Below are 67,370 nucleotides of genomic sequence, written 5' to 3'. Positions count from 1 at the left end.
ACAAAAGCTACTTTAGATAAAAATGAGTTTTAAAATTGCCTTTAAAAAATCAAAGTATTTTCTATTCTTTTTCTTCTGCCATAAGGAGAAATATAAATTCTAAGAAACTCTGTATTAGGTAGAAACCAGCTGTGACACCATTGTCTTTCCGTGCTCTATCAGGGTACAAAATAAGATACATCTGGCTCCATGAGAGAAGAAAGAAATCCAGAATGAATGACAGTGCACTATCAATTAAGATCCAAATTTAGATGCTGAGTGAAGCATTCTCACAGCACAAATCAGTTCACGTCCTTTTATTTTTTCAAGTGCTGCCAGAAAACTTTGGAGACTTCAACCTTACTTAGCGTTAAGAAACATGCAAATTATGTATAAAATTGTAGAATTACATCGTATAACAAGTGTTTAGCAGCACTAAGTGAAACTGGTGTTCATTTTGCTTTTGCCCAAAATAAATGAAAATAAAAATAAAAATAAAAAAGGATGGGCGGGGGAGTTGCAGCATGACGATCATCTCAGTCTATTTTAATGAAACACATGATATTGGAAGACCCTTGTGTTTTGTAAATTTTGTCATGCACAATAAACAAGGATACTCATTTACCCACTGAACAAAATATAGAAAGTAAGGACCTACGAAACTCCAGACCATAAAGCCTTATCTTTCAACATTTGGCCCAGTAATTTAATTTCACTTTCCAGATTATAAAGACTGCACTTTATTATCTATTAGATGCTAAATTGCTGAACTTGAATTTGTTCGAATGGCCTCAATCTTGTCTTTATGCGGTTGGCAGAAATAGTGGCTTTTAACCCAGATGAAAGGGAATCTTCTGTGTCGTTTGAAGGAAAGGGACTGGTCTTTGTGGTGGCCATGGAATCCCTCCTGATTTATGTCCCATAACCCTGAGAAGTTGGCAGAATATCCACCTAACTCAGCCCCAGGATATCCTAATGAAAATCCATTATGAGAACCCCTAGCACTTATTGTAACTATATATCAGTAAAGCTTCTGAATGACAATTAGTAAATCTCCTTACTCCTCAGCCCTTAGTTCCACCTTAAAGAGGTAAAAATATAGTGGAACTTAATTTCTATTTAAGCACAGTCGTTAGTTTTGTAACATGTATAGTTCCCTAAGAGAAATAAGTGATGCCTAAACCCAACTCAGACACAAGAGTAATTATGATATATTTTATGGTATGTACTTTTTTATTAAAGCTACTATAAAATTTTAAATCAAATAATTTTTAATACTAGGGAGATCATAAGTTTCTTTAGTGATGGAATCATGATGAAGAAAACCTTAACAAAATGTGTAAAATGTCTCACAGTTCCTAGTCCTATGGCTAGTTCTATTTTGTTTTCAAAATAGTAAAGCTTTATAGGGTGCCTGGGTGGCTCAGTTAAGCATCTGACTTCAGCTCAGGTCATGATCTCACGGCTCGTGGGTTTGAGCCCCGTGTCTGGCTCTGTGCTGACAGCTTGGAGACTGGAGCCTGCTTTGGATTCTATGTCTCCCTCTGTCTTTCCCCTTCTTGTTCTCTGTCTCTCTCTCAAAGTAAACATTAAAGAAATTTAAAAAATAAAGTTTTACAAAATGAAAGAGAGAATAAAGTTTCTCTCTCCAGCATCCCTCAAGCAGACTAATACAATTGTAAAGATATTTCTCAGCATAAATGGGCAGTTACAGATGAGCTTTAAATGTCTTGTTTTGTATTCTCACCTGAAATTTTTTTGAGTCTTGCAAACAAGTCACTCTTAGAAAATTAATGCCAGCTTTTAGGTGCTCAACTGCATTTTTGTTTTTCTCTATGTTAATGTTTGTTTATTTTTGAGAAAGAGAAAGAGAGAGAGAGAGAAAGCACAAGCAGGAGAGGGGCAGAGGAAAAGGGAGACAGAGAATCCCAAGCAGGCCCCATGCTGTCAGCGCAAAGCCTGATGCAGGGCTCGAACCCACAAACTATAAGCTCATGATCTAAGCTGAAGTCTGACTCTCAGCTGACTGAGCTCCCAGGTGCCCCACATTTTTGTTTTTCAATACATATACTCACCCCATGTGGACATATATTTTATCTCAGCATGTTTTCAGATTCTCCAGAAGTACTATAAAATCAGAATCTGTCACACACAGCATTTAGTTACACAATCTCGAGTTCAACCCTAATAATATTGGGGGCAATGTATATAGGTGAATAAATTATTGCCTAGGCTTTGTAGGATTATTGCCTAGGCTTTGTAGGAGTACCTTTTTTTATTTCTACTTTTGAACTCCACTTAAGAGATTTGATATTTTTATTATGATTAATATAACCTCTACCTCCAAGAAAAGTGAAGAAACCAGGAATTTCATAATGTTGAAAATATTTAAAAGCTGCAGAATATATATAACTTTATATATATAATCTATCTCTCTCATCTATAATTTTATAAACACAAATGTATTAGCATACTTCCTATCAAAGACAAATACCAATAGGTATTGATTATTCATCAGAAAGTATATGCTAATGAGATAAAAATCTCATTAATTGGCCAACATGATTTCAATTTGTTGACATTATCATTAAAATCTTTTAAAACTCAATTTATAACAAATCCTGAGAGTGATTTGTAATAGTTATTTAAAAGCCATTTTAGTAAAGAGAGTAAGCACTGATGTTAAGCAGTAAAAATCTACAATTAAATTAATGTCAGAAATAAACTGGGCTTGTGAAAATTAGTGGGATACCATTAAGTAATCCTAAAGTAATTCAAAATAAAAATTGTGTGCTTTATAGCTTAGAAAGTGCTTTCACCTGTTTTCTTATTTGTTGAGCCTTGAAAGAATGGTATGTGAGTGTATTTTAATTAATGTGTCAAATTTTCCCTGAATAGTGTATTTATCTGTATGTAGAACCATTAATATTTTTGAAGCCATAAACAGAAAGGAAGAAAACAAAACCCTGGGAAAGAGAAAGTAAGTAAATGGTAGAAGTAGAAAACATGGTTAGATTATTTTTATGTTAGAATGTATTAATTTGCATACAGATTATGAATTCAACAACCTAAAGTCCAGGCACTGTTCAAGACTCAGGATGTACAACAGTGAACAAAACAAAGCCATGGCTTATATGAGAGGGTGACCATTTGATCTTGGATTTCCCAGACTTTCCTGGTTTTGACAATAAATGTCCTGTATTCCTGAAACCACTTGATTCGGGGCAAGCCAGGATGGTTGGTCACCCTCCTCCAGACCTTACTTTCTGGTAATTGTCACCTTGATTCCATGATTCAAATTAATGTGCTAATCTCATTGCTAATGGGAATGCCAGAGTACGTTGGTCACAAGTAGGAAGTGGTCAAAATACCTTATTTCTAAGTTGAGCAAGGTCATCACATAAACAAATGCTGGCAATATCAAATTCCCTAGAATAATTTCTAGACAGCATTCTGTAGAGTGCAACAGAAGTGCAGAAAACAGAGCTTGTCCTCAAGGAGCAGTTATGGTCTGAACATGTCAACAATCATATTACCATAGCTGCCATTTACAGGACCCCTACACTCCTCATCTCCAGGACGTACACAACTGTGTAAGGTAGGTACTGCTTTCTTCCTTTCAGGGAGGAAGAAACTGAGAATAAACTTTTTCCACCACATAAAAGTTGGAAAGAAAACCAAGTATGAAAGAGAATTGGCGTTTTTAGGGGGCTATCACAGGCCTTAATTTAGCAAATACTTTTTATTATTCAGAATAGAAAACCATGAACACCCTCCTCAGAATATATCATGTCTTGTATTCTACTAGGTGATGTCCTCTGGAAAACAGCCTTTTCTTGGAGACACGTTTTGGTAATTAGTCTTATTTTTTCCTTGAAATGTATTAATAAAAATGGTAGGCCAATATCTTTGAAGCACCTGATTGGCTACTGTGGCAGCTTTTGAAATATTGCTATGTTGAATTTCACAGAGGAACTTCAAGTGGGAAACATGGGTCAGCTAGAATTCAAAGGTGAAGTGAATTAATCAATACTATTATCATCATTAATCAGTTTTAGGTATTTTTATTTTTAGTGCTTCACTATTATTCACTTTTATATTCTAATCAAATGTCATTGATGGATATATTCATGAATAAAACAGTAACTAAAGGGTCATATTCCAGTTCTTCCCATATAAAAAGTTCTCTTTACCAACCTCGATAGCTCTTTAACATCTCTTTAAGTAAACTGTTTTCAGGAAGTCAATAAAATCATCTAACTTATCTTCCCTAGAATATAACACACTGTTTAAAGTTTTCTAAACTACAAGAGGTAAACACTAGGCAATATCTTTTATAGGCTTTATTTGCTTTTTACTTGCAAGAAGCTAAAAGAGACAGAATACCCTAAAACATAAGTTATACCCCCAAATAAAGAGGCTTAACTTTTGCAAATTGAGGATTCAAATGAACACTTCTAAATAAAAAAGTTAATTTTTCCAACCAAGTGCTCCTGACAAATTTAAACCTCTGTGCTTAAGTTTTTGTAGTTATTGTCCATACTAAGTAAAAGCATTACCCTTGATAAGTAATGAATGCAACCAAAGAGAAGATATGATAAAAATAGATGAATATATGAAAGAATTAATTGGTTTTATGAACCAGGATTAAAGTGCAGTGGGAAAGTTGTCTCTCCACATAAAGGTATAAGTGCCAGACTTAAGAATCGGACTCCAGTTATATATATGTATATATACATACATATACATACATACATATATACATGCATACATATGTATGTATATATACATACATACATATGTATATATATGCATACATATATATGGATATATATATGGATATATATATACTGTATATCAGTATTACAAATAAAATATGACATATTGAATAGAAGAGGCAGTGCCTGTTATGTAAGCAGAGCAAAAGGCAACAGACCTAGGGTGTGTGGTTGAAGAAAGGGAAATCACGTTCACTTCTCATTTGAAGTGATGCCCGCACTGAGCCCTAATGGATGAATAGGAGTTAGCAGGTGGGAGGAAGGGATACATTAGCTTTTCCAGCACAATGTACAGTAAGGTCAAAGAACAAGCCACATCATGTATGATAGAACTGTAAGTGGTTTAATGTTGCTAGAGCAAAACATGCAATTTGGAGATTACTAAAGACAAAGCCAAGACAATGATTAAAGACCTTTCGAGCATGATGACCCTACTGAATTTAGCCTATAGATGGTGATGAGGTATGAATATTTTCTAAGTAATTGAGTGGTATCTTCAGATTTGAGCTTTGGATAGGTCACTTGTATGGCAGAAGAAGAAAAAAATTAAGGCTAACAAGACTGGGGCAAAGAGAAACCCATTTTGAAGGTGTTTTACTACTCCAATGAAGAGACGGTTGGTGGAAATCATAGGATATGTTAAAGGATCCAATTTACAAAAAAATCAAGCTTAGCCGGACTTGGTGTCTCATTAGATGTTGAGGAGAGGATAGGAAGTCAGGATTTGTTCCATGTGTTAGTAGAAATATGGAGGTGAGTGGGAGGTAGATGATAATGTTTATAGTTGGCAGCTGAAGTAGAATATGCTCTTCTAGATGGGTGCTGGGGAAAAAGGTTACCTCTTCACTGTTTTAGCTATATGGAGTTTGAATACTGCCCAATACTAAACTCTGCACAAGGAAGAAAACAAAGCAGAAAGAGAATTTATTGCAAGGCTTTCCACCTGCAAGCAGAGAAACGAGGCTACGGGAGCAAGAACTTCCGAGATGCTCACCGACTAAGGGATGTTTATGGGATAAATGCAGAAATTATCTGGCTTTTTTAGCTGCTAGGTTGTCTTACTGGTTTTCTTCCAGATTTGGACCAGGGTAGCTGAAATCAAGGAAACAAGGAAATCTGGAGACAATATAAACAGGCTTGGCATTTGGTGATTGGAGTTCTTTGCTGATTTCTGAGAAGAGCTGTAAATTCCTGTAAGGTTAGGTCAAGTTTCCTTTATGCACCTGTGTTGACCATCTCCATTTTGTCCCTGCCATACATGACTCCATTTTAGTTTGGTTCTACAATACCTATGACAAATCCAGGTAGAGTTGTTCAGCAGGAAACTTTCCTGGACTAGCAATATGAATCTTGCCATCATTAATAGAAAATTTGTAAAGAAAGCTGAGAAAGTGGATGTGACTACCTAATATGCAATACAGGAAATCCAGTGGGTAAAAGAGAAACGTGAGAAGCAATATTTGATAGATATGGAAAGGAAGAGAAAATCATTTATTCAAAATCCATTAAAAATATTCATTTAGTATTTGCTACATGCCCTATTGCTAGAATTTGGTGTTATCCTTTTATTTATTTTTTTTTAATTTTTTTTCAACGTTTATTTACTTTTGGGACAGAGACAGAGCATGAACAGGGGAGGGGCAGAGAGAGAGGGAGACACAGAATCTGAAACAGGCTCCAGGCTCCGAGCCATCAGCCCAGAGCCTGACGCGGGGCTCGAACTCACGGACCGCGAGATCGTGACCTGGCTGAAGTCGGACACTTAACCGACTGCGCCACCCAGGCGCCCCTGGTGTTATCCTTTTAAAGATGAGTCCCAGGCTAACACAGAAAGACAAATGGCAAAGATAATTATTTAATTGCAGCTGTGATAAGCACTATAAAGTAAAATTACAGGATCACATCATTGAGAATGTAAAACAAAGGGATTTGTTCTAGTCTGGGAGGTCTCTTTAAAGCAGTGGCCTTTTTTAAAGGGAGACAAGAAGAATGAATTGTTTTAAGGCAAAAAAAGAGTGGAGGCAAAGGGACTTTGAAATAGAGGAACTGGTCTGGGTTAAGTTCCTGAGGCGTGAAGAATCAGGTGAATGAGAAGATTGGAAAAATATTTTAAGAGAAGAACCAAGAGAAGATTTATGATAGGCAAATAGAATTTTGTGAAGGGCATAAATCCAATAATCTAAGAAACTTTAGAACATTCACTGAATTTGGCAGTTGGGAAATTAGTGATAGCTTTAGTGAAAACAGTTTAGATATGATTTTAGAAATGATTTCTAAATATACATTTAGAAATGTAATATGTATAATATGTGTATGTGGGGGAGCAGCGAGAAAAGAAAAGGAGGCCATATTATAGTGAAGTGAGGAAATTAAAGGAAGGGGGCAGAAATGGAGGCAATGAAATAGATTCTTTTGAAGGCATTAAAAGAAAATTGGAAGTAGAGAGATTAGTGCTGGTTGATGTTAACAAGAAGGAGAAGACAGAGGGCAAGGAAGTTGCTAGTCTGAGGAATTCAGACTTTATTCTATAGACAAGAGGATAGCCATAGAAAAGAAAAGTACATACGGGCAACGTTCATATCACAAGGATTAATTTATGAGAATGAAATGGCACATCACTAAAATTATAAATCCCAATCTAGTCAGGCCTGAGAAAATGACAGGAAAATGCTGTAGATTTGTTTTTAAATATAAATTTTGTGTTTTCTGATCTATATCACATGAGTAGCCTATTATTACCTGAGAAAACAGAGAATTTCCTGAGGAATCATGGACTCAGCATTTCCCATATCCAGACTGGTTTATAATTTACAATAGTTGAAAGAACAAGAAACAAATACTTTTGATACATTTCTTGAATGGCTAATTAATCGATTTTAGGAAGTTCTTTCATCTCTTGATGTTCAACCAAGTAATAAAATTTGCATTTAATGGAAGAACAATAAAACATGAAATCCAAAATATTTCAAAGTCCATTATGGGAGTGAAAATAAGTTATCATCTATTAAATAACTTATTAATTAATGTCATAATAGCTTAGAGCAAAAGGGTACAGTTGCCATTTTCCAATGCCGTCAGATGAGAACGATGATGAATGGAAGTAATGAAGGTTTTTCAACTTGTGAATAGAATAAAAGATAATTCAAAGGAAAGTAGTAAAGTTGCAATATGGAATAAAGGAAACTTCTAAAGACCAGATGACAGGTAACTATCTTACTGTGGACACAAAAAATAGACAGGAAGTGATGGAATATATCTCTTCCTTCTCAAAGGCTTCTCATTAAATGTGTAGCTGCATCACATGTATTACTAATCCAACCATCTGAAAGTACTAAAAAGTTTTGGTACTTCCTCCAAGGGAAATTATATTAAATTGGTAAATAAATGACAAAGATTTCTAATTTATTTTTACAGAAAACATTATTTACAAGTGATCTGCTCATACTGGTATAGCAAGATATGGCATGATACATTTATCAGAAATACATTTACTGTTGTATTAATAATTAGCATTTCAAAAAGCATTTAAGAAGCCCAGAACTTTCTTGCTGAGCCATGATAACTGGGTTTTCCATGATTGGAGGGCAGGTCAGAGTAAAATATTTCCATATTAACCACTAAGTAATGAAAAACTTAAAAGCCATGAGCAGGTAACCTCACCTGAATCAAGATGATAATTATTAGAAATTGGGGACACAGTAGAGAGGGGGGGGAAATAAGAGGTTTTCACTAGACACATGTGTTTATTTTTATTTAAAAAAAAAACATTTAAAAGATGGAATTGGTTTCATTAAGCTATTCATGACTTGGGCAGCATACTTTTTAGCAAGTAGAGAGGTGCTCCCCAGACACAGGGTGTTTAAAAATATATATATATATACACATATTATATATATATATATATATATATATATATATATATATAACTATATGTGTATATATGTGTGTGTATATATATATATATATATATAATTTCTCAATTTGTAAATTGTTAACGTTAAAAATAAAACTATGAGATATTTTACCAGCAGGAATAATTTTATTTTGGAATGCTAGAGAATTGCAATTTGTGACATGCAAGCTATGGAAAAACCGTTGGCAAGTCCAGAGAACCAAGGCGAGAACCCTCTTTTATAGAGGAAAAGGGGAAGTGAGGTGGGACTGTTGTAAACAGCCCATTGGAGTAAACTTGGTGTTCAAAGTGTAGTGGCTTTTCACTGGCTGAGGTTGTGATAGATTCTCATTGGCTGGGCTATTGAGGGTAAGGAGAAAGTAATTTTTTCCTCCTGCTGGGGTAATAAAGTGTAAGAATAAAGTGTAAGAATAAAGAAGTGGTAGGGAGTGAGAGCCCTTCTGGCCTCCCAACTCTATTTTAGTAAGGTTTCCCTTTATTAAATTTCACAAAGCCTACATCAGTGGTTTAGAATCTCCATTACTTTCTTTTTCACTTCCTCTATTGGATTCTTACTAGCACATCATCCATGGAAGTCCATCATTTTTTTATTCCATGGTTTCTTAGCATGTCATAAAATGGAAATTGTAGTGTAGTATTTAGATACAGTCCCTCTCTGAAGTTGATCATCTTCAATTTGATTATTTTTTTTTAATTTTTTTTTTTCAACGTTTATTTATTTTTGGGACAGAGAGACAGAGCATGAACGGGGGAGGGGCAGAGAGAGAGGGAGACACAGAATCGGAAACAGGTTCCAGGCTCGGAGCCATCAGCCCAGAGCCCGACGCGGGGCTCGAACTCACGGACCGCGAGATCGTGACCTGGCTGAAGTCGGACGCTTAACCGACTGCGCCACCCAGGCGCCCTCAATTTGATTATTTTAAGTAATTGACTGATTAAAATTTAATGGATTAATTAAAATGCCTTAAGCATCTCAACTCTGTACCCAGTGAATCAAATGTATGAATTGAGTTTTGACTTTACTCTTTACCTTTTTATTTATTTAGTTTTTTTGGTCCCTAAAAAAATGACCAAAAACATGTTGGCAAAACAGGTGATTTTACCGTGCTTTATTTATCTTATACCTGGAAATAGTTCAACTTTTTCATACTTATGGAAAATGTCCTACATTTTAGAATATTTGTTTTATATGCTTCCTTTAAACATTGGGCACAAACACCGTGTGATTTAGCCATACTTTTTTTTTAATCACATCATACCCTATTAGATTTACCCATTTGTCATTGAGCTTCAGTCATAAATTTTGGAATAGGCATATCACATCCTAAAGGAAAGAAGTAGACTATCATCAAATAATTCAAGTTTTCCATTTCAAATTTTTTTGCCTTAGTTGCCACCCAGCCACTAATTACAATCTTTTTAGCTTTTATTTTTATTTTCCAAATTTCCATTAAAGTTTTTTGACTTTTTTTTTTAACTGTATGACTCTAGTATTTGGGTGAGTGGGTATATGTGCGTGTATGTATGTGTGGGTATACATTCATGTGCTTCTTTACCATACTTATAGCCTCCTTTCTTTTGCTATTCCCAGGCACAAATTTCATCAGTTTTTAGTGAATTTGTAGAATAGTTTATCTCTTCCAGTAGTATCCTACCTTAAAACTTCAGAACAGGAGAGGGACATAGAATGTACTTTTTCTTCTTTATTAATTTGTGCACTTGCTTCTGACATTGAAAATATTGAATATATGTGGCATCAAATTCAAAGCCACATTATTTTTCAATATACTTTTCTTAATTTTCCTTTTCATTCTGAGAAAAACAGGTCTTTCCCGGTACATAATTTGTGTATCTACATCATTGATAGTAATTATTAAATATAATCTTAATAAAATTATTATAGCTAATATATTCACTGAGTTCTCAGCTCAGATCACTCTTAGGTTCATGAAATTGATTCTACATTCCACAAGTTTTCTAATTGCCTCCCCCCCTATATTTAAGAAAAAGCACTATAAGGCATCTGGGTGGCTCAGTTGGTTAAGCATCTCATTTCAGCTCAGGTCGTGATCTCACGGTTCATGAGTTGGAGCCCCACATCAGGGTCTATGCTGACAGCTCAGAGCCTGGAGCCTGCTTCAGATTCTATGTATCCCTCTCTCTCTTCCCCTCCCCTGTTCATGCTCTGTCCACCCCCACCCCTGTCTCTCTCAAAAATAAATAAACATTAAAAAAAAAGAAAAGAAAAATCACTATGTTATTTTGGAAAAGTAAGGAATGAATTTGAAGATTTCACCCTAGAGAAAATTAGAACCAGAATTGCACATCGTCTTGATTCCTCTTTTCCTAATGCCTATTTTTAAGGAATAGGAACTCTCCCACTATACTTGTGACTTATATAAAGAGACTACTTTGTTAAATTCTGTTTGATAAATAAGTCCCTCAGAGAAAGAACTGAAGAAAGTGGTTAGTAAATGTATATTTAATTTCACTCAGCTACTCGTAGGTCCAGAAAAGGGAATATGGCCTACAAAGGTTAATCACACACAAAAATCTCTCTGGTCTATTTCTGTGTTTTGGAAATGTGTTACAGAGTTACAGAACTCTTTCAGTTACCTAAAACCAAGACCTTGAAAATGTAGCCATGAAGAAATCCATTAGGGATGTAATAAGGAATAAATGTGAAAAGCATGGTTTATAATTTTGCAAAGTTGATGGTCAGTCCTTCTCTTGTCCTGATATTTCTAATGACTCTCTTGCTAAACAGAACTGAGCTAATATGAGCTCCTGGGACTTCACCTCCTGGCCTCAATCATATTTCTGCCAAGCAGTGTGTTTTCAGTCTGAAGGTTTTTAGAAAATATTTAATATGATGCGGTTTTAGAATTTTTAGTTCACTTTGTTTTCCTCTAAAATATGGGGATCTTGAAAAGTGAAAAACTCGATCACATGATACTAAAACACACAGGTGTCACACATAAAGATGCAATAAATTTTAAAGTAAAATGCATACACCAGTTACCAAACACCATAGAATTATGTCAGTGAATTCAGAAGAAAACTTTTACAAAACTCAGCTACATTTGTTTCATAGCTCCATACTCTTATCTACAGTTTATAGGTATTTCTGCCAAACATTCTCCTTAGTCTTTACTCAGCTAGACTCTAAAAACTCTTTTTAGGGGTTAAAACGGACCTTAAAAACCATAGATTTTCAATGTGGTCTCTTTTCTCTCAGGTTTCCCTTTACAATTATTCCATCCTTATGATTTCTCTAAAATATGCTAGCAGAGGTACGCCTGGGTGGCTCAGTCAAACGTTGGACTTTAGCTAAGGTCATGATCTCACATTTTGTGAGTTTGAGCCCCACATCGGGCTCTGTGCTGACAGTTTGGAGCCTGAAGCCTGCTTCAGATTCTGTGTCTCCTTCTATCTCTCTTGCCCACCCCCACCCTACTCATGCTCTGTCTCTGTCTCTCAAAAATAAATAAATCGGAAAAAAAAAAAGATTTTTAAAAATACACTAGCAGAAAGCCTTTAAAATTTCAAATCAACTGACCAGGAAGTAACAGATAAATCAGAAATCTTGCAACTATATAGAGTCAATCTGCAGATCAGTTATGTGGTACTAAAAAGCAAAATTTCACTTTTAACAAAGTTTGTTTGAATTAGGGTCCGCGAACTAATACCTACCCGACAACGACCACTGCTAGTAAATAGAACCTTATTGGAATACAATTATTCATTGTCATTGTTTGCTTTCATACAATAGCAGAATAGTTTCAATTAGGACTATATGTCTTGAAAGGCCTAATATATTTACTATTTCACTCTTTACAGAGAGTTTGCCAACCCTTGCTGTAGAAGAAGGAAATTAGTTCCTGCAACTATGAGCAATCACTTATGTAGTATTAAATGATTTATAATAGTTTGGCTCTGAAGTCCCACATCTATACTCTTCAAAAGAAACTTCCTTCCACCGTCCCATTTCTACAATGCTCATTAGCACAGTAGGTTGAAACAGCATGCTATCTATAAGTGAAATTGTGCACTGGACTTGCCCCCATGCCTTAAAATCTTGTCTTTGAGATTCCTCTAGTATTTCATTGGTTGCAGAATTTATTACTCCCCTTCAATATTTTTAATTGCATCAGAGCAAATCAACAAGAATGTCATTACCAAAAGAAAACCAGCCAATGGATTTTCATCAAAAAGGCTTTATTTCTGTAAAGAAAGGAATAAAGGCCATGTCTTAAATGTGAGTGTTCCCTAGAAACTTTCACAGTCGTTTATGCTTAGCTTATATGTTGGATAGAATCTTCAGTTAAATGCTGTTTTCCTGAAGAAATATTTATTTCCCTGTGTGGATGATTCTTTTTCAACTAGAATTATTAGGGAAATATAGTCAGGCCTAAAAATAAAAAAGACAGGTGTTCAGGCAACCATGACAAATTTAAATGGCTTGATTACTTCTCTGTGGTAGATGATTTGTTTTATTGTCTGAAATAACACAATTACATTGCGTTCTACTTCCATCTATAGTTACATCAAAGAGAAGATAAAAGAATAAATTAAGCTGGTTTCAAGTACATTTTGGATAATAATTGCAGAGGATTTGAAAGTTGGCAGGGCAGTTGAAATGTGCCCACAATTCACTAAAACTAATATCTAATATTTTGAGGAGTCTGACTTCACATCTATCTTCCAAGTGCTTTTGAACAAGTTCCAGATCTCCATTTGGAATAATGAGCAATAAGGAGATTTTTCTTTGCCTAGTAATCCAAGATAAGAAAAGCTCCTTTTCAGATAATTTTCCCATAAAGATTCTATCCATAGCCTCTGCTTTCTTAAATGTCTCACTCAGGCTCTCTCAATCCTGACTCTACATTAGAAAGCCCTTGGAAGTTTTTACATAATAGTGTATTCAAGATCCATGCATACTTTAGAGATTCTGATTGAGCTGGTCTAGGGTAGCCAAAGCATCTGTACTGTTTTGAAGATCCCTTTGTGGTTATAATATAGACTAAAGTTAAAAACTGCTGATCTAAATGTTTTAATAACTGCAGGCAGATTCTATGGAATGACAAACCCAATAGACTGTCAGTAGAAGCAAAGCATAAAGTTTCTGATGGAGTTGGAATGGACTTGAAATAGCAAAGCAATGCATGGAAACTTAGTTGCTACACTGCATGTAAGCAGATAACTAGAATTTATCTTCCAGAGTAATAATATTATCATGCATGTATATGGGATGCCATTTGCCATGCAATTTCATACTCAACCAATACTTGTGATGGCTTAATGGATATAAGTATATATGAATATAAACTGACTACTTGTGCAAAACAGTAGTTGTCAACTACTTGCTTTCATCTATTACAATAATGAGTTTAAATGCTTAACGTAATCCTTGAGGCTAAAAGTAGTACATTTCAGATTGTGAATATAGACAGGACCTGGGATGTAGGAATAAAGAAAGTTATAATCCCCATCAATGGACTGTCTTTGAGAATGAGGGAGTCATATGCCTTTTCTGGGATAAGAAAAATACAAGCTTCACAGAAGACAGGAAGTTGAATTTCTTAACTAGTCAAGGGTTTCCCTATCTTATATCTCTCCTGGGGCAGAGGAAGATAAGCAGAGGATGGCAGAAAGAAAAGCTTAACCTTCAGCTGTAGCAATATGGTATGATCTTGTGATTCAAGTCTCAGATGTTTCTAGTGAAATACATGGTGAAAATAATGTCATGTGGTGATGAGCTAACAGAAAAGAAAGAACACCCAAAATAGTTTTATTCTTTCACTGAATGTAATTCAATGAATTCTAACACTGATCTTTTTTTATTGTCCTCTCTCGTTAAAAAAATTCAATCTATAGCCCTTTTTGAAATATTGTGTTTTATACCAAATATTTATTTCACTATCAATGTTGAAATTTCTTACAGGTTTAATACTGTAATTATGATTCCTTATTTCCTTCTTTTTTCTTTCCTTCCTTTTTTTTTTCTTTTCCTTTTTCTCTTTTTCTCCTTTTTTTCTTTGTCTCATTTTTTTAGTTACAAAATTAATACTGTTGTAATAGAAGATCCAATCCAATATAAGGATATTAAAGATGACACTTAGTACCCATGCGTCCCAGGTAACCAACATTAACAGTTTGGTGTTTATCTTACACATGGTTAGTTTGCTTAAGCTACTATCATGATATATAAAACATTGTATATCATATCATACAATAATTTGTTTCCTTCCAGGGAAGGAATATTTCCTGTACCAGCAGCTAACTAAACAAGTCTATAGTGAAATCCTTAAAAGTTAGCCCCCTGGATGTAGAATGCCTCTGTGTATCTTTCCTCCAACACTCACTAGAAAGGAAACAATTTAAGCTCTGAAGGCCTAGTTCATTTATCTGCAAGATGAGAATAGCCTAATTACATCATAAAATAGTTGTGAGGCTTATGTGAGGAAATGTATATATATAAAATGTTAGGATGGGGTCTGGAACATAGACAATTACAAAAAGGTATGGCTTTTGTCACCAATCAGCTATTATACTGACTAACTTATGAATTTTAGAGAAGAGAAAGCTCCCAAGTCATTTTTCTCCAATTTGTTCAAGAGATAGTTTCCAGTGTACTAAGCTAGGACATTTGACAGCAAGACCCCTGCAGCAGCCAAGTGGGACCAGAGCTTTATTTCTGGGAATATCTTGATTTAAGCTAGATATGAATAGGTATTTTAAAATAATTCTGTATAGAAGGATATTCAAGTCAAAAACAAGTAGTGGTGCTGATGGAACGACAAAGTGATTATTTTTCAGTTGTTTTGTTTACTGGGGAGAGGTCATGAGTGTATGAGTGAAGCAGACCAGTGAGAAAGCAATGACTTTTTTCTTTTTAATGTTTAATTTATTGTTGAGAAACAGAGAGTGCAAGTGGGGGAGAGGCAGAGAGAGGGGGACAGATGATCCAAAGTGGGCTCCGTGCTGAAAGCAGAGAGCCCAATGCAAGGCTGGAATTCACAAAACTTGAGATCATGACCTGAGCTGAAGTTGGATACTTAACCACCTGTGCTACCCAGGTACCCCGAACAATGACTTTTTTCTTAAACCCTTTCCTGAGAAAAGCTTATACTTTACCTTTTAGGAAAAAGAGACACACCCATAGTTAAAGCACTAGATACTCTATTTCATTTGGCTGGTATATATTTTATCCTCAATGCTATCTGTAGAATAGGTTCTCAGTACACATGGATGAGTGGATGGACAGATAAATAAATGGTTGGATGAATAAAACACATGGCCTTCCATCCCATTCCTGCTTTCTACTAAAAAGACTAAGAAAGCCCACAGAGGGCTGGATGTAAGAGTATGTCTTTGGGTCAGTCAGAATGTCTCTAATAACTTCTCATTCATTGCAGGGCTCTAAATTTTCTCATCTCCTAACTGGGGCTCATATTCCCTCAGTGTTATGGTATATGGATTAATTAAGGAAAAATAATTTCTCATATAATAAGTATTATTATTAATTGAATAGTTTTATTAAAAAGAAACGGAGTGGAATGATGCACTAAAATTTGAGTTTTATATGGGCCTGGCACAATGCAGGTGATGATGAAATATTGAATGCATGAATGAATGGATGAATAAGTGAATGGATGAAAACATCCAGGTAAAATGAAATCGAAGCTAAGCTTCTGATATTTCACACTATATCTAGAGGTGATGGTGAAAAATGATTATTCACACACTATAGCACGAGCCATCAAACTGTGGGCCAGCTGTGGGACAAATCCATTCCCCTGCCCTGTTTTTGCATGACTCATGTTGATATAAAATTTATGGAAATATATTTTCCCTCTGGATGTCTAAGTGCTGACATAATAGCCTTTGACCTACAAAGCCTAAAATATTTTCTATCTAGTTGTTTGAAGAAAAAGTTTGTCAAGCCAATACAATACTATAAGCTCCAACAATGGTGGACTAAATTTGATATCAACACTATTATCGACTCAGCACCTAACTCTCTGCCTGGCATATAGTACACACTCACTTAATGACTATTTAATGGATTATTAAATAAATGTATCAACATACTCTTTCCTCCTCAACTCCCCATGGATTAGTCTTCACCAAAGGAAATATTTGTCATCAGAGTTTGCAAAACCAGAGATTTTAAGTTTTACCAATGTAGGATAAGTAATTTGAAACCAAAGACCACATTTTTAAAGTGCAAAGTGTTCCAAGAACATCTTAGAAACAGAGTGTATGTAACGATGGGAAATTATTTTTCAGTTGCCTCTAGAGACAGTGGTCCCCCACTTCATGGTTGAGGTTCTGGCACTGTGCACTTCCTCATGTGGATGTCGCATGAAAGATGATTTTAAAAAGTGGAAAAGCTTCTTAAGCATGGGGTTTACCTGGGAGCATTTGTCTTTTTCTGGCCCTTCCTCTGCTCTTGAAAAATTTCAGGTGGGCAGAATTGCATATCCAATTATGCTAATAAAACCACAGAAGAGGCTCCCTGGCTTCACAATGTGTGGTGTTCACCGTTTGGAAAGATTTCCTCTTAATACGGTTCTCTGGACTGCAAGAGCTGTGTGACTTAAAGTTAAGCAATTTCAAGATTGTCAATATAAATAGAAGAGAGTCTATTAATGCTATATGCCCTTTACTGCTATTTATAAAATCTATCAGCCATTTTTTTTTCACATTTCCCTCTTTGTTTTTGTCTTGGAAAATTTTCTACTTTGGTTTCCTTTGGTCTTTTAATATAAATCACTTCAAATCCTTTTTTGAAGTAGGTAAGGTAACCATAATTGCTAAATATATATAAACTGTACTTACGCTCTTGCTTCTGAGATATATCAGTTAATGATTCTCTCCCCTAAATCAAACAAGCAATATATATTTATTTACAGGTGATGACCCCAACACAATAACCATGGGATTCTAGGTAAGCTTACAAATGGAAGCCACATACCATGCATCTAAATATTTAAAAGTTATAAATTAACAAATAGGCAAATAAAATATATACTATTCTCCTACATTGACAAATATGCCTTTATTCTAGCTGGTATGAATTTAACTTTCTCGGCCTCTCAGAATGTGGTGGCTCAGGGAGAGTCATGGTAAAGCCCTATAGCCCTCTCTTCTCCGCCTCCTTGTACTATCAACACTTCTAGGGACCAGGGAGACAATAAACCTCCCAAGCCCACCACACTGCCCCTTCACCATCCCTCAGGACATGAGATGTGCCATAGTCTACCTTAAGTTGGCCCAGGGATGTTTAGGTAGAGAAATCTAGGCCCTCGGTAACTGAAGTATGGATTAATATGTGGGTGTAGGCTTTGATGGGCATGTTCTTTTGACCCTGTGGTTTCCTCACTCCATGGGAGTTCTCCAAGAGAGAACCAGTAGACCAGAGCAGGCCTTCTAGATCCTGGGGACCCTGGCATGGGCTCCTCCAGAGTGTGGTACTGTGTAATACAATGGAAAGAACATTAACATTGAAGTCAACTGTAGGTTCAAATTTCAACTCTGCCTGTTATTGAAATTCTGACCCCGGTCAAGTTACCCAACTCTCTGAAGTTGGTTTTCCATCTGCCAATTTCCTATGATTTTGTTGTGACATATAAATATGATAATGGATATAAAGCATTAGCATGGGGCTTTATGTCCAGTAGACATTTTAAAAATGTTAGTTCTTTTTACTGTGGTGCAATTAATAAATATTTAGTAAATAGCTATAAAATCCCCAGGCTTGTGTCTGGTAAAAGCTGGTATACAAAATATTATAAAGAAGTAGCATTATATACAAAGTAATATAAATAAGTGATATTATAAACAAAATATAATAAAAAAGAAAAACATATATAGAATGCTTGTTGTATACAGCGCTAAGCATTTTACATAAATGATGTCAAATTAGCCCACAGGTTGTTATTGGTAGCCACTTTATAGAAGAGCAGATTGTGTTGGCATATGGTTAACTGATTTAGAAAGAAATATAGCAGGGACTAAAACCCAGGTCTAAATCCATAGTCCATGCTTCTAACTATTCATAACCTCAAGGAATTTGGTAGAGTAGGACTAACATAAAGCAAATCACCAAGAAAGCATTAAATAATTAATTATTAAAGTTAGTATAGCAAAACCCAGCTTTCAGTTCTCAGAATAGTATTTATAACAAAGGCTTGTTTAAAGGCATTATCTTCAGGGTGCCTGGGTGGCTCAGTTGGTTAGGAGTCCGACTCTTGATTTCCGCTCAGTTCACACTCTCACCATTCATGAGATCAAGGCCTGTATGGGGCCCTGGAGTTTGGGATTTTCTCTTTTCCTCTCTCTCTCTCTCTGTGCTCCTGCCCAATCCACTTGTGCACGCACTCTTCCTCTAACTCTCTTTCAAAATAAATAAACTTAAAAAAAGAAAGGCATCGTTTTTAAATTAAAATGTATTGTTTTCTAGAATGGGGTTTTCCCCCTCAATTTAATGAATGCACAGTTTTTGTGAAGACATCTCCAAACTCCATTAACCTTTTCAGGAAAGTGTCGAATCCAGGCACAGCTATACTCAGACACATTATGCCGGCTACTAAATCCAGCACCGCCATTCCACTATGAACTCTAAAGATCACAACCTAGGCAGCACTTGTCTTAAAATGCAGACTCCAAGGTCCCACCTAACCCCAAGGAATCGGATCCTCTGACTGTATGTCCAGGGATCTGAATTTAGCAAGCATTTCACGATAATTCTTAACACGTACTCCTCTGTGACCCTTGACTCTTTCCCTGACTTAATTGGGGAGGGGCCAATTTGTTTTTGTAAATTGTTTGTCAGATGATTTTAATTTTGTAGCCAAGGTTGAAAACTCCTGGCAGGAGAAACTTTTCTTTAGAATGAAAGATCTCAGGTAGAATGAAGTTGAAAGTACCAAAGACTGCCCTGATGTATTCAGCACGTGTATTGTTTAAGGCTTAATTGTTCACTACATGCCAGACCCTGTGCGTGAAAGTGGGCCTAGGGAAGAAAGGGACAAGATACCTGCTTTCACACATCATGAAGCTGAAGGAAGAGACCCGTGAACAACTAACAGGTAACAAAATGATACGAAATTGAAAACATCATTTTTCCTCTGTTCATGGAGGGAAGTATTTATTTTTTTAAAAAAGGGGTGGGAGCATCTTATGTATCTTACAAATACAAAGCCCTTGAGAGAGAAGTTTAGGACAAAAAACAGTGGTGGTGTTCTGATTTTTAACAGATTTTTTTCAACGAATTTATTCATTGTTGACTTGAATGACTTCCATTTTTGTTGATTTTATTTTATTGATTATAAAATTTTACTCGATTCCCCTGCATGATTCACAACTGGCAACCCAGGAGCGGCTTCAGTTTTTACGATGATGTAAATGGAAAGTTCCTCACAAACCTCAGTTTTCAAGGCTGAAAGTATATGAGCCCTGGTACTTGACTGGTAACATCTGCTTGCTTCTCAGTTTTTAATCAACTGATACCTGGTTTAGATTGGTAGCTGGCTGAGTTGGGACATGTTTGATCTTAGAATAAAGGTCCAATAACAAATATCCCATGGAGGCTTTTAGGTTTTACCTAGGTGAAAGTCTCTTTTATCACCAAGATTCTTTGATGTAGGTGACTCTCTGGTCTTTTGATGTGCCAAACGCCCAGAAGGAGAGAGAGTCTTAACAAACCAACAAGTCCAGGTTTGGCTTTGGAGAGATCAAGAACTAAATGATTTATTGGCAACTGAGTACTACATACACATGCAAATCCACGCTCCTATTCCTTCCTTCCATTATATTCTCCAGTTGCTCTGTCAGCATAAATTGGCTAAAAAGCCATTGGTTTTAGATTGATTTCTTGCATTCTTTTTTTCTGTATCATAAACTCACTGTCATACATTTTATCATGACTAAAAAAAAATCACTTTCAATTTTCACCAGTAATTTAAACATTTTTATCTATAATGACTAAAAAAAGTGATTAATAAACATTTTGGATCAGCATATAACAAGGCATGGAGACCCAATTATAAAATATAGAGAGGTGCACTCTAGTGGGGGATGCTGATACCTACATTAGGAAGAGTGCCCAGGAATGGCTTCTATCCCACACTCAGGGGACCACAGAAGACTGGAAAAAATTTACTTAAAGAATAGAGATAAGAGGGTGGCCTTTTAGAGTATTCACATGGGAATGGACAAAAGTGGATGAGTCCAGGAGATTAGTAGGTCTTCAAATAGACATAGAATCGAGTATATTATAGGTTACAAAGGGAATGGAAAAATTAATGGCGAAACTATGATTCTGACGTGGGGAAATTACTACAATGTCGCTCCATTCACTGATTAGAGAATAGAGAAGGGTGAGTTTGGATGGTAGAGAAAGTGGCAACTCTTTGGTCTGTTTGAATTTTAAGAACTGTGAGACATGGGACCTGAAGAAGAGCTATAAACATTTGAAAACATGGTCTGGAGCTTAGAAAGGAAAGCTGGACTACCGATAGGGATGTGAATGTCTCCAGCATAATGGTAATAATTCATGCCATCAGAGTGGATAAGAGTTCACACAGAGGGATCAGCATCTTCAGGGGCATGTAAGTGTAGAGTATTTTTTCCAAAGTGGGAAGTCACAAGAGAGGAAGCTGGTAAGGAGCCAGGTTATACAGAGCTTTGAAATCAGTAGTAAGAGGTTTGGACCTTTTTCCTTTGTGCATTGGAAGTATCTTTTTATTTGCTTTTCTTTTTGTTGTTATTCTTTGTGTATGTGTTTGTTTTGAGAGAGAGGGGGACAGAGGAAGGGAGAGAGAGTGAGAGCGAGAATCCCAAGCAGTATCCGTGTTCAGTGCAGGGCCCAATGTGGGGCTTGATCCCATGACTGCAAGATCATGACCTAAGTCAAATTCAAGAGTCGGATGCTCAATTAGCTGAGCCATCCAGGCACCCCTATTTGTTTTTAATTATTTGTATATGGTACTTAAGCAGTTGTGAGTGTGTGTGGTTTTTGTGTCTGTGGGGTATTGTGAGAATTTCTGTTCATGCTCATGCAGGCAAAGAAACCAAGCAAATGGCAAACTTTCAGGCAAAGAGATATCGGAGACTCCAAGTGTATCATTACTGGACATGGTGGGGAAACACTAGTAGTGGAATCTCCTGCATTTGACTAAGAAGGAAGAATCATACTCAGCATCTGGGTTATATAGGTGGAACACAGCAGCTGCAGTGAGGCATTCCTTCCTTTAGAAAAACTGGATCAAACTTATATTCTCTTTTGATGGTACAAATGTCTGGAGTAAGCTCACTATAACATTAGTTTTCTAATTAGTGACTGTTTCATCAAAAGTGTTCATTTTTAAAAAATTTTTTTTTCAACGTTTATTTATTTTTGGGACAGAGAGAGACAGAGCACGAACGGGGGAGGGGCAGAGAGAGAGGGAGACACAGAATCGGAAACAGGCTCCAGGCTCTGAGCCATCAGCCCAGAGCCTGACGCGGGGCTCGAACTCACGGACTGCGAGATCGTGACCTGGCTGAAGTCGAACGCTTAACCGACTGCGCCACCCAGGCGCCCCAAAAGTGTTCATTTTTAATATAGAACCTGTCACTAGGTTTGGAACAAATACTTGCAAATGCAGTGATGAAATGGTATCATGATAATTAATAATTACACTTTTCCTTTGGGTTTGCGAAATCAGATTTACAATTTTAAATTGTACACTTATATTGTAATATAATAAAACAAGAAGTTTTTTTTCCCCATGGATGCGATCTTTCTGTTTTCCTTCGAGCAAATAACATTCAGCAGAATACATGTAACTTAGTCTGAAGAAGTGTCTCAGAAATATGGTCAGTTCTCTAGGCAATTGCTAAGAAAACAGATAAGTGGTAGGAATAATCCAATAGGACCAACCACAAAATAGTCTTCAGGTTTTTAGATTTAGTAATGTGGGAATAGTTAATACTTTGAATGAATGGACACAATGATTCTGGAAAGACAAAGGTTTGGGCAAGGTAATTGGGAGTGCTTCTCACCAAAACATATATGCCCCTTGCTACTTCAAGTTGAATAGGTGTTTATGGCTAGATTTTGTTGTTTAACGTTGTCCTAAAGATTAACTGAATTTGGTTACCTGAATTTCAGCACATTTTTCTTCCCTTATGAAAAAATATTATTCAGAATTTTCAGGATAGGGGAAAAACAGTTATAGTAACTGAAATTTAAAATGATTGGAAACCACTAACTGACCTTTAGAAATATTTAGTCATATCCTTGTTCATATTTCTGGTTTCAACTTATTGCCACATGCATGTAACAAGAGCTTGCTATGTGTGGTACCCTGTGTGATATGTCAAAAAGGACACAAGTATGGATGAAGCACAGTCCTTCTTGACCTAATTGGGGGTGAGGTGAGGATATAGGAAAATACTAAGAAAGGATTATGTATATTCAACAGAGGTAGGATAAAACATTTTAAGGAAAATAGGAATATAATGAAGAATTTGTGTGTGAGATTAATGGGTAAAATTTCACAGGCAGAAGAGTTAAGGGAGGTCATTCCATATAAGGAATGTACTGAGAGCAAAAGCACTCACATTGGAAAGTTAAGGGGGTTTGGGCTACATTTTGGTCTCTGTGTTTGGCAGCATCATGGAGATGCTTTTGGAAAGGGAGTTCAATAATAGCTTGGAAGACTGGAATGCAAAGACAAAGAAGTCATCCTTAATCTGGGAGATATTGAAGAGTTGGTAAGTATTTGAGCAAGTTATTGTCAGAGATATAATTTCAGAAGATTAATCTGGTTGCAGGATGTTGCCTTGGAGACAAAGAAGGCGGTAGACCGGTGAGAGGGCTATTACAATGACAAAGTAGAAATGTTATAAAGGCCTGTATTATAATGGGTAATGTAGGTGAGAATGAACAAAATATGAAGGGCACTGAGAATGTAGAATCCATGTGATTTTAGTAAGTGATTAGATAATAGAAGTCAGAAGGAGGAATCAAATCTCTGTGACTGGTGCTATTAGCAGCCATTTTAAGGGAGAGGTGACGAATTTGATTTTGAACATGATGTGTTTATGGTATCAGTGGCCCTTGGGCAAGACACTGAGATGGAGAAGTCAAACAGTCAGTTAGAAATGCAAGTCTGAGTGTCTGAAAGGTATTGATGTCAAGAAAGAGAGATGCAAAAGTCCAGAGAAGTATACTTTCAATTAATAAATGTCCCACATTCAAATAATCAGGCTTTCAACTTTGATTAAACTGTTGTGGAGACTCAGTTTCTTTCAATTTGCTGTGATTTTCAGTCATATATTTGTGTTCTCTTCAGAGCTTTTCTGGTGAACTAAGGACCAGCATAACATTTGCAGTATGACCAGGGTTAGAGAGTATGTTTAGTAAAAAACCTGTTCTTGGGCATTTTTCCAGTCCAATCTGCAAACTGAGAAGTTCTGATCTGCTTTCTAAACTTTAGGTGCTCATCCTAGCAAACAAAGATAGATATACTGCCCGTTAATCTTCATACTCAACTCAGCTGTTCTTTCTTCCTTAGAGCAAAATGATTTAGGGTAGTAATATGAAAGGAAATGAACTAACATGATATAAAAAATGGTGCATAACTTGGAACCTTAACTAAGTTCGAAGTTGCTGCTGATTACTTTCCGATCTCATTCTTTATTTGCAAATGCCACTGCCTCATGGCCACTGAGTTCTTATTATATTATTGCATCATTAATCATTATAGGAATCCCAATACAGCTCTAGGATAAACACAAGCATGCTCTATCTTTCACTTGTGTCTTGCAATGTCTCTCCTTTTCTTCATTACCATATTGGAGCTTGCATTTAAATAGCCACTTGTTTCTGAAATATTTTCAAAGTGCTTTGCGATCACTGATGTGAGATTCTCTGGAGAGAAAAGCAACACATATTTGGAATTACACTGCAATGTGAATTTAGAGACAGCAGTAGAAAACCTCAAATCCATTTGAATGGAAGGAGACTCAGTAGGTTAAATGAAATTATGTTTGTATTTAATAAGGCAGTGAAAGTGTGATATCCTGATAGAAAATGAAATTTAATGTTAAGTGAAGGCTTCTGGTCACATACACACTTCAAGTATGAAGAAATTAATGCTTTACAAGTCTGACCTAACAAGAAACAAATAAGATACCATGGACAATATTTAGTCAACAAATATGTGTTGAGAGAGTGCTATGTACTAAGTACTATATTAAGAAACTTGATATGTTAGCAAACAAAACAAGGCAAAGATCATTTTTAAAGCTTTATTTATTTTTGATTGAGAGAGAGAGAGAGAGAGAGAGAGAGAGAGTGAGCGCACACACAAGTTGGGGAGGGGCAGAAAGAGGGAGAGAGAGTGAATCCCAAGCAGGCTCCAACATGGGACTCGATTCCAGAAACCCATGAGATCATGACCTGAGCTGAAATCAAGAGCTGGACGCTTAACCAACTGAGCCACCCCACTGCCCCAAAGAGCATTTTTATTATGGCAAGACAGGCACTTAACCATAGATAATATGAATAAATATGTTATATATTAGAAGGTAATAAATACCTTAGGAGGGGAAATGTAGAATAGGGAAAAGGGGATCTATCATGCAGTCATGACAAATACGTTATAATTTTAAAGGGTTGATCAGGGTAGATTTCATGGAGAAGATCAGATATGATAAAGACTGAAAAGAGAAAAGGAGCTAGCTGTGTAGATATAGGAGTTGGGGGAGAAGTAGCATATCAGGAAGGGAATAGTAAATGAAAAGTACCAGTATGAAATCCAATTCATTCTTAATTATTCCTTCTAGTAAATCTTCACCTATACACAGAGAATAGTGTCCATTAAGCAAAGCCATTTAATTGAATTCCCTGTATTTAAGCTCCTATATTCTAGAGCAGTAGTTAAAAAACCATACCCATAGGCTAATTCGCTGCCAGAATTATTTTTGTAAATAAAGTTTTATTTGTTAGCTTTTTGTGTGTGGCTTCTTTTATGCTACAATGGCAGATTTGAGTATGAACAGAGAACACTTGGCCTGCAAAGCCTACCATATTTCCCATGCAGTTCTTTTTAGAAAAGTTTGTCAACTCCTGTTCTACGCTCTTCAAAATATCATAATATTAATGAATCAGAACCCCTCTCAGATCCTTGAATACAAAGACTGTGTCTTAAATAAGATACTGGAGACTTTTGAACATATTTGAGTACTTTCTTCACCAATTTTGGGGTGACTTTGAGAAAGCTACTTAACTTCCTTAATCCTAGGTTGTCTTCAATACCTACTTCAGAGAGTCAAAGAGATGCTTTGAATCATGTAGTAAAACGTTTGATCTAAGTGTAATATAAATAATGTTATCTGTTTCCCATTAATGGTATAACAAATTACCACAAACTTAAGGATTTAAAACAACACTCTTGTAATTATATTGGGCCTACCAGAATTATACAATATAATCTATCATCTCAAGGTTAGCTCATTAGCAGCTTTTATTCCACCTGCGGACTTCATTCCTCTTTGTCATATAACCTAACATATTCACAGGTTCTGGGGATTAGGACCCAGACATCTTTGGAGAGCCATTACTTTGCCCACAACATTAATATCACAAAGGTCTTGCCAAAGGCCAGTCAGCTGTTCACCTGTAGAGTCAAGACTAAGACCTAAGTTGCCTGACATTTGTTGAATATTCAATGTCCTTTTAACGTTTTGATGCTGCTTTCAGTAGTGGAAGACATTTGCTTAATTTGACAGAAGGCATTGAAGCTGCCCTATGTCAATAGAAAGTGTATTTTCCTTACAAAAAAAAAATCCTGGTTTTTATTTTAAAGCTTTCATCCATTAAGACCACATTAGCATCTATAGAGATGGCAGAGTCAAAAAAAAAAAAAGAAGAAGAAATGTTTACCAATGCTGCAAGATTGCTATTCTAAGATTTGACTTAAATAGGCTTTCTTTATTAAATCCTAACCAGGGATTAGGTGAGATAGGTCAGGAAATAGGATCAAGGTGGAAAAAACTGGAACTGTGTCTCTTCTGAACACTTAACAATGTTTATCTTCAAAACAATGGGGACAATGACAGAGGTTGGCATTGCCTCCCCCTCCATGTCCATATGTATCTATATCTATCTATATATATATATATCACCTATATCTATATCTATCATCTATATCTATATCATCTCTATCATCTATCTATCTATCCTACCTGAGCACATGGCTATACATCCAGGCCCCTACTGTACAGTCTTGTAGGCACCTAGGTATGGCCATGTGACTAGGTTCTGTCCAATGTAAAAGAGATATGAACAACTTTTTGGATTGTGGCCTTAAAAGAAAGTAGTACACTTCTCTCTCTCTCTCTCTCTCTCTTTCTCTCTCTCGATCTTTTTCTTTTCTTATGGCTCTACTGCAAGTCTGGGTAAGCAGTAACCTTAAACCACGGTCTGTGTACAACACAGGCCCCCTGAATTTATATTTTTTCCAAATTCAAGATTTGAGTAGTTACTATGATCATCTCAACTGTGTTTAACATTTGGTAGCCTCTTGTTGAAATACCAACCCAATGGAGCTGCACATCTGTAATAATAATAATGTCATGCACTTATAGACAACACTTAATTATTTTTCCTTTCATAATCACCCTTGAAGTAAGTTAATATCATCCCCATTTTACAGGTGAGAAAACTAGAAATCTTACTTGCTTATGTTTATAGCTTATAAGCTATAAATCTTACATATATGTATATATGTATAAAAGCTATCATAGATATGTGTGATTTTTTAAAGATCTGTATAAAATTTTAAATAGATCTTTTTTTAGTTTTTTTTTTTTTTAAGTAGTTATTTACTTTTCAGAGAGACAGAGAGAGAGATAGACCATGAGTGGGGGAGGGGCAGAGAGAGAGGGAAACACAGAATCCAAAGCAGGCTTGGGACTCTGTGCTGTCAGCACAGAGCCTGATTAGGGACTCGAAACCACAAACCATGGGATCATGACCTGAGCCAAAGTCGGATGCTTAACCGACTGATCCACCCAGGTGCCCTGTACATTTTAAATAGATCTTTAATAAAACTAGTCCCACTTAGGAACGTTTACATTTTTTCTTTTCAATTCTTCTTTTCATGGACACAAATCTTGAAATTTAAGAAGGCTGAATTTGTCTTTACTGCTCACCAGGAATCCTATGCAGTGTGAATTTCTTTCTAATATCCAGGCTGAACATGAGAAATATAAGGAATGTGTGTGAGTTGGAAATGTGGAAAGAACCAGAGATCTTTCTGAATGAGGATCAAGAAAATAGAGTGTTTGTTGACTGTGCCACAGCAATTCTGTCTCAGAGTATTTGTACCATTTCTATTTTAAAGAGGAAGTCAAATTCCAAAGAGGCGTTTAGAAGAAAGAGAATGAGAGATACTTTTCATACTTTTCAGAGATAATTTGAAACTGATGGGTTGAGTGAAAGAAGACCAGAATTTTGTTAAGATTTCAGGACCAAAAAATGTGTATCCCAAGTGGAAAGCATCTTTTAAAAGATTATCATATACTTGGAAGTATGTATTCATAACAACCCTATCATCATGAGCCAATTCAAAATTATAGATATTCTAAGTAGTGCATCATAAATCACTGTGGTGTTACACATGAAGCCCACTGAAGACTAACCACAGCCCTTAGCAAGATGCCACTGTGAGCTGGTGAACTAGGGAAGCTGGTGGTGTAATTCAATCTGAGGCCAGAGGCTGGAGAATCAGTAGCTTCAATGTCCAAGGGAAGGACAACGTGAGATGTCCCCATTCAAGAAGAACATTGAATGTTCCATCTCAAGACGAGAGAAAGAGAATGTGTCCTTCTTCGACCTTTTAATTATGTTTAGGGCCCTCAACAGATGGGCTGATGCCTGCCCACACTGGTGAGAAGGGAACTTCTTTACCCGTTTAAATGCTAGCCTCTTCTAAAAAGCACCATCACTGACACTCCCAGAAATAAAGTTTACCAGCTATCTGGGCATCCATTAGCCAAGTCAGGTTGATACATAAAATTAACTATTACAAAGACAAAATCCCCCAAGTTTGGTTGGCTTTTACCGACTCATTTATAAATATTTTTGACTTGCCTCTTAGTTCCACTAGCCCTAACTCCTATTGCACCTACCCCCTATGTTCCAATGTGCATTTATCTGTGTGAATTTGGCCTTGACTGGAGACTTCCTTGATCTGGATCTCTCTGTAATCCAGCTTTTTTGTTGCTGCCCTTAGGAAGTCAAGGCTCTACATAGCTCGATCACCAAGAAAACTTTTGCAGCTTACTCTGTGCCATGGTTTTGCTGGTCTCTCTAGTCAGTGTAGTTAACTCTTTGGACCCCATCTTTGCCCATCTTCCTTCCCAACCTTATCATGATCAAATGAGGTAGATGATCTTTTTCCTTTCTTTATTGATGTAAAAATAGTGGAATGCAAAATCTATGTGGATCTAAGGAAAGTTTAAATCCAGTTTTATATTCTTTTTTTTTAATGTTTATTTATTTTTAGAACATACACAGGAGCAGGGGAGGGGCAGAGAGAGAGGGAGAGAGAGAATCCCAAGCAGCCTTCCTGTGGGAAATCAAATAGCTATGTCCTGGTTAAGGAGATTATAGGGAACGCATTACACTACTTTCTGGCCCTGCTGAAAACAGCAGACCAGTATCTAGTTAATGCGTGTATAGGGATTGGATCCTGCCTGTGCTCATGAATTCCTTTAGACCATGTTATCTATGGAATGTCTTGTTCTGCTTTCTGCATCTGTTCTTTTGTAGCTGTGGGAATGCCTTGTTTGTTTGCATGCTTTCTATACAATCTTACTGGCATATAGCCACTGACACATTGTGCAATGTTTTCCCTATATGTATGCCTAATACATGCAGGAGCTTGAGAGTAGCTCGGAGAGATTTCCCTTGGCCTCCCCCTCTCCTCTCTTGTGAAGTGTTGAGTAATCCTTTCTGCCATCCTCGGCTTTGCTGGACAAAGCTGGAAGCCAAACCCACAACTGGTGACCCTGACATGATCCCACAGCTCTGTGCTGTCAGCACAAGCCTGGGGCGGGACTCGATCTTGCAAATTGTGAGATCACAACCTGCGCTGAAATCAAGGGTTGGACGCTTACCTGACTGAGACACCCAGGTGCCCCCATTTTTACATTCTAAATGTATTCTTTCTGTATGCCTGAAATGTAGGTATTTGATTGAAGGTCATTTTAAAACTTCTTATGTACAGTTACAGCTATGGTAGAATTCACTATTACTGTAGGTATTAGGACACAAAGAAAATTCAGAGTTTTATAAATTTCCTGGGTCATATAACTTTGTATGTAACTAAGCATATTAACCTGTTTTAAATTCCAAAGCTGTTGGTTCTACCTTTATCTTTCTTCGAAGATTGCATACTCTAACTTAGCCAATCCTAAATTAACTCTTCCTCCAATGTACAAAACAGGTTTACTGATACTGCATAGGTCCACGGGTGAAACTAAATGAAAAGTAAAGATTTAGAATTACTGCATTTTTCTCTTACCAGCTGTGTGGTCTTGGATAAGTCTCTTAGTTGTATCATCTATAGTGAATATATTGAAACGTTTAAATATCTTACTAATCTGAAAGCAAGATTCTGGATAAAAATAAAAATCAGTGTTTCATCAGGAAAACTAATACATGTAACAATGTTGTGTGAAGATATACAATGAATAATGAAGAAAACATTTTATCTCTAGAAATGTATTTGAAAACATTTTTTATTAAAAAATTTTTAAAGTTTATTTTGAGAGAGAGGGAGAGCACAAGAGGGGGAGGGGCAGAGAGAGAGGGAAACACAGGATCCAAATATCCAGGCTCAGAGCTATCAGCACAGAGCCCAACACAGGGCTCAAACTCACAAACCTCAAGGTCATGACCTGAGCTGAAGTCAGATGCTTAACCGATTGAGGGACCCAGGTGCTCCTCTAGAAATCTATTTTCAAATAGCTCACCCTACAATAAGGGATGCATCATTGAAACTGAGATACATGAAATACAACTAAAATAACAATTAAAAGGAGACAAATGGTACTCTAAGCCTGTCTAAAGAATCCAAAAGTTTACTCTTACACCCGGACTTGAAATTTATGATTGGCCTTGTAAGTGACCAGTTGCATTGTCTTCTCAGACCATAGCCTCCACTGCATTTTAAGAAATCCTGTGTGTTTGCATTTCAAGGTGTATTTGGGAAAATATGAACCAGTCACCTTGGCCATTTTTAATTAGATGTGAAATGGACCTGAGATCTATACTGAATCAGATTCCCTTCCAATTACAAAGAGTTGATTTATTCTCTTGGCAGCTGAATATATAACATATTAAATGGAAACTCAGTGGAAATATGCTTTTTCCCATATAAAGGCAAAAATGCAGTCAAGAACAGTTTCTAGAGCAGGAGAGAAGAAAGAAACATGCACACACAGAAAAAGCAGAGACTGAAAAAAGATACCCTTGAAAATATCCATTCTACTGTTTCTAGTACATTCTAGAGGACAGCTATTTTCTTTTCATATAGATTGTCAGGAGCCTGCTGTCCCTTTCCCCATGTATGTTAAAGTACAGAAAATAGTAGAATATGTAAAATTGTAAAAGTTTTCAAAGTTTCCCCTTTTTAATATCTCTGTTGAGGTCATCTCTCTCTTTTTTCTTCTTTTTCTTCACTTTCTAAACTTGATTTCAAGTTTTCCACCTAAGTTCCCTTGTCTTTGTATTACTGATTCTGAGTGATTGGTAGATAGACCTGAAACATTAGGAAGAAAAGAGCTTTACTTTACACTTCACTTTACACTAGAAAAGACTGTAGAATTTTCAAAAGGGGAGGAGGGGAGAAATGGAGATGATCTGCGTGGCAGGGGCGGGGAAGCTTGGGGTACTGTTTGATTAGGAGTGGCCTCAGGGGCAGTTGAAAGAGGGACAGCAAGTTGGCCCCAGAATGTGAGAGTTGTTGAGGATTTGAGAAGTGGAGAATTTTCTGAAATACTTCTGTGAATTACAAATCCGTCTCTTTGAATTTGTTTGAGAGACTTCAGTGAAGATTTTAATTATCTTTTATCAATAACTAAATTTGAATTACAGACCTTATTTCTTTGAATGTGCAAGATGGGCCTATATGATTTTCCAACTTTTATTCAGCTAATATGTATAAAAAATTTTGTTTTCTTTTCAAATGAATTCAAGTGATATTTTATTACTTCCAGCCAGAAGAACCCTGATTAATACAGGCTTTGTAAATGCCTCAGTTTATATCTGGCTGCAACAACAGCATGTTATGCAGATGAAAGAAAGAGAGAATATCTATCATATACATTTATTAACCATGTAATGTTATCATGGAAATGGTCAAGAAAGAATAGAGATATTTCCAAGCTCCTCATGTTGTAGAATAAAGCTGGACAAGACTATAGAAATTATTTAGCTGAATTCCAGAGAGCTAAAGATATGTACTCCCAAGATTATTTCACAGATGAGATTAGAAACCAAGCAGATTGGTACCCAATCTTGATCTTTGTCCAATCTTCCATACTGTGTTATCTTTCCCCTGCCTGAAAAGTTAAACCTTGTGATTATCTTGGCTATACGCTAAGGCATTTGTTTGGGAATGTTGAAGAGGTAAACTTAATATTTTGAGAAACACTCCAGACGTGTGGGACAAAACGTGTTCAAACCTTTACACGCTGGAGGAATTCTCATGTGGTACCTGGGTGCAGAGTGTGACATTGTTTTTAGAAATGATCACCAACAAGGGTTGCTTCATGCTTTTTAAGAGCCATAGCCCGCTACAGACTAGCAACTGTTGTTAGAGTTGTAAAACTTTCCAAGAAAAACTGGATATCCTCAGAAACGTAGTGAAATTTTCTACAGAACTGGCTATGTTCACAGTAATTATGCTGCAAGATAACCACTTGAAGGTGGTATGCAGACTTCCCCTTCAGAAGAGCAGAAATTATTTTTTTCTCTGAACTCTCTTTGGCCAGGTTGAAATCTTGGATCCCGAACATAAATTGTTCCAAGCCTAAATGAGGGAGGTATAAGAAGGCTCCTGTCTTTGGCTACTATTCCCGATTTTTTCAACAATCCTGATTACAAATACGGCCTCAGCAGACAGCTTCCAGATTTTGGGGCTTGGCAATCATGACCAATGTACCCATGACCCACTGAATCCCAAAGTAAATCCCCAGCTATGGAAGGATAGAATAAAAAATGTCAATTTTACAAATGTTGTCTTTTTCTCATTTCTCCCCATACTTGCAAGAATTTTCCCTCAAAGATCCTCTTTGGAAATGTTGCATATAAAAAGCATGGACTTTTTCCCACTTTAGAAAACTTTATAATGAATACAAACTGTCAGTTTTGAGTTCTGCTGATTTATCACCCATGGCAACCATTATGAAAGTACTCAGCCCCTAAACAAATTATATGTGGTTACAATACTGGGTGAGTCAAATATCCTTGTGTGACAAATATGGAATCCCTGGTAAATACATTAAGTACGATGACTCAGGTTTAAACTGAAATATTTAGAACCTTCTGTGCATAAGATACTATATTGCATCCTAGGTGGGTTGTAAGGGAAGCTTCTTCAAGACTATATGATTTAGCCAGGGAATGTCAACCCACATCAAGATTTATATATCCTACTTGAGAATATAATCTGGGAATAATCTGAGAATATAATATGAGAAGGGAAGAAGTTTGTATAAAACTGGATTGATCTCTGAGCGCTTCATGGAGGTGGTCAGCTAGATGAGTATATGACAGCCCCCACAAATGTGAGGGCTTTTGCAGAATGACCGACTCCATTCGATACTCTTAGAGCAACACAGAAACTTTTGGGTTTTTCTGCCTTAGTTTAAGCAAGGTATGAGTAGATTATATCCCCTTAGTTTACATTCTTTTCTTTTTTTTCTTTTTTCTGATATGAGTAAAGAGTTGGCAGGCATAAAATGCAGGGAGACACTTACAATGCTGCTTTTAATCTTTCTCTTTCAATATGCTTATAAATAGCATGGTAAACTGTGAACCTCTTTCCTTTAGAAATGCTGATACCCCAAGGGCTTAGTCAGTTTCAAGGCTTTTGCAGAAAGCTGCATTACTTGGGTTTCTTTGAAATGAATACAGTTATTAAAATAGCAATGATTGTAGCTACTTGGTGGATTGGCACTAAAAATTGGTGCAGCCTGGGAGCTTCTTTTTCTAAAATTCACATGCACATAAATGTGTCCATGTAAAGATGTCAGTCAATAGTGTGGTTATAGCAGTTTAAAACTGACCAGTTTCTCTCTCCTTATGTAGGTTTACCTTGAAGGTTTGATATTGTTCTAAAAATTGTTTTTAATTAAAAAATAACAATGACCTGCTTTTGTAGTGATGTTTATTAAAGTAATAAAAGTCTGAAAATGTGCTCTTCCTTGTGAAATTTGGAAAGAAAAGACAATTCTTATAATAACATGTTACATTACCATGATTTCAATCCTGTGTCCCTCCTGGGTAGGATTTTGAATTCTGAGTAGATTGTTATCTTACCCTGGAGGTGATACTTCTCCCATAGAAAGCCAAGGAATGGTATCTTAAAAGCAGACTTATTATTTTTAACACTTCCTACACACCAGGACAAAAATGCCATTAGAATAGAGTTCCAAACACAGTTCTCATCCTTCTCCTTTTTGTCTGTAGTTACAAGCAAGAGAGGGGTGGGCAGGAAACACGTGAATAATCCACATACACCTCATTGAGTGTCTAAGCAATTAGGAAGCCCCCATGCAAGGGGGCTAAGATATATACTTAGGAGTTTACGTGTCTTTGACTAATTGCCTCTGTTTGGCACATGGGTTTATTAATGGTCCTTTTGTCCTTTTCTTCTACCTCTGGCTATATCCCCATTGACTCTCTATCTCTAGCTTATTTTTTTTTTTATTGTTACTGTCACTTTTCTCTGTGTTTCAAGGTCTATTTTCCCTTCTGGTCAATATTTCTGCTTTATAACTTGCCAAATGTATGCTTTTCTTTTTTTTTTTTTCTTAAACTTTTACTAAGTCGTAGTGCTTTCTTTTCTTTGTAATAATCAGTATTCTACTTAAGAATAATTCAGGATATGCTTTCTTCCAAAAGGTTTTTCTCAATATTAGCAACACTCCCAAGCTGTCATCATATTCCTTGACTACTGAGTTTTTTTTCTTGTGAAGAGATTAATTTTATTTGAATTTTTATGACACACTCATTATTTGTCATAACTCACATATTATCATGCAAGGATTTTACCTCAGCTATATGCCAAGTTTCTAGTATATAGTTGTATACCCAGGGCACACTCATTAATACCACTAACATGTCAACAGTGGTCACCTAACTCTGTGAAATATGAAAATAAATTAAGAGATATGGACTCTAAATCCAGAAGAATTTATCTTTACATCACATGTGCTAACTACCCACTGTATCTGATTTGACTGTAATGTCCCCTTTAAATGGCATTACACTTCCAATGTTTGAAAATAAAAGTTCTAAATATTTTACCTGCCTTTTAAAGACTTTACCTAGACCAAGTCTTCTCAAACTTTAGTCAGTGTACAAATCACCTAGAGATTTTATTATTTTATTCCTGGTCCCAACCCTTATGTATTCTGATTTTATGTGTCTGTGTAGGACTCATGGACTTCAGTTTAAAAACAAGTCCCAGTAATGCCAATACTGTTGGTCCAAGGAACACATTCTGGGCGCAACTAAGACTATTAAATGGCATGTGTAACCTTTTTTTTTTTTTTTTTTTTTTTGGCTACGGACTAGCTATATGTGTCAGGTATGGTACTATGTATGTCAGTAGTGAATAAAACAGCTGTAGTGTCTGATCTTGAAAATCCCAGAAAATAGTGTATGTATAAACATTGTTGATGTAAGAATGTGGTGATGAGTTTAATACATAATGAATGAAATATGACTTCAGAATGTCCTGGGCTTTAAGCAGAGTTAAAACTTATTTATAATCATTTGGAGTGTTAGAGTATTCAGAATTTGACTATATGCTTACTTAACAGTGAGTTTTATATGTTTTCTTGTTGTCTTTTCATTTTGATTTGAGGAATCCCCTTTAGCTTTTCTTATAAAGCAGGTGTAGTCATGATAAACTTCCGGTGCTTATGCTTCCTCTTCAATTTTGTAGGACAGCTTTGCCAGGTATAGTTTTCTTTTTTCTTTTTTTTTTCTTTCTATCAACACATTGAATATATTGCCCTACCCTCTCCAGGCCTGCAAATTTTCTATTAAGAAATCCAATGATAGCCTTATTGGGGTTTCCTGGTATGTGATGAGTAATTTTAGAGAAGCTTTCATGTTATCACAAATGTTAAAGGATTAAATTTCTTAATCAAAAGGCATAGAATGGATAAATGGGTGAGAAGAAAAAAAGTCAAATAATATGCTGTCCACAAAAGATTCATTATAGCTTTAAGGACATAGATTGGCTGAAAGTGAATGAATGGGAAAAAATATTCCATGAAAATGGAAACCATGAGAGAACAGGGATGGCCACTCTTCTATCAGACAAATTAGATTTTAAATCAAAACTGTCACAAAGAGACAAAGAAGTCATCATACAATGAAAAATAATTCATCATCAAAAATATATACTGGCCCCCTTCCTCCTTTCTCCACTACCTCCTGCAGCTGCTTGTGTGGGATCAGCTGGCCATGGCCTGGGCAGCGGAACAGGCAGGTGTTCCCTGCACCCGAATAGGGCCATGGTACAGGCCTGGGACATGGACAAGTCTGCCCACAACCTGATGTGGCCCCACCACGCCAAGCCATCCCCTGCCCATACACCTGGAGCAGCTGTGCCAGCTGGGAGTTATTTACTGTAAGCTTGTTGCTGACATATATAAGAATTATCCAGAATAACAAAATATTCAAAAAGAGAGAAACTACTACTGGATAGACATAATAACCATATGCAAGGATAAATTACCAAATAATGAAGAAAAGATGAAGATATTCTACAAGGAGCATTTGTACCTCAACGATGAGATCTGCTACATCTTGGATGGCAGTGAGTACTTTGATGTGAGAGACAAAGAGGACAAGTGGATCCACATCTTCATGGAAAAAGGAGACATGATAACTCTTCCTGTAGGGATTTATCACCACTCCACACTGGATGAAAAGAACTAAGTGAAGGTCCTGTGTCTGATTGTGGGAGAACCAGTGTGGACAGCATACAACTGGCTAGTTGACCAATTTGAGGCTGGAGGGGCAGCACATGAAAGTTTTAGCACAGAGCAGTGGTGCTCCCAGGGCCTAGCTCACCCTCTGCCTTTGTGAATTTCCTGAACATGATCACAGTAGAGAACCTGTCCTCTCTCCTTGCTTTTATATTGGGGGACTAGGTGAACTTTTCTTTGCATGATTATTTGATCACAGTATGTTTTAAGGAAAGGAGATTTATTATAAAAGGGATTTTTACATGGAAGCAACTGTGGAAATGTGGACAAATCACATTAATTTTACCTCATTCAAGATCAGTGGTCACCAGTTCTGTATTAACATATGCATTGGACTTTAACCCAAATGAGAGTCATCTCCCTGAATGTAAGCACTAAGATGATCCATCCAGACCTGGTCCTTCTACTGTAGGCAGATGTCAGTCTGTCTCATGCCTGCCTTGTAAGAAGGCGTCATAGTAGATTACAGGACTGGCCAGATAGAAGACACTCTTCTCCCCTGAGTGGGGAGTGCTGTCAGGGGTGAGCTCTCATATTCATTGGGGGGATACTCAGAATTGTTGATGCCATTTTCTTGTTCAAAATAAAGGAACTGCCTTAAGTTTATATAAAAAAGTTAATAACAACTACAAACATATACTCAACATCAGAGCACCTAAATACGTAAAGCAAATATTAACAGAAGAGGGAAAGGTAGATAACTATACAATAATAGTAGAGACTATAATACCTCACTTTCAACAATGGATAGATCTTCCAGATAGAAATTTACTAAGGAAACTGTGAACTTGAATAAAATTATAGACCAAATAGACCTTACAGACATAAACAGAACATTCCCATCAACAGCAGCAAAATATATATTCTATACAAGCACCCATGAAACATTGGGTCACACAATAAGTCTTAACAAATTGAGACTTATTGGGTCACACAATAAGACTTAACAAATTGAGACACAAATCAAGTATCTTTTCTGACCACAATTGTATGAAACTAGAAATCAATAACAGGAAGAAAATTGGAAAATTCATAAATATACGGAAATATTAAACAACATGAAAATGAACACCCAACAGGTCACAGAATAAATCAAAAGAGAAATATAAAACCGTCTTGAGACAAATAATAATGGGGAGACACAACATACCAAAACTTTTAGGATGCGGAAAAAGTGCCTAAATTACAAAAAAAAAAAAAAAAAAAAAGGATCTCAAATAACCTAATTTTATACCTCAAGGAACTTGTAAAAGAAGAACAAACCAAATTGGCAAAAGGAAGAAAATAATAAAGTTTAGAGCAGAAATAAATAAAATAGAGATGAGAAAAACAAATATAAAAGATTGACAGGATTTGTTTTTTTTTAAAAAAAGATAAAACTAACAAACCTTTAGCTATATTAAGACAGAAGAGAGAAGACTCGTTAATAAAATTATAAATGAAAGATGGAGACATTGTAACTTTTATTTCTGATAGCACAGAAATAAAAAGGATCATAAGAAACTGCTATGGACAATTCAATTTGGAAGCATATTAAAAGTATTATACACCATGTTCAAGTGGGATTTATTCTCTGGGATGCAAGGGTGGCTCAACATAGGCAAATTATTAAATGTGATACACCATATTAACAGAATGAAGGCTAAAAATCATATAATCATCTCAATAGATGAATAAACATAAAACATTATTTCATGATAAAAACTTCCAACAAATTAGTTATAAAAGGTATATACCTCAACATGATAAAGGTTATATATCACAAGCCCACAGCTAACCTCATCATACTCAATGGTGAATAGCTGAAAGTTTTTCCTTTAAGATCAGGAACAAGATAAGGATGCTCACTCACACAATTTCTACTCAACATACTACTGGGAATCCTAGCCAGGACAATTAGGTAAGCAGAAAGAAATAGAAGGCATCCATATCAGAAAGGAAGAAGTAAAGTTGTCTCTGTCTATAGATGACACAATTTTATATAGAAAACCCTATAGATTCCCCTGGGGGAAGTTATAAGTTAGAAGTAATATACAAATTTAGTAAAGTTGCAGCGTACAAAACTAACATACAAAAATTACTTGCATTTCTGTACACTAATAATGAATTACCCAAAAAAGAAATTAAGAAAACAATACCATTAATACTAGCATCAAAAAGAGTAAAATACTTGCAATTAAATTTCACCAGGTAGGTGAAAATTTTGTACACTGAAAACTAGAAAATACTGATGAAATATTGAAGAAGACACAAATAAATGGAAAGCTATCCTATGTTCATGGATCAGAATAATTAATATTGTTAAAATGTCTACACTACCACAACTGAGCTACAGGTTCAATGTAATCCCTGTCAAAATTCCAGTGGAATTTTTCATGGAAATAGAGAAAAAATCATAAAGTTCATGTGGAACCACAAAAGATACGGAATAGTTAAAGCAATCTTGAACAAGAAGAACAAAGCTGAAGGCATCGCACTTCCTGATTTTAAAATATACTGCAAATTTACAGTGTGGTTCTAGCATAAAAAACAAACATATAGACCAATGGAACAGAATAGAGAGCACAGAAATAGGCTCACACATTTATATGATCTTTGATATATGTATAAAATACATAAATTTATAGATGCAGAGAGTAGATTGGTGGTTGCCAGGGACCAGGGTATAGGGAACTGGGGAGAGGGAGATGTTGGTCAATAGGTACAAAGTTTCAGAACTGCAGGGTAAATAAGTGAAATAATATACAGCACAGTAACTGTAAATACTGTATTTTATATTTAAAATTTGCTGAACAGTAGACTTTAGGTGTTCTCACCAAAAAAAAAGAGTTAAATATGTGTTAAAAGTTAAATATGGGTATTATTAGCTTGATTGTGGTGATCATTTTACAATGTACATGTATATCAAAACATCATGTTGTACCCCTGAAATACAAATAAAAGAATTAAACATACCTCAATAAAGCAGGGGGGGGGGCAATGAAAAGCTGTGACATTAGCCCTTTCTTGACTACTTTGAGTACAGGAGTCGGTCCTCCATGTCTAGCAACTGAATGGTAATAAAGGAATAAGGCTTTAGAGCTGCCAAATGCTGAATGAGGTATATAGTATTATAATGAACAAGCAGTTATTTCAAGACTATAAATGTTTGATCAGTATAGTATGTCAGTGATAATTCAGATCAGCTCTTTTGTCTAACCTTGGGGTGGTACTTACTAAAATAGCACAACTCTTGAAGGTTTACAGGAATATATTCATTGTTGTTACTTTCTAGGTAACTAAACAGAACCTAGGAAAGTTTCAGTGAATTGCCCAGGGTTACAAAAGTAATAAGTGAGAGATTTTTAAAACTAGAAATCCTAACTCCCCAACCAAATCAACATTTTCCACTCTGTGCTGAGCTTTCATAGAATGTCAGGAAAGTAAAGTCAAGATCATGGGCACTAACTTTATACTCTGCACCTGTATTAATGACATTTTGAATGCACTCAACAACTGAATAGATAACGTTTTATTTCTGTTTTAATGCTTACTGAATAAGATAGAATTATATGACTCCTCTCTAATCCTGATGTGTTGTATCATTTTGTGTATGCTTCTGTTAAACATATACAAAAACGCTAGATTTGCTTCGGGTTAATTGGCACAAATTGGGTTAGTCTTTTTGAGCAGGGATTATGTGGCTCTGGGGTGACATTCAATAGAAGACTTAATTAATTTCATGAAGCATAATGGCATTTTTCATTAATATTGTTCCTTAATTTTTCTTACATCTTTCTCATCTTTTTTTCCAAACTTCTCTCCTCCCCCATTTTTGCTATTCTCTTGAGTGATAAAAGAATGTAGTCATGTATTATGAAATGTATTTCTCTGTTGTTTGAAGCTGAAATTAATGCATTTTCATATTGAATTCCCAGTAAGGCATTTTACAGATCACCCTTTTACTTTTTATTTTCCTTTAGAGAATTTACTGAAAGGGCTAGCCTTGTCCTCACTCTTTATTACTGAGAGAAATCACTAACAATTTATGATAGTAGAAAAGCAAACTTTTTATTTAATTTTTAAAAATGTTTGTTTAAGTATGTATTTAGGTGTTTATTTATTTTTAAAGCTTATTTGTTTATTTTAAGAGGAGAAGGCAGAGAGACAAAAAGAGAGAATTTCAAATGATGGGGGACTCTATCTCACAAACTTAGATCATGACCTGAGCCAAGATCAAAAGTCAAACGATCAACTGACTGAGCCACCCAGGTGCCCCTAAAATGTTTACTTATTTATTTTGCGAAAGAGAGAGAGTGCAAGTGGGGGAGGGGCAGAGAGAAGGAGAAAGAGAATCACAAGTAGGCTCAATTCTCCCAGTGCAGAGACTGACGTCGGGCTTGAACCCACAAACTGTGAGATCATGACCTGAGCCAAACTCAAGAGTCAGCTGCTCAACATACTGAGCCACTCAGGCATTCCCCAAAATAAACTTTTTGAGAGTTAGTGTATGGCATAAGGCTCAGGACATACACATTCTTGCCCTACTTGTGTCATACAATGTAGGAATGTGATTCTGGCACTACATGTATACCCTGAATTCAGAAGCAATGGTGATGAGTTTGGTCAGGATTCTTCACCTTAGGTAGTGACCCTTTTATAGCTTGATTCTTAGGCATATTAGGCAATGACCTGTTCACAGGTCCAAAGCATAATTTCAAAACTTAGTGTCCCAATGAACTTGAGTTTGATACATGCTATTGACAGAGTTTTGATTTGCTTAAAATAACTTCTTTTTCACATGACTCTGGAGTACATACCCTTACGTTAGTCCCAGGGAGGGAAATCTTTATTTATTTAAAATAATGATGGTGTTCCTAATCCCCTTGCCATTGATTGGTCAGGTGGTAGGTGTGTGTAACTCACCTCATGTTCAATGGAACACGAGGAGGTAGGACTGTTGAGCAATCCTGGGAAGTAGTGGATCTGGATGTGAAGTCTGTATCTGGAATGGCCAAATGAGTATGAGGAGAACCAGCATAAAGGCAAAGCTGAAACACAGGAGAATAGAAGTATTTTTTAAAAGACAGACTTTGAAACATCATTGACATATTCAACCAGTTGTGAAACATATCCAACTTATTTTCTTCCTATTATGTGAGATAATGTATTTCCATATTGTTCAGACTAATCAGATTCTGGCTTTTCTGTTACACCTTGCTATAGGCAACCAACCTGATGCATGATATAAATAAGACAATACTAGGCTATGCTGCAGTAAGAAATAAATCCCTGTAACTCAATCACTGCATGTAATAAAGGCTCACTTCTTGCTTAAACTAGTCTCATGTGGATCAGAGAGCTTTTCTTTATCTTGTTTTCATGTCTTCTGGGATACATGGCCTTCAAGATTGCTTTGTAAGAGAAAGAGTGAGTTGGAGGGTTAAGTAGGATGATTTTAAGGACTAAGTCTGGAAGAGGCTTACATTACTTCCACTGACACTCCACTGGGTAGAATTCAGTCACATAGGTTCAACACAACTATGAAGGAGGCTAGAAGATATGGTCCCCCTGAGTTGCCATGAAAAGGGATTGATATGAGAGCAGAAAATATTGTTTACCATAGGTAGAGATTGTTAAATCTTAAAATAGCTAAAATATGTCAGAACACAAAGTATGATGTTTCAAAGTTTTGCAGAGAAACAGAACCAGTAAGGTGTGTGTGTCGCACGAGTGAATGCGTGAAAATCTATATCTTCCTGTGTATCTATTTATGTATCTGTCACGTATCTACATAGAGGAAGAGAGAGACAGGGAGATACAGAGAAGGAGAGAGAGAGGAGGTGAGAAAGATTCTAAGGAATTGGCTTATAACATTGTGGGGGCTGGCAAGTCTGAACTCTGGAGACCCAGGAAAGATCTGATGTTGCTGCTTGAGTCTAGATGTAAAAATTCCCCCTCTCTTCCTTGAGGGATCTCAGTAGTTTTCTCTTAAAGCTTCCACCTGATTGGATGAGACCCACTCATATTATGGAGGGTAATCTTGTCTACTTAGTCTACTATTTAAATGTTAATCTCATCAAAATATACCTTCACAATGACGTCTGGTGTTCGACATCTGCTATAGACTGGTGTTTGACCAAATATTTGAGTACCATAGCCTACCTAGCTAAGTTAATGCATCAAATTAACAACGATAATGATAACACTTAAAATGAGCTATGCACACTTAGAAACAGAAATTGCAGATTCATTTGTTTTTATGAATCTTCTACTATCATTTCCCATGATATCCATCCAACTCTGACCACTTCGCAAGCGCTGATGGTACTAATCCAGGTATTCAGCTTCACAGGACTGGAAGCTCAAAGGCCATATTCTGCAGCACTGATCTATGTTGTAGAAATAATTACATTATTTTAAAGTATGGGTTTTTGATCGTCAGTCTGAGGCAGACATGAAACAACAACCATCAAACATTTATTTGACTAAGTCCACTTACTCTATATGAAGCAGGGAAATCATTTTTGTAAATTAGTTTTAGCTCAGCAGTGTGATTGGTTGAATATGAACCAGGCAGAGGAATTAGAGAATCTTAAAAAGTTATAGTTGTCTGGTAAATCACCCTGATCCAAACATCTGGAGATTCTTATAGGTGGTGTTCTAGCACCCAGTTCCCTTGGAACCACTGTCAGACCTAATTCATCATTACTTCCTCTTTTCCATAATTTCCAGTGATCAAATGCCAGTAGCTTTTCTTGGATCCTATCCTTATGTCAACTTTCCTAATTTCAAAACATTTTCACAGCACAATATGGTTTCCAAGTTTGTGCCCTTAAATTCTTTTCCTTGTGTGGGTATTATAGAAATATGCATATGCTGGAATTTTATGTAAAGGCAGCACGTGATTAGGAGCAATTACTGTGCATAGTTACAGAAAATATTCTAAACAGATTATTTGAATACATAAAAATTAAAAATTTTTGCACAATAATTACAGATAAGTCTTTTTTTCTGTGCATAGGTTTGGGACTTTTTTGGTTAACTGTATTCTAAAAATGGTATACTTTGCTATGTATTCTTTTTTTGGTATTTTTATTTAACCTATTATTTTTTTAATTTACATCCAAATTAGTTAGCATATAGTGCAACAATGATATCAGGAGTAGATTCCTTTATGCCCTTTACCCATTTAGCCCATCCCCTCTCCCACAACCCCTCTTGTAACTGTCTGTTTGTTCTCCATATTTAAATCTCTTATGTTGTGTCCCCCTCCCTGTTTTTATATTATTTTTGCTTCCCTTCCCTTATGTTCATATGTTTTGTATCTAAAAGTCCTCAAGTGAGTGAAGTCCTATGATATTTGTCTTTCTCTGACTAATTTTGCTTAGCATAATACCCTCTAGTTCCATCCATGTGGTTGCAAATGGCAAGATTTCATTCTTTTTGATTGCTGAGTAATACTCCATTGTATATATGTACCACATCTTCTTTATCCATTCATCCATTGATGGACATTTGGGCTCTTTCCATACTTTGGCTATTGTTGATAGTGATGCTATAAACATTGGGGTGCATGTGCCCCTTCTAAACAACATACCTGTATCCCTTGGATAAATACCTAGCAGCGCAATTGCTGGGTCGTAGGGTAGTTCTATTTTTAATTTTTTGAGGAGCCTCCATACCGTTTTCCAAAGTGGCTGCACCAATTTGCATTCCTACCATCAGTGCAAAAGAGATCCTCTTTCTCCGCATCCTTGCTAACATCTGTTGTTGCCTGAGTTGATAATGTTAGCCATTCTGACAGGTGTGAGGTGGTATCTCCTTGTGGTTTTGATTTGTATTTCCCTGATGATGAGTGATGTTGAGCATTTTTTCATGTGTCAGTTGGCCATCTGGATGTCTTTTTTGGAAAAGTATCTGTTCATGTTTTTTGCCAATTTATTCACTGGATTATTTGTTTTTGAGAAGTTCTTTATAGATTTTGGATACTAACCCTTCATCTGCTATGTCTTTTGCAATTATCTTCTCCCATTCTGTCAGTTGCCTTTTAGTTTTGCTGATTGTTTCCTTTGCTGTACTTTTTATTTTGATGAGGTCTCAATAGTTCATTATTGCTTTTGTTTCCCTTCCCTCCAGACACGTGTTAAGTGAGAAGTTGCTGCAGACAAGGTCAAAGAGGTTTTGGCTGCTTTCTCCTTGAGGATTTTGATGGCTCCTATCTTACACTGAGGTCTTTCATTCATTTGAGTTTATTTTTGTGTATGGTGTAAGAAAGTGGTCCAGGTTCATTTTTCTGCATGTCTCTGTCCAGTTTTCCTGGCACCACTTGCTGAAGAGACTCTTTTTATTCCATTGGATATTCTTTCCTGCTTTGTCAAAGATCAGTTGGCCATACATTTGTGGGTCCATTTCCGGGTTCTCTATTCTGTTCATTGATCTGTTTTTGTGCCTGTACCATACTGTCTTGATGATTACAACTTTGCAATACAGCTTGAAGTCAGGGATTGTGATGCCTCCTGCTTTGCTTTTCTTTTTCAAGATTGCTTTGGCTATTTGGGGTCTTTTCTGGTTCCATACAAATTTTAGGATTGTTTGTTCTATCTCTGTGAAGAATGTTGGTGTTATTTTGATAGGGATTGCTTTGAATATGTAGATTGCTTTGGGTAGTATTGACATTTTAACAACATTTGTTCTTCTTATCCAGGAGCATGGAATATATTTCCATTTTTTGTGTGTGTCTTCGGCAATTTGTTTCATAAGCTTTGTATAGTTTTCAGCATATAGATTTTTCACCACTTTGGTTAGATTTATTCCTAGGTATTTTATGGTTTTTGGTACAATTGTAAATGGGATTGGTTCCTTGATTTCTCTTTCTGTTGCTTCATTATTGGCATATAGGAAGGCAACAAATTTCTGTGCATTGATTTCATATATTGCAACTTTGCTGACCAAATTAGTTCTAGAAGTTTTTTTGGTGGAATCTTTTGGGTTTTCCATATAGAGTATCATATCATCTGTGAAAAGGAAAGTTTGACTTCTTTTACAATTTTGATGCCTTTTATTTCATTTTGTTGTCTGATTGCTGATGCTAGGACTCCCAACACTATGTCAAACAACACTGTTGAGAGTGGACATCCCTGTCTTGTTTCTGACCTTAGGGGGAAAGCTCTCAGTTTTTCCCCATTGAGGATGGTATTAGCGTTGGGTCTTTCACCTATGGCTTTTATGATCTTGAGGTATGATCCTTCTATCCCTACTTTCTTAAGGGTATTTATCAAGAAAGGATGCTGTATTTTGTCAAATGCTTTCTCTGCATCTATTGAGAGGATCATGTGGTTCTTGTCCTTTCTTTTATTGATGTGATGAATCACATTGATTGTTTTGTGGATATTGAGCCAGCCCTGCATCCCAGGTATAAATCCCACTTGGTCATGGTGAATACTTTTTTTAATGTATTGTTGGATCCAGTTGGCTAATATCTTGTTGAGGAGTTTTGCATCCATGATCATCAGGGAAATTGGTGTATAGTTCTCCTTTTTAGTGGGTGTCTCTGTGTGGTTATGGAATCAAGGTAATGCTGGCTTCATAGAATGAGTTTGGAAGTTTTCCTTCCATTTCTACTTTTTGGAACAGCTTCAAGAGACTAGGTGTTAACTCTTCCTTAAATGTTTGGTAGAATACCCCTGAGAAAGCCATCTGGCCCTGGACTCTTGTTTTTTTTTTTTTTTTTTTTTTTTTTGGAGATTTTGGATTACTGATTTGGTTTCTTTACTGGTTATGGGTCTGTTCAATTTTTCTATTTCTCCCTGTTTCAGTTTTGGTAGTGCATATGTTTCTAGGAATTTGTCCATTTCTTCCAGATTGCCCACTTTATTGGCATATAATTGCTCATAATATTTTCTTCTTCTTATTTTTATTTCTGCTGTATTGGTTGTGATCTCTCCTCTTTCATTCTTAATTATATCTTTTCCTTTTTCTTTTTGATCAAACTGGCTAGTGGTTTATCAATTTTGTTAATTCTTTCAAAGAACTAGCTTCTGGGGGTGCCTGGGTGGCTCAGTTGGTTAAGCGTCCGACTTCAGCCCGGGTCATGATCTCACGGTCCATGAGTTCGAGCCCCGCGTCAGGCTCTGGGCTGATGGCTCACAGCCTGGAGCCTGCTTCCGATTCTGTGTCTCCCTCTCTCTCTGCCCCTCCCCCCGTTCATGCTCTGCCTCTCTGTCTCAAAAATAAATAAACGTTAAAAAAAAATTAAAAAAAAAAAAAGAACTAGCTTCTGGTTTCACTCATCTGTTCTACTGTTTTTTTTTTTTTGGTTTTGATAGCATTGATTTCTGCTCTAATCTTTATTATTTCCAGTCTTCTGCTGGTTTGGGGTTTTATTTGCTGTTCTTTTTCAAGCTCTTTAAGGTGTAAGGTTAGATTGTGTATCTGAGACCTAATTCTTCCTTCTTTAGGAAGGTCTGGACTGCTATATACTTCACTCTTATGACCTCCTTTGCTGTGTCCCAGAGGTTTTGGTCTGTGGTGTTATCATTTTCATTGGCTTCCATGTATTTTTAATTTCCTCTTTAACTTCTTGGTTAGCCCACTTAATATTTAGTAGGATGTTCTTCAGTCTCCAAGTATTTGTTATCTTTCCAAATTTTTTCTTGCGGTTGATTTTGAGTTTCATAGCATTTTGGTTTGAAAATATGCATGGTATGATGTCGATCTTTTTGTACTTGTTGAGGGCTGATTTGTGTCCCAATATGTTATCTACTCTGGAGAACATTCCATGTGCACTGGAGAAGAATGTATATTCTGCTGCTTTAGGATGAAATGTTCTGAATATATCTGTTAAGTCCATCTGGTCCAGTGTGTCATTCAAAGCCATTATTTTCTTGTTGATTTCCTGTTTACGTGGATCTGTCCATTGTTGTAAGTGGGGTATTGAAGTCCCGTACTATTACAGTATTATTATCAATGAGTTTCTTTATGTTTGTGATTAATTCACTTATATATTTGGGTTTCTCCACATTTGGAGCATAAATGCTTACAATTGTTTTGTCTTCTTGGTGGATAGACCCCTTAATTATTATATAATGCCCTTCTTCATCTCTTGTTACAGTCTTTATTTTAAAGTCTAGATTGTCTGATATAATTATGGCTACTCTGGCTTTCTTTTGTTGACCATTAGCATGATAGATGGTTCTCCATCCCCTTACTTTCAATTTGAAGGTGTTTTTAGATGTAAAGTGGGTTTCTTGTTTTTTTTTTAAATTTTTTTTCAACGTTTATTTATTTTTGGGACAGAGACAGAGCATGAACGGGCGAGAGGCAGAGAGAGAGGGAGACACAGAATCGGAAACAGGCTCCAGGCTCTGAGCCATCAGCCCAGAGCCCGACGCGGGGCTCGAACTCATGGACCGCGAGATCGTGACCTGGCTGAAATCGGACGCTTAACCGACTGTGCCACCCAGGCGCCCCTAAAGTGGTTTTCTTGTAAACAGCATATAGATGAATCTTGTTTTCTTATCAGTTCTGTTACCCTATGTCTTTAGATTGGAGCATTTAGCCCATTGACGTTTAGAATGAGTACTGAAAGTTTATTGCCATTATGTTTCTTGTAGAGTTGGAGTTTCTGGTGATGTTCTCTGGCCTTTTCTAGTCTGTTGCTTTTGGTCTGTTTTTTGTTTTTTTTTTTGTTTTTTTAGTCTTTTCTCCCCTCAGAGAATCCCCCTTAAAATTTATTTTGGGGCAGGTTTAATGGTCACGAACTCCTTTAATTTTTGTTTGTCTGGGAAACTTTTAATCTCTCCTTTTGTTTTGAATGACAGCCTTGCTGGATAAATAATTCTTGGCTGCATATTTTTCTGATTGAGAACATTGAATATATCCTGCCACTCCTTTCTGGCCTGCCAAGTTTCTCTGGATAGGACTGCTGCAAATCTGATCTGTCTTCCCTTGTAGGTTAAGGTCTGTTTTTCCCTCATTGCTTTCATGATTCTTTCCTTGCCTGAGTATTTTGTGAATTTGACAATGATATGCCTTGTTGATGGTCAGTTTTTGTTGAATCTAATGGGAGTCCTCTGTGCTTCCTGGATTTTGATGTCTTTGTCTTTCCCCAGGTGGGAAAGTTTCTGTGATTTGCTCACATAACCCTTCTACCCCTTTTTCTCTCTCTTCATCTTCTGGGACCCCTATGATTCTGATGTTGTTCCTTTTTAACAAGTCACTAATTTATCTAATTCTTAAATTATGCTCTTTTGTCTTAGTCTCCCTCTTTTTTCTGCTTCATCATTCTCTATAAGTTTGTCCTCTATATAACTGATTCACTGCTCTGTCTCATCCATTCTTGCCTTCGCGGCATTCATTCGAGATTGCAGCTCAGTTATAGTATTTTTTATTGCATCCCAACTAGCTTTTACTTCTTTTATCTCTGCAGAAAGGGATTCTAATCTATTTTTGACCCCAGCTAGTATTCTTATTACTGTGATTCTAAATTCTGGTTCACACATTTGCTTGTATCTGTGTTAAGTCCCTGGCTGTCATTTCTTCCTGATCTTTTTTGGGGGGTGAATTCCTTCATTTCATCATTTTGAAGGAAGAAAAGGAATTAATAAGGTAAAAAAAAAGTAAAAGTAAAAAATTAAAAACAACACACACACACAAATCAAATAAATGATGTTAGATCCTAGGTGTGTTTTGGTCTGGTTGTTTAAAGGAGCTTTATAGATTAGAGAAGAAGAGGGGAAAAGTAAAGAAAGAAACAAGAAAAAAAAAGAAAAAGGGAAAAAAAGGAAAACTTTTGAAAATTTGAAAAAATGATGTAATGAAATAGAATAAAATGAAATGATGGAAGTAAAATAGAATTTGAAAAAATTATAAAACAGTAAAAATGTAGTAGAAAAAATGAAAGAAAAATATTTTTAATAAAGATTGAAACTAAAAATAAATTTTTTCTGTATTCAAGAAAAAGAAAAGAAATGAAAAAGATAAAAAAAAAAGATAATTGAATAGATGGACCAGTGAACGACTGAAATACGATTGAAATTACATCGTTTTCACCTAGAAGTCAAACTATGAAGCACTTTATAGTCCATAAACAGCAGGCAGAGAGACTTGTGGTGTTCCCGAAGAACGAGGTTGGCTCACTTGGGCGGGGTTTAGTGTAATGGCTCCATTCTCCACTAGATGGTGCTGCTTAGCTTACTGGGGTGGATTGTTGTAGCTCTTGTAGGTGTGTATGTGCATGCGCGGGAGCAGTGAAAATGGAGTCAGGCAGCTACCTAGTCTCTAGTATCAGAACTGTCTGCCTTCTCCCAGATCAGCAATCAGGCACCCATACTTTGTCTCCAGCTTCTGTCCACTCCCTGCTTTTAAACTGTCCATGACAAAGCCATGAGGTTGCCAGGCAGCACGTCCCTCCTAAGTTTTATTTCAGGTGCGGCTGTGTTTCCTGACCCCTCATTTCTGAGATACTGCAGATTTGACCTGCTCAGATCCTCTGAGGGAGGGTCTCACCAAGCAATGGCTGGGTGCCAGCCACACCTAGGAATGTTCTTGGGATCATGCTGCTGCCGATGCAGAGACTGCGGCTGGGTGCCAACCCACCCCAGAAAAAGTTCACTTGGTCCTGTAGCAGCAGCATTGGGATTATGGGATTATGGGATTATGGGATTATGGGATTATGGAAAATCACAACACACATCTGGCATCAGGCTTCATCCTTAACAACCTTGTTCCAGTACCAGAAGATTCTGGTTGTTCTCTGGGGTCTGCTGGGACTGGGTGGCTGCAGAACCTCTACCATATGTCCTTCCAGCAGTTGAACCACTTCTCCTGTGTGGCCTGAGAACCTTCTGGAACCCACTCTGCTCCTGGGGATTCACCCTTCCCACCAGAGCACCACCAGGCATCAAGCTGTGGAATTTCAGACTCTGAGCTCCCCCTGTTTATAGAGTCGTAATGGAATTTAAACCCTCTCCTTTCTCCCTTTTTAGTTCAGTCCCTGTGGCTGTTTCCACTTTTCCACTTTCTCCCAAGCCGCTTTTGGGGGTGGGGGTGCTTTTCCCATACTCTCTCCCACCTCCGTCCTCTCTCTGCAAGCAAAAACAGCTCCCTGCCCTTCGCTGCTTTTCTCTCCTGCAGTTAACCTCTCTGTACCATGTACCTGCTGAGTTCTGTGGTTCAGGTTGTGCATATTGTGTTAATCCTCTGATCAGTTTTCTAGGTGTGCAGGATGGTTAAGCATTGATCTGGCTGTATTTCATGGATGCAAGATGCAAAAAAATCTTCCATGCTGTTCCACCATCTTGGCTCCTCCCCTACTTTGCTATACATTATTAATAGTCATAAGAGATTTCATTTTATAATTTTTATATAAAAATAAATTTGGATGTTTAAGAAAACCAAGAAAATAAGATTCAAATTGACTAAGTTTTGGAAAATTAGTCAAAAGAGGTTGAGCTATCTACCATTAAATATATTTAAATAATAATTATAACAGTAAAATATTATGTTTTTCTGCATTATTGTATGATATTCCTTATTTAACTGACTGTGAATATTATTTTTTACTTTTTTACCTATATTTTCTATGTTGCTCTAAAATTTATGACTGTTTTTAAAACTGCATGATATTCTAGAGCAAATGCCATCAATTAGGTTAATCAGTCTTATATTGTTGATCACTTGATCATTTGTCTTTCATTATATAACAGAAAAAAAATTGTGAGATGACATTTTCACCATGAAATATTTTATGTTTTTATAGCATTTCTTTGATTATATTCGTAGAAAATATATCAGCTGATCAATGATTACAAACAATCAAAAAAGTTTTAAATAGATTTTGGTCTAATTAGTCTCACATAATAATTTTTAAAAAATATCTGCTCTTGGTTTCACCGGAAATAAATGTCAGTGCTTGTGGTAGATTGTTTTTAGAAAAAGACTCCAATTCTCCACAATCTCCTTGCAATGTAACTCTCCCATCAAGAGGTAGGCTCTGCTTCACTGAAACAGTTTATCTTGTGACTTGCTAAGACCAACGGAATGTGGAAGAAATGATAATGTGTTTGTTCTGAAGTTAGGCTTCAAGCAGCCCTGCTTGCCTCTGTCCTCCCTTAAAATCCCCTCTCCACCGTGATAGTAAGCTTGAGCTTTCCTGATGGACAATGAGAGGCCAGGTACACTCAGTTATCTTGAGTCCAGTGTATACCAGCCTAGACCCAGCCTACATCAAACTTACATGAAAGAGAGCTCATTCTAGCTCAGCAGAACTGCTTCCTTGGCTGGCAGTTGTGTGAAAGAGCCAAGTTGTTTTCAGAACTGTCCAGATAACCCATAGATGGTAAATAAAAATGAGCATTTCTTATTGTATCCCAGTGAAGTTTGGTGGGTGTTTTCTTGGGTAGCATTTTTGGGCAATAGATGGTGTCCAATTTATTATATTATCACCATCAAAGGATATTTTATATATTAATTTTTAGGCAAAAATGTAACCTATTCTCTAAAATTCTAATTCAAGTCCTCAGATATACATATATGTTTGGAGCAAAGTCATATATTATGGAGGCTAATACATGCATGTTTAAAATTTTTATTATGTAAAACCCGGATCAGATACCACCTTAAAAATACATATGGTACTTGCAAATAAGGAACATTATTCTTAATCTGAAGGATATAGCTCATCATTAATTTGTTGTTTAGATTTTGTAATGTAATGTCATTTGAGATAAGAGGTTGATGCAAATATTGAAAAATACATAGGGGCGCTTGGGTGGCTCCGTCAGTTAAGCGTTCAACTTCGGCTCATGTCATGATCTCACAGTTTGTGGCTTCGAGCCCCACCTCAGGCACTGTGCTGACAGATCAGGGCCTGGAGCCTGCTTCAGATTCTGTGTCTTCCTCTCTCTCTGCCCCTGCTCCACTCATGCCGTGTCTTTATCTGTCTCAAAAATAAATAAAGATTAAAAAATTTTTAAATAAATGTATTAGCTGATTTTTGCTGAAATTTCAATTTAATGTGGTGTGGATAGTGATTCTGGATTTAGGTAATATTCTCATTACTTTCATGTTTAAAAATGTTCATGGTAGAATAACAAATAGATTTTTAGTGCTAAAAATATTGTGTATTAAAACAAGGATAAAAAAGCAGAAAAATTGGGCATTTTTTTCTCCTGGATTTTTGCTTTATGAGAATGCAGACTACTTCAGCACCAAATGTGAACACAAGATGTGTCAGTGCCTGTGCTCAAGAAAGCAACTAAAATAATGCCTTACATTTATTAATAGAATGCCAGCTGTGTTTAAAACAGAGAGTATAGGTAGTAGAGAACAAGCTCATTTTTGTCAGGATGTGTATTTTAAATATACCTGCCATTTTAGCACTGGGGTATTAAAATTAAGTCAGGTTTGTGCTAAATGTAGGTTAGGTCTACATATTGGCAAACTAGTGAACAAAGAGGAAGAAATAGTCATGGAAAGCGATATCCCGGGCCATTAACAGAGAACAGTAAGACAGAAGGATTACAGGGGCGCCTGGGTGGTGCAGTCGGTTGAGCGTCCGACTTCAGCCAGGTCACGATCTTGCGGTCCGTGAGTTCGAGCCCCGCGTCGGGCTCTGGGCTGATGGCTCGGAGCCTGGAGCCTGTTTCCGATTCTGTGTCTCCCTCTCTCTCTGCCCCTCCCCCATTCATGCTCTGTCTCTCTCTGTCCCAAAAGTAAATAAACATTGAAAAAAAAAATTTAAAAAAAGAAGGATTACAAAAACCAGGGAACATATAGTAATGTAATATCCAGAAAAGGGCCCCCAAAATAACTGTTGAGAAAAGTTGAAGTCTGTAAATAAAGTGACAAAGTACAATTGAGAGTAAGGAGGTTAAGAAGCGAGGGTCTAGCTCATGTACCAAACATATTATTAGAATTCTCTACTTATTTTCAGCATCGCTTCCTCTATTTATCCCACTGACCCCTACCACCTCCTATGCTCTCAAAATATTCCTCACATGACTCCATCATAGATCATCTTTCCATGGTGTATTCTAAACACGTACTTACATGCCTGTCTCCTTCACAAGATGGTAAAATCTCTAGGTGCAATTCTAGGAACCAATTCCGTATCCTCATTTCCTTACATGGTACTTGATTCATAGTTTTGTTTTGCTTGTTTGTTTGTTTGTTTTTGAATGGATGAATAAAATCTAGGTAGGCAAACAGAAGTAGTGAATCTAGACCCTAGGGTGCCACAGCACAGCAAAGAGAAAGAAAGGCATGATAATGCTTGAGGATCTGCTTACTAAAATTTTAGATGAGGTGGGTTAGGTATCTAGGCATGGTAGAAAGAAAATATGAGTCAGCAGAGTCCAGGAAATACTGAGGCACAACTTGGCGTAATAAATACTCCTTACTTACGGAGCGCACGGTCCCAGAGCATCAGCCACCTAGAAGTTAGAAAGGATAATAGTAAATGCCTGAAAGGGGTGAGTGAATAGAACACATCCAAGTAATTTAATACTGTGTTATATTGATCTCCCTCTATCCAATTAAGTTTTATAAAGATTAATTTTATGGTAAAGCTATTTTAGTAAGTTGTTGCCATTGTATTCTCTTGATTATGTAAAGTTGCATGCCATGCTAATTTAGTTTCTTAAACTTAGTACAATGCCATATTGCTCACTGGGCTTACCTTGACTCCTTTTAGAATGACAATGAGTCATTAGAAACACAACTTCGCATCTAGTTCTGAAGTCTCCTTCTACCTTTGGCAAAACAACCTGGACAAGTTGCACACAGATCTCCAGCCATCCCAGGGATGTTGACCTCTGTTCCCTGAGAACCTTTGAATACATTTTTGGTTCTCAGGTCCAACCTTCCTACTTTAGACTGAGATTTCACTGTGAAGATGAGTTTGGTTTCAGCACCAGGTCTTGTTAGGTGGGAAGATTAAGACTGGAAAAAGCAGGCAGGCAGCCAAAGGCTTAGGATTGGGTTTGCCCAAATTTGCCAAGATGTGTAGACTCTGTGCTGTTCCCTCAGGAGAAGGAAGTGTGAGGAATCTCAGTGTAAGACCATCAGGGTAGATGATAAATTTGCAGGTTAGCATGTCTAAGAACCACACAACATTGTTTCATATTAGGTTGCTGATGACATCCACGTTATGTCAAAAAGAAATGCTTCAGCACAGAGTTGTTTTCCATTTTTTGTTTTAAAGGCATGTTTTTTATTTGTTTTGTTATATTTGTTTTCCAGAGTCATTGCTTTTGATCTTTCATTGTTTGATCAGTTCAAGGAAATTTGGGAACATATAGCTGGTCATTTGATTGAAGAACAAAAATGCAGATAAGCAAATTAGAAAACACTGTATAACCTTGTATAATATAGACTTTGACTACTGCTGGGGGAAGGTGGGACTAATCAGGACAGGCTTCACAGTGCAGTGATATTTTATCTTCTTTCACACAATGAGGTAATATATTTGGATGAGAAAGAGAAGTCATTTCTGAGGACTGTCAGGCACAACTATAATCAGATAACAAGACAAAACAAATACACTGGAAAAATGTTGACTTATGAAAAAAAGAAGTTAATACCATTGCTACATAAATACTACTTAAATATTAGTAGACAAAAAAAGATAAATAAACCATTAGAAATATGGGCTAAGATAACAGATAACAAATTCTCAAGTGAAAAAATACCAACTGATTCTCAAAGACATAACAAGATCTTCAACATTCTCTCAACTAAAGAAGTTACACTGAAAGAGGAGCGAAGTATCATCTTTGTATGTAAGATTCACAAGATTGATAACACCATATGTTAACAAAGATTGGGAATATAGTCACTCTCGTACTTTATTACTGGGGATGTACATTAATAAAAATGTACAATTCCTTATTTAAGGATACCTTCTCAATGATTTCTACACTAACCACCCTGTGGAAAATTGTAATTCAACTCCCCAACTCTGGGCTATTTTTTCCTTGAACATACCACCATTAAGCATAATTTATTTAACATTTTTTTCAAATGGTCTTTCTCCCCTCAATATAGTGTGAATTTTAGGAGCCTAGATATATTTTAGTCTATTTGATTCACTGATAAAACTCAAGCATCTAAAACCATGCCTGATACACAGAACATACTCAGTATTTGCTGAATGAATGAAGAATATATGGATGGATGGATGGATGGATGCATAAATGAGTATGTACTGAAATATAATGTTCATATATTTTGACCCAGAAATTCTAATTTTAATGAGTTACCTTAAGAAAATCTTCAGTAAATGTGCAGGAATGTCACAGGAATGTTTACAATGTTAATGATAATAACAAGAAATGAACTAACAAGAGATCAGTTTAATAAATTGACACTGTATACCAAGGATTGTAATACAGTCATGAAAGATATCTATGTATACTAACACAGAAAAATGTTATCAATAAAATATTAAACTTGTTTTAAAAAATCTCTTGCAAATTAACAAATGCAATATACTAATATTTTTAAAGGTCTAGAAGAATAAACATAGAACACTAAAATTGATGATATCTTGTGTAAATATGGATGCAATATCTACCTCCATATTATTTGAATATGTTTTTCATAATAAGCCTGAATAACAAGAAAACAATAAAGATATAACATTTTGACATAAATTAAAATTCCAAAAAAGATGCAGTTTTGGTGGGAAGAAAATATTTTTGTTCCTCTTTGTATTTTAGATATAAAGTACTTTTTTTCTGTAAGAGTAACATATCTTTCAGTTAATTTTATAAATATCTAATCACGCAAGTTTTAAAAATTGTAAAACAAAAATCTATGAGAAAAACTCTTATTAGAAAACAGAGGAGTACATATCCACCATTCTCAACTTCAACAGTTTGTAAAATGATAATAATAATGCCTTTTAACAGAGGTTGTAAGAATAAAAGGAAATTTTAAGAAATTTTACTAAATACCTGCTGTAAGGTAGGCCTCAGGGACTAGTTCCCTTTCCACCCGTACCCCTTTCTTTTTCTTTATAATCTTCCAATCGGGAAAATAAAGTTTGGCATTGGAATTTTTGCCAGGAAACCTCTCAAAGTACAACTGACCACTTCAGGTGGCTTAGAACAGCATCTTTTTTCACTTTTAAGTTAAGTGCCGATTTAGTCAACAATTATTTCCGTGTCCTTGAATGTGTAATCGGTCTGTGAATCCACCGGGGATCATAACATCTGACTACTCTAAAGGTTGATAGCGAGGATAAACATAAATTTAAAGAACATCAAATGTTTAAAGTAGGGAAGCATTTAATAGCATGATTCTGCTCTTCAAATGACAAATTAGAAGCCAGTTCGCAAGTGAAACATGAAAACAGAAAAGGAATCATGAACTTCGCTGGCAGGAACCCTGAGTCCATCGGCATACACTTGCTGTTTTTATCCATTATCAGCCCTAGACACTCTCACACCAAATGCATGGAGATAAAAGGCTGAATATCTTATTACCAGTTCCCTTGAGCTCCGTGGCCAAATCCTTTTGTGACTTGAGCTTAATTACCTCGAAAGAGGTGCATCAGTTTTATGAGGTTACAAATAAAAAGGAGATTTAGATCTTCCCTTGTGTGAAACTCGTCTATAGATTGAATCCTAAACAATTGTCACTGCTCCAGCTTTGTAAAAGGCAAGTAGCTCATTTCTTTAAGGAAATACCCAGTGCCAAGTAATTTTGATCCCCTAACTGGCATTAAATACTAATAGTAATGGTAATGATAATAATAATAACATACAATGGAAACAATTAAATTTCTTACTGATGAAACTCTGAAGAACAACTACCTTCCAGCTCACGCAACTCTTAAGGTATTTATAATTTCTATTAAGATTGAAACCTCTTTTTTTGTTTTCCTTTATTGCCCTTGGTGATTTTAACAGGTGAGACCACTAACATTTAAATTTTAAACCTTAGAAATGTCATATTTCAGCATGAAATCTGACCACAGTGCGTAAGTAACCATAGAACACTCAGTATACGGCACTTCTTAGATCAGTGCCACTATCCTTAAAGCAAATTTAAGAAATAGGAATACATAGCATTCAGTGTTTTTAGCTTTATTAGTGCCAAGCAATAGACTGAGTGAATTGCCTTTGTAAATTAGGTGTTTTCTGAACACCCTTTTCACCTTCACCAAAGACATCTATAGTTTCTCCTTATTATAAAAGCAGTCAAATAAATTGCCTGCTTATTAGTTTCATATGAGAGTTTCTATAAGATATTTAGCAGTTAGCTGTCCTTAAAAGACTGGAAATGATTTAGTAGAGGAAGTTGAGAGTTTGCAATTGAGTTTAGGAAATAATAAATTTAGTTAGTAGTAATGTCCATGGAGTATCTTACTTGGTTCACAGGTTGTCTAAGACACATGACTCAGAGACCAAAGCTTGATCCTTCAGTGGGCTAGCTACTAAAAGCCAAAATAAACTTCTTTCTATAATAACTTTTCAGTCAAATAAATGTTGGAAAAAATAAGATGATTAACAGGATTTTCACTTTATTCCATTAACTCACCTATGCTGTGAGACTGCCAAGACAAGTATGATCTTGTTAAGAACAGACATAGGGAGCTTTTCATCTTAATTGAATTCCTCGCGGTCAGCTCTGTGTTTTTGATCCTGTGTACCCTTGTAGCATTTGCTCTGCTTTTATACTTCTCTGTCCTTACCATAAAATTTGGTACTTTATTGTAGATGCCCTTCCTCCATAATATTTTAGGAACTTTTATGTGTATCCATTAAAAAAAACAAACCAAACCAACCAACCAACAAACAAAAACCCCATCATTCAAATGTGAAAAATGAAAGAGAAAGAAACAAATATTTTTAAAAATTTGGAAACCTATTCATAATCTAAGTTAATTGAATTTTAACTTAAATATACCTCTGAAACCACATAACTCCGTGTCACAACACGAAATACAGTATCTCACATATTTATCAAGGTTCCATTAAACCTACATCAATCCATCCCCACAGGCTTCTCAATTTCTTGAAAGCAGTTGATTTTGTATTTGATACTCCCTCTGATTTGTGTCAGTTGCTTATTAAGAAAATGGTTAATTGAATACATATTAATATGTGTGTAACTTTTAAATATATAACTTTATAATAGGCTAAAACAAATACATTATCAAACATTTTGAGTGATATTCTCTAATTTTTTGTGTTAGTGAGAATTAGGAAAAATCTAAATCTGTTCCTCCCATCAAATTTAGAGCAATGCCTGCAAACAGTGGTAGTTTTAGAAAAACACAACTAACAAAAGAGGAGGCTGTGCAAACTGCCAATGAGGAGTATATAGTATATTTGTTTAATCTAAATCAAAGTAATTAGTGGTAAAAATAAGACTCAAATTGTCTCTAATTTAATAACGTAGATATTAAATTAAAGGAAGAGAGGGAGAATTTGAGTGAAGCAGCCAATTAAAATGCTGAAATTAAAAAGTAGAGGATTTTACAAGTTTATTTCTTCATTCAACACATTTTATTGGTACCTTCTTAGGTGCTAAAGATAAAGTGCTTGTTTAAAATAAAGCATATCAGCGGGGAGGTGGGTAAGGGATGGGTGAAATAGGTGAAAGAGATTAAGAGTATACTTATCATCATGAGCACTGAGTAATGATGTATAGAATTGTTGAATCACCATATTGTGCACCTGAAACTAATATAACATTGTGTGTTAACTACAGTGGAATTAAAATAAAACACTTAATAAAATAATTACAAATAAAGATAAAGTGCTGAGTAAAACAGACATGATCTTTTCCCTTATGGAATTAAAAATATAGTGGAGATACAAACATTGAAAAAAATGTGTAATTGTAATTATGAAGTAAAAATACAGAACGCTATGCATGAATATAATGGAGTTTACAAGCTTGGACTGGGGTCAGAAAAATGTCCTTTTGACAACTGAAATGTGATGTAGCAAATAAAGTACTAGGAAGAGAGAGTATATGCTAATGTAGGAATAAAGTAGCTATGTTTGAGGAATTCGGAAAAAAAGGATAGTTTAGTTGAGGTACAGAACATGACTGATACCAGATTGACATGGAAAAAGTAGGCAAGTCCACATCATATAAAGTCTTGAGGGGTATTGAATATTTTTAAAATGTTATTGTAATTGAATTGGGGAACCAGTGAAGAGTTTCATGTTGGTTGTTTGTTATTTCTAGGGAACTGACATGATCAATTTGTTGTTGAAATTATTCCAAGATGATTACTTTAGTTGCTGTCTGGAGAATGTTTAGAGAGAGACAAGGGTCAGAGATGGATTAGAAAGCCATTCCAATATTTCAGTCAAGAGACAATTCTAGCTTTGGAAATTGGCACTGCTAATGGAGAGTGAGTGATTAATTCAGACCTTTTCCCAAGACTTACCATTGATATAAATTTGAATATAGTGAATGCAGATCTTGAGAAAAGGAAGAATAAAGAATAAAGGAGGTATCTTAAGTCTCTGCCTTGACCACCTGGGATTTTAGAATTGTAAATCAGTAAGCCTTAGGAGACTGACCGGTGAGTTTGGTTGGTGATGGGAGCAATCCAGTCTCAGGTTTGGACATATTGGGAAAAGCTGGTGAAACCAATTTAGGAAGAGGTCAGGTAGACATCTGAATATGCGGGTATGGAGCTCAGAAGAAAAACTGGGGCTGAAGATATGAATGTAGGATCTATAGGCAAACAGATACCATTTAAACGCATGGAAGTGAGTACTATTGTCTAAGAGCTATGTGTAGAATAGTATACTACAAAAATTTGCTTCCATGGACAGTAAAATGGGCAATCGTTAAACATGCAGACTATTAGGTTTTGGTAAAACTTTATAGAGCAATTTATCTCAATTTGAAATAATAAGACATGATACTTTAAAATAAGTTTAAAATAGTAATAATAATTATAAATATAATAATATAATGACAAAGGACTTATCACATGTATCTTAGACAGTATTGTTTATAATCATTTAACTACCTACTACATTCAGTTAAGTGAAAGATTTTTGAATCGTAGTACTGATTTTGCATCCAAACATTTTCTTCTTGGTTTTTAATTCTAGTCAATGGAAAATCCCATAATGAGTCATCAGGAATAACTACATGCCCCATCTGGAGAATTATGTAAAACATTGGCTAAGAAACAATGGACAGTTTCCTCCCTGAGAGTATTCACATCACTCTTTCAATGAGTAGGTGAACTAGTGCATTACACTAAAAACATGGAAGTGTGAATGTTTCAGCATGAGAAGTAGCAGAGAAAGGGTTCCTAATACTTTCTAGTTGCATTAAGCTTTAAAAGTTGCAGATTTAGCTTTCAAATATTCCAAATGTCAACCCCAGCTTCTTCAAACAATGGACTTTGTCATTATCAGTAACTTCATTGTCACCATAATTTCAATCTCAAATTCATACATTCCATTCTCTGACCACAACCTTTTATCTTTCCAAATTACTCACTCTATACCATAACTCCCCAAACCCTTCAACTATTCTTTGATCACTCGTCTATTGAATCAACAGTTTGAACCCTTGACCCCATTGATGTTCCCTCTCTTCTCCTTACCCATTTAAAATTTCAGTCAAGCATTATACCCTTTCCCTTGCACAGACCCTCAATGTCTTTGCTCTTTGTTTGCTTTTGTGAGTTTCCCTTCACAAAGCCACAAACATGGTTAAATTCATATCTCTTATTATTGCACCCCTACATTTGATTCTATTAAGGAATCATATCATGCTGCTTGGCCTCATTTTACATTATATCCACAAATCTCAAGTGAGGCATTAATTCTGTCAGGCAATCATGTTATACTTTCTTAGAACAATTGCTCACACATTCTCCTATAAGTCTTTCATACCTTCCTTTCAAACTCCCAACACCTCTCATCATCCTCAGTCTCAGCTGAAAACTTTACTTCTTATCCTTAATATGAAACAATCCTAAGAGAATTTGCATAGGTTCCCATCATCTCATCTACCACCAATACATGCACATTTATACTCTGCTTACCCATCTATTATGGTAAATGAATTATTCATACTTCTACATTCTATGTACCTGTTTACTCAAGAACATAGTTCCACCAATTTTCTTCTTTCCCTTCTAGATTATTATAAGCAGTGAACATGCTATAATTTCCCTTACCTAAAATGAATGAATAAATACACAATGCATGCAAGATTCCACTATACATACTAGCTATCACCTCATCTCTTTCTTTTTCTTTTCTCTTTTTGTAGAAAAACACCTCAAAAAATGTATTCAACTTGTTTTTTCTCTAACCCATGCCCTTCCATTTTCTCAAAAATTTATTCCAGTAAGACTTTCATCCCTGTACATAAACAAAATGGGTTTTACTGATGTCTTCAGGTAACCTCCACCTAGTTAAATCCAATCCAAATTTAATATTCTCTGTTTTTATTTGATAAATATAGCAGTCCTAAAAACCTGTGCCACCCACAGAACTGAACTGATGACAACTCTATCTTTCTACTTGATTAGGTAAAAAATCTTGGAGTGATCTTCAGTTTCTCCCTCTTGGACCCCACACCCAATGTAATAGGAATGACAGACTATATTCAGAATCTCACTACTTTTAACACCAATTTACTGCCATTCTGGTACAAGTTTGAAGTCACCATCATTTCTTACTGAATTACTGCAATAGTTTCCTAACTGGCTTGCCTGATTTTACACTACCCCCTTCCCTCTTCCAGACAATCGTCAACATAGCAGCTAAATAACTCTTAAAATATAAGGCTGATCATGTTTCTTTTTTGTACCAAACTCCATGATAGCTTGCCATTTCATGCAGTTCTTGTAATGGCCCACAAGTTCGTGTATGATCTGTTAGCCACCATATTACCTTTCTAACCTTATCTTCTACTATCTCCCTTTACTTAATATGCTCCAGCTATATTGTCCTTCTTGCTTGTTCTCAAACATAACAGAAATGCTCTCACCTTAGCAACTTTGTCTTGGTTATTTCCTCAGGCTAGAACATTCTTCAGGAGGCTACATGGCTAGAACTTTCATTTAAATTTTTGTCCCCTCAAATGTTACCTTTTCAATGAGGTCTTCTTTGACTATTCTATTTAAAATTGCACATATTTCTAGTCTCTCGTTCTTTATCACTGTTAACTTACTTTTTTTTTTAATGATAGCACTCATCACCTTTCAATTGATTACATTATATATATATATGTGTATATATATATATATATATATATAGCCCATTCCAAATATTAAAGTAGTTCTTCGCCCATAGCATGTGTTCAATTAATATTTATTAAATGAATAAATGAAAAAGTGGATTTTATAGGACTTTGATTCTTATGGTCTTGGTCCCAAAGGCATTTTCTAATTATAAAATCTTATGAAATACTGTGGCAAAAATTTAGATGCATTTTTAAAACAAAATGTGGTACACATCAATCAGGTTTTTGCTGAAAATACATTTTTTATTTAAAAAAATTGACAACTAACAAGAGTTTCATAGTACTGGTGATGATGAAGACAGATCATTCAAGTTACAATGCCCATAAAAAAGACAGATAAAATTCATATTAATGCTGAGAAACATGTAAAGGAAATTAAAATATGAAAGAAAATACCCACATAAGATGAAAATATTTATCACAGCTCATATGCACTCTGTTAAGTGCATCTCGAATGAGATGATGTAAGCAGTGTAAATTAACAGCATTTAAACGGTAAATGATCATGGAGTTCTGGTTCAAGATGGTGAGATAGGACGACCTTGAACTCACCTCGTCCACAAACACCAAATCTATTTATAGAGCAATTTCTTCTAAAGAAGAACTGGGGGCTGACTGAAAAACTTCTGCAAAACAAAAGGTCGAGAAGGCCCATAGAGAATGCAAGAGAGATGGGAAACACGGTAATGAAGAGAACCCTCACCCCCAAAGCTGCGAAGCGCAGTGAGGAAAGACAACACTGAGGGGCTAGGAACATATTCATCTGCCCTGGGGCACAAAAAAAAAGTTATGGTTTAAATAGGAACTAGAATATAGGGCTTCCTATCTGGTTTAGTCGGTAGAGTGTGAGACTCTTGATCTTGGGGTTGTAAGTTTAAGCCTCACATTGGGTGTAGAGATTACTTAAAAAATAAAACCTTTAAAAAAATAAAAAATAAGAGGAAACTAGAATATAAAAGATCCAGCCCTAGACCTCCACCAAACAGCAGTGGGGCAGGGGTGGGGAGTGAGGGTATGGATGGGGGTGGGGGTGGTGGCTGGAACTCTCTCTAGGTGGGAGGGGCTGGTGAGCACCATGGCTTATGTTTCCCCTTCATCTTGACAGTGCAGACTGGAGCAGGGTTTGGGGGCCATTGCTGGCCTCCTACTTCAGTGAGTCCTAGGCCCCTAATCCACATCAGCCCTAGCCATCCCACCAAGGCATTTGCAGCATGGCGCACACTGGGGCACCCCTGGCCATTGCTCACTACAGCTCCAGCTAGTTGTGCCAAGGTGACATAGTCTCAAAGCACTTTAGAACACTCCAAGCCCATAACATTTTGTCTTCAGAGGGCTTGCTAGGGTGCCCCCCATGCCAGTGCAGAGTGCTCCTGGGCCTCTAGGCTCATGTCTGCTTCAGCTCCAGCATTATTCACAAGAGGTGGGAGCAGCTCATATGTCCAGTGACAAATGAATGGATAAAGAGAAAGTGGAATACATACATATATATATATATATATATATATATATATATATATATATAATAGAGAGAATAGGATATATTCAACCTTAAAAAAAAGAAGGAAATTTTGTCACATGCTACAACATGTATGAACCTTGAGGACATTATGATGAGTGAAATAAGCCAGTCACAAAAATCAAATAATGTATGATTCCACTTATGTGCAATATCTAGAATAGTCAAATTCACAGAAACAGAGAGTGGAATTGTGGTCTCCAGGCTTTGGAGGGAAGAGGAAATGGGGGTTGTTATTCAATGGGTATAGAGTGTCCATTTTGCAAGATGAAAAATTCTAGAGATCTCTTACACAACAATGTGAATATAGTTAACAATACCAGACTGTACTCTTAAAAATGGTTAAGAGGGTTAAAAAAAAAAAGTTGGATGATAACTAAAGTTGCATTGTGTCCTCTGGGGTAAAAAATCATTTAAGAATCTTACATTTCAAATTTGTGAAATATTTGGAGAATTAAATATGTTTATATAGTTTATGCATAAATTTTATACATTATTTGTATGTTAAAATATGTAATGTATTTATAGTTATAATTATATATATATTATAATATTAAATATGTTAAAGTTGTATATCATTTATACACACACACAATAACCTGAAGACTTCTTTATGACCCATCAGGAACCACTAGTGTTTTACAGATCACACCATGAGAAAACACTTATTCTCGGTGAGCCTAGGGTAGACAGCTAAGGAACATTCCACACCTAGAAGCTTGAATTTGGGTATCACCATGATTATCTGAAAAGGGGGCTGGAACCCATTCCTCACTTAATTTTTAAGTCAGAGAAACAAAAGAATGGTTAAAATAACCTCAAATGTATTTGGGAAACAATAACAATAACCCTGTGATAGACCTAGCAACCAGAGATAAGACTGGGACTGGATCTCAGCAGTAGACATCAGCCCATAGCTAAGGTGAAGCACAACTCAACAAATGTCAGGAAAGAGTGTTTCTATAGCAGACACACCCCATTCATCCATTCCTTAGGGCATTCATAAAAAGCCCTCTCATAAATCTCATCAGCATCAACATTCAATATGTACATCAGGGTAAAATGCGGTAAAATAGAAACCAAATTTAAATTAACTTGTCCAAGTTTTGCTACATATTAAAATTGTAATACATATCCACATTACTTTTACATGTTAGTTTTAGGTATCATTTAGCTATCATTTAGGTACCATTTAGATATCATTTCCTGTGTTTTTCAGTACAAAGTCCATGTAAGAATTGCCAATTTAATGACCATCTCTAAAAGAAAAAGGAGATCATTTGATGAATAAACTGTCCTTTAGGTCACCTTTAAGACAATACCCCTTCAGGCAGTAAAAACTTCCAGTTCAATTTCCTTTAATAGAACGAAGTTTTCCCTTGAATGAAATTCTCTTCATTTGCTGATTGGGGAAGACAGCTAATTTTAATAGAGATTGTCCCTCCATGACTCTCATACGTTTGCAGATTGCTTAGGAAATATGAATTTCAGGAGGAGAAACATCATTAGCAATAGAGGTATTTAGACGAAGTAACAGGGTAAAGTGTACATTTAGCACAAAGCAGCAATCTCTTTACTCATAGCTTCAGGGTTATCAGGATGCCATTAGCAGCTTTTCACTATGTAAATGTTTTCAAACAAAATAAGCTAAATGAGTAACAAGGTGAATATGGTTCATTCCCAAACACTTATTTAGTGTTGCTTGAAAATTGAAGGGGAAAAAAATGGTCCCATACCAGCTCCTTTCCCAACATAGTAGACCCAAAAATCTTTCCACTGCATCAGATCAATTTGTGTTCTAATGTAATTTGGGTTTCATAGCATTTAGGTCAAACACTGTTTTTAGAACCCTGCCGAGTAACAAATGTTGTCACATATTTCTGTTTTAGTTGTACCTAGTATGCTGGAGAGAAGTACCTTATAAAATTTTACTTTGGTGTAGTCTAAAGGTGTCCTTTTTCACACTTGGAGAGATGAGTTGTTTTCCAAGAAAGTGGCCGGAGATTTATTGACAGAATATCTAGGAATCAGGCAGAATTAATTTTTCCTTATTGCAAAAGAATAACTAGGAAATGCTTGATAGTGTGATCAGTTACACAGCACACATTCACTGAGCACCTCCTTCCCAACCAGGCCCTGAAGGAAGTTTTTGAATAAGACTGAAATCCTTCCTTTAAAATGCTCCTAATCTAGTGGAAAGAACTGCATTTCAGCAGTCAGTCCATACTGTTGATTTAGAAAATAAAACAAAGAGGGGCGCCTGGGTGGCGCAGTCAGTTAAGCGTCCGACTTCAGCCAGGTCACGATCTCGCGGTCCGTGAGTTCGAGCCCCGCGTCAGGCTCTGGGCTGATGGCTTGGAGCCTGGAGCCTGTTTCCGATTCTGTGTCTCCCTCTCTCTCTGCCCCTCCCCCGTTCATGCTCTGTCTCTCTCTGTCCCAAAAATAAATAAACGTTGAAAAAAAAATTAAAAAAAAAAATAAACATTACCAATTATTGTTTCTTTAAATTTTTATTTAAATTTATTTTATTTTATTTTATTTTGTTTTATTTTACTTTTGAGAGAGAGAGGGGAGGAGGAGCAGAGAGAGAGGAGAGAGAGAATCCCAAACAGGCTCTGCACTGTCAGCATGGAGCCCAGTGTGGGGCTCAAACTCATGAACT

General features: G+C 36.2%; 1 pseudogene; it reads left to right on the top strand.

Annotated features, from left to right (window-relative positions):
• Window positions 1-36,489: 36,489 nt before the first annotated feature.
• Window positions 36,490-37,046, top strand: LOC123380247 (annotated as a pseudogene).
• The last annotated feature ends 30,324 nt before the right edge of the window (window positions 37,047-67,370 follow it).

The sequence above is a fragment of the Felis catus genome, chromosome D1 (genome assembly GCF_018350175.1).
Source record: "Felis catus isolate Fca126 chromosome D1, F.catus_Fca126_mat1.0, whole genome shotgun sequence".
In the NCBI taxonomy this organism is placed as follows: Eukaryota; Metazoa; Chordata; class Mammalia; order Carnivora; family Felidae; genus Felis; species Felis catus.
Note: the sequence above shows the minus strand (reverse complement) of the source record. Positions and strands in the feature narration are given on the sequence as shown.